The following is a 72,089-nucleotide window of genomic DNA, read 5'->3' on the forward strand; positions in this document are numbered from 1 at the left end:
CGTTCCCTGGAAGACCAGTAGTAGTTTCCGATGCACATCTGGAGGCATTCTGTAATCTGTGGACCTTCAAAGTGTTGATGAAACACAGAAATTGCGACGGGATTGAATACAACGGTCACCATGCACACTTTCCTCCATGGGAATAATGTCTCAAACAGTCTAAGGTTTGATCGTTCCCAGGAAGACCAGTAGTAGTTTTCGATGCACTTCTGGAGGCAATCTGTTATCTGTGGACTATCAGAGTATTGATGAAACACAGAAATTGCATCGGGATTGAATACAACAGTCACCATGCACACTTTCTTCCATGGGAGTAATGTCTCTAACAGTCTACGCTTTGATCGTTCCCTTTAAGACCAGTAGTAGTTTCCGATGCACATCTGGAGGCATTCTGTAATCTGTGGACTATCAGAGCGTTGATGAAACACAGAAATTGCATCGGGATTGAATACAACAGGCACCATGCCCACTTTCCTCCACAGGATTAATTTCTCAAACAGTCTACGCTTTGATCGTTCCCTGGAAGACCAGTAGTAGTTTCCGATGCACATCTGGTGGCATTCTGTTATCTGTGGACTATCAGAGTGTTAATGAAACACAGAAATTGCATCGGGATTGAATACAACAGTCACCATCCACACTTTCCGCCATGGGGGTAATGTCTGAAACAGTCCTCGCTTTAATCGTTTCATGGAAGACCAGTAGTAGTTTCCGATGCACATCTGGTTTCATTCTGTAATATGTGGACAGTCAGAGTGTTGATTAAACACAGAAATTGCATCGGGATTGAATACAATAGTCACCATGCGCACTTTCCTAAACGGGAGTAGTGTGTCAAACAGTCTACGCTTTGACCATTCCCTGGAAGACCAGTAGCAGTTCCCGATGTATATCTGGTGGCATTCTGTAATCTGTGGACTATCAGAGTGTTGATGAAACACAGAAATTGCATCGGGATTGAATACTACAGTCACTATCCGCACTTTCCTCCATGGGAGGAATGTCTCAAACGGTCTACGCGTTGATCGGTCCCAGGAAGACCAGTAGTAGTTTCCGATGCACATCTGGAAAAAATCTGTAATCTGTGGACTATCAGAGAGTTGATGAAACACAGAAATTGCATCGGGATTGAATACAACAGTCACTATCCGCACATTCCTCCATGGGAATAATGTCTCAAACAGTCTACGATTTGATCGTTCCCTGGAAGACCAGTAGTAGTTTCCGATTACATCTGGTGGCATTCTGTATTCTGTGGACTATCAGAGTGTTGATGAAACACAGAAATTGCATCGGGATTGAATACAACAGGCACCATGCTCACTTTCCTCCACAGGATTAATTTCTCAAACAGTCTACGCTTTGATCGTTCCCTGGAAGACCAGTAGTAGTTTCCGATGTACATCTGGAGGCATTCTGTAAGCTGTGGACTATCAGAGTGTTGACAAAACACAAAAAATTGCATCGGGATTGAATACAACAGTCACCATCCGCACATTCCTCCATGGGAGTAACGTCTGAAACAGTCTACCCTTTGATCGTTCCCTGGAAGACCAGTAGTTGTTTCCGATGCACATCTGGTGGCATCCTGTTATCTGTGGACTATCAGAGTAATGATAAAACACAGAAATTACATCGAGATTGAATACAACAGTCACCATCCGCACTTTCCTCCATGGGAGTAAAGTCTCAAGCAGTCTACACTTTGATCGCTCACTGGAAGACAAGTAGTAGTTTCCGATGCACATCTGGAGGCATTCTGTAATCTGTGGACCTTCAAAGTGTTGATGAAACACAGAAATTCCATCGGGTTTGATTACAACAGTCACCATGCGCACTTTCCTCCATTTGAGTAATGTCTCATACAGTCTACGCTCTAATCGTTCCCAGGAATACCAGTAGTAGTTTCCGATGCACATCTGGAGGCATTCTGTAATCTGCGGACTTTCAAAGTGTTGATGAAACACAGAAATTGCATCGGGAGTGAATACAACTGTCACAATCCGCACTTTTCTCAATGGGAGCAATGTCTGGTACAGTCTACGCTTTGATCGTACCCAGGAAGACCAGTAGTAGTTTCCGATGCACATCTGGAGGCATTCTGTAATCTGTGGAGTATCAGAGTGTTGATGAAACACAGAAATTGCATCGGGATTGAATACAACAGTCACCATGCGCGCTTTCCTACATGGGAGTAATGTCTCAAAGAGTCTATGCTTTGATCGTTCCCAGGAAGACCAGTAGTAGTTTCCGATGCATATCTGGAGGCAATCTGTAATCTGTGGAATATCAGAGTGTTGATGAAACACAGAAATTGCATTGGGATTGAATACAACAGTCACCATCCGCACTTTCCACCACGGGAGTAATGTCACAAACAGTCTACGCTTTGACCGTTCCCTGGAAGACCAGTAGTAGTTTCCGATGCACATCTGGAGGCATTCTGTAATCTGTTGACCTTCAAAGTGTTGATGAAACACAGAAATTGCATCGGGATTGAATACAACAGTCACCATGCACACTTCCCCCATAGGAGTAATGTCTCAAACAGTCTACGCTTTGATCGTTCCCTGGAAGACCAGTAGTGGTTTCCGATGCACATCTGGAGGCATTCTGTAATCTGTGGACCTTCAAAGTGTTGATGAAACACAGAAATTTCGACGGGATTGAATACAACGGTCGCCATGCACACTTTCCTCCATGGGAATAATGTCTCAAACAGTCTAAGGTTTGATCGTTCCCAGGAAGACCAGTAGTAGTTTTCGATGCACTTCTGGAGGCAATCTGTTATCTGTGGACTATCAGAGTGTTGATGAAACACAGAAATTGCATCGGGATTGAATACAGCAGTCACCATGCACACTTTCCTCCATGGGAGTAATGTCTCTAACAGTCTACGCTTTGATCGTTCCCTTTAAGACCAGTAGTAGCTTCCGATGCACATCTGGAGACATTCTGTAATCTGTGGACTATCAGAGCGTTGAGAAACACAGAAATTGCATCGGGATTGAATACAACAGGCACCATGCCCACTTTCCTCCACAGGATTAATTTCTCAAACAGCCTACGCTTTGATCGTTCCCTGGAAGACCAGTAGTAGTTTCCGATGCACATCTGGTGTCATTCTGTTATCTGTGGACTATCAGAGTGTTAATGAAACACAGTAATTGCATCGGGATTGAATACAACAGTCACCATCCACACTTTCCGCCATGGGAGTAATGTCTGAAACAGTCCTCGCTTTAATCGTTTCCTGGAAGACCAGTAGTAGTTTCCGATGCACATCTGGTTTCATTCTGTAATATGTGGACAGTCAGAGTGTTGATTAAACACAGAAATTGCATCGGGATTGAATACAATAGTCACCATGCGCACTTTCCTAAACGGGAGTAGTGTGTCAAACAGTCTACGCTTTGATCATTCCCTGGAAGACCAGTAGCAGTTCCCGATGTATATCTGGTGGCATTCTGTAATCTGTGGACTATCAGAGTGTTGATGAAACACAGAAATTGCATCGGGATTGAATACTACAGTCACTATCCGCACTTTCCTCCATGGGAGGAATGTCTCAAACTGTCTACGCGTTGATCGGTCCCAGGAAGACCAGTAGTAGTTTCCGATGCACATCTGGAAACAATGTGTAATCTGTGGACTATCAGAGTGTTGATGAAGCACAGAAATTGCATCGGGATTGAATACAGCAGTCACTATCCGCACATTCCTCCATAGGAGTAACGTCTGAAACAGTGTACCCTTTGATCGTTCCCTGGAAGACCAGTAGTAGTTTCCCATGCACATCTGGAGGCATTCTGTAATCTGTGGACCTTCAAAGTGTTGATGAAACACAGAAATTGCATCGGGATTGAATACAACAGTCACCATGCACACTTTCCTAAACGGTAGTAATGTCTCAAACAGTCTACGATTTGATCGTTCCCTGGAAGACCAGTAGTAGTTTCCGATGCACATCTGGTGGCATTCTGTATTCTGTGGACTATCAGAGTGTTGATAAAACACAGAAATTGCATCGGGATTGAATACAACAATCACCATGCTCTCTTTCCTCCACAGGATTAATTTCTCAAACAGTCTACGCTTTGATCGTTCCCTGGAAGACAAGTAGTAGTTTCCGATGTACATCTGGAGGCATTCTGTAAGCTGTGGACTATCAGAGTGTTGACAAAACACAAAAAATTGCATCGGGATTGAATACAACAGTCACCATCCGCACATTCCTCCATGGGAGTAACGTCTGAAACAGTCTACCCTTTGATCGTTCCCTGGAAGACCAGTAGTAGTTTCCGATGCACATCTGGAGGCATTCTGTAATCTGTGGACCTTCAAAGTGTTGATGAAACTCAGATATTTCATAGGGATTGAATACAACAGTCACCATGCACACTTACCTCCATGGGAATAATGTTTCAAACAGTCTAAGTTTTGATCGTTCCCTAGAAGACCAGTAGTAGTTTTCGATGCACTTCTGGAGGCAATCTGTAATCTGTGGACTATCAGAGTGTTGATGAAAAACAGAAATTGCATCGGGATTGAATTCAACAGTCACCATGCACACTTTCCTCCAAAGGAGTAATGTCTCTAACAGTCTACGCTTTGATCGTTCCCTGGAAGACCAGTAGTAGATACCGATGCACATCTGGAGGCATTCTGTAATCTTTGGACTATCTGAGAGTTGATGAACACAGAAATTGCATCGGGATTGAATACAACAGTCACCATCCGCAATTTCCGCCATATAGTAACGTCTGAAACAGTCTACGCTTTGATCGTTCCCAGGAAGACCAGTAGTAGTTTCCGATGCACATCTGGGGGCATTCTGTATTCTGTGGACTATCAGATTGGTGATGAAACACAGAAATGGCATCGGGTTTGAATACAACAGACAAGATGCGCACTTTCCTCCATGGGAGTAATGTCTCAAACAGTCTACGATTTGATCGTTCCCTGGAAGACCAGTAGTAGTTTGCGATGCACATCTGGGGGCATTCTGTAATCTGTGGACTATCTGAGTTTTGATGAAACACAGAAATTGCATTGGGATTGAATACAACAGTCACCATGCACACTATCCTCCACGGGAGTAATGTCTCAAACTGTCTACGCTTTGATCGTTCCCTGGATGTCCAGTAGTAGTTTCCGATGCAGATCTGGAGGCATTCTGTAATCTGTGGAGCATCAGGGTGTTGATGAAACACAGAAATTGCATCGGGATTGAATACAACAGTCACCATGCTCGCTTTCCTACATGGGAGTAATGTCTCTAACAGTCTACGCTTTGATCGTTCCCTTTAAGACCAGTAGTAGTTTCCGATGCACATCTGGAGGCATACTGTAATCTGTGGACTATCAGAGTGTTGAAGAAACACAGAAATTGCATCGGGATTGAATACAACAGTCACCATCCACACTTTCCGCCATGGGAGTAATGTCTGAAACAGTCCTCGCTTTAATCGTTTCCTGGAAGACCAGTAGTAGTTTCCGATGCACATCTGGTTACATTCTGTAATATGTGGACAGTCAGAGTGTTGATTAAACACAGATATTGCATCGGGATTGAATACAATAGTCACCATGCGCACTTTCCTAAACGGGAGTAGTGTGTCAAACAGTCTACGCTTTGATCATTCCCTGGAAGACCAGTAGTAGTTCCCGATGTACGTCTGGTGGCATTCTGTAATCTGTGGACTATCAGAGTGTTGATGAAACACAGAAATTGCATCGGGATTGAATACTACAGTCACTATCCGCACTTTCCTCCATGGGAGGAATGTCTCAAACGGTCTACGCGTTGATCGGTCCCAGGAAGACCAGTAGTAGTTTCCGATGCACATCTGGAGACAATCTGTAATCTGTGGACTATCAGAGTGTTGATGAAACACAGAAATTGCATCGGGATTGAATACAACAGTCACCATCCGCACATTCCTCCATGGGAGTAACGTCTGAAACAGTCTACCCTTTGATCGTTCCCTGGAAGACCAGTAGTAGCTTCCCATGCACATCTGGAGGCATTCTGTAAGCTGTGGACTAAAAGAGTGTTGACGAAACACAAAAAATTGCATCGGGATTGAATACAACAGTCACCATCCGCACATTCCTCCATGGGAGTAACGTCTGAAACAGTCTACCATTTGATCGTTCCCTGGAAGATCAGTAGTAGTTTCCGATGCACATCTGGAGGCATTCTGTAATCTGTGGACCTTCAAAGTGTTGATGAAACACAGATATTTCATAGGGATTGAATACAACAGTCACCATGAACACTTTCCTCCATGGGAATAATGTTTCAAACAGTCTAAGTTTTGATCGTTCCCTGGAAGACCAGTAGTAGTTTTCGATGCACTTCTGGAGGCAATCTGTAATCTGTGGACTATCAGAGTGTTGATGAAAAACAGAAATTGCATCGGGATTGAATTCAACAGTCACCATGCACACTTTCCTCCAAGGGAGTAATGTCTCTAACAGTCTACGCTTTGATCGTTCCCTGGAAGACCAGTAGTAGTTTCCGATGCACATCTGGTTACATTCTGTAATATGTGGACAGTCAGAGTGTTGATTAAACACAGATATTGCATCGGGATTGAATACAATAGTCACCATGCGCACTTTCCTAAACGGGAGTAGTGTGTCAAACAGTCTACGCTTTGATCATTCCCTGGAAGACCAGTAGTAGTTCCCGATGTACGTCTGGTGGCATTCTGTAATCTGTGGACTATCAGAGTGTTGATGAAAAACAGAAATTGCATCGGGATTGAATTCAACAGTCACCATGCACACTTTCCTCCAAGGGAGTAATGTCTCTAACAGTCTACGCTTTGATCGTTCCCTGGAAGACCAGTAGTAGTTACCGATGCACATCTGGAGGCATTCTGTAATCTGTGGAATATCAGAGAGTTGATGAACACAGAAATTGCATCGGGATTGAATACGACAGTCACCATGCGCACTTTTCTACATGGGAGTAATGTCTCAAACAGTCTATGCTTTGACCGTTCCCAGGAAGACCAGTAATAGTTTCCGATGCATATCTGGAGGCAATCTGTAATCTGTGGACTATCAGAGTGTTGATGAAACACAGAAATTGCTTTGGGATTGAATACAACAGTCACCATCCGCACATTCCACCACGGGAGTAATGTCTTAATCAGTCTACGCTTTGATCGTTCCCTGGAAGACCAGTAGTAGTTTCAGATGCACATCGGGAGGCATTCTGTAATGTGTTGACCTTTAAAGTGTTCAGGAAACACAGAAATTGCATCGGGATTGAATACAACAGTCACCATGCGCACTTTCCTCCACGGGAGTAATGTCACAAACAGTCTACGCTTTGATCGTTCCCTGGAAGACCAGTAGTAGTTTCCGATGCACATCTGGTGGCATTCTATAATCTTTGGACTATCAGAGTGTTGATGAAACATAGAAATTGCATCGGGATTGAATACAACAGTCACCATGCGCACTTTTCTCCACGGGAGTAATGTCTCAAACAGTCTTCGCTTTGATCGTTCCCTGGAAGACCAGTAGTAGTCTCCGATGCACATCTGGTGGCATTCTGTGTTCTGTATACTATCAGAGTGTTGATGAAACACAGAAATTGCCTTGGGATTGAATACAACAGGCACCATGTGCTCTTTGCTCCACAGGAGTAATGTCTCAAAGAGTCTATGCTTTGATCGTTCCCTGAAAGACCAGTAGTAGTTTCGGATGCACATCTGGTGGCATTCTGTAATCTGTGGACTATCAGAGTGTTGAGGAAACACAGAAATTGCATCGGGATTGAATACAACAGTCACCATGCGCACTTCCCTCCATGGGAGTATTGTCTCAAACAGTCTACGCTTTGATCGTTCCCTGGAAGACCAGTAGTAGTTTCCGATGCACATCTGGTGGCATTCTGTAACCTGTGAGCTATCAGAGTGTTGATGAAACACAGAAATTACATCGAGATTGAATACAACAGTCACCATCCGCACTTTCCTCCATGGGAGTAATGTCTCAAGCAGTCTACACTTTGATCGCTCACTGGAAGACAAGTAGTAGTTTCCGATGCACATCTGGAGGCATTCTGTAATCTGCGGACCTTCAAAGTGTTGATGAAACACAGAAATTCCATCGGGTTTGATTACAACTGTCACCATGCGCACTTTCCTCAATTTGAGTAATGTCTCATACAGTCTACGCTCTAATCGTTCCCAGGAATACCAGTAGTAGTTTCCGATGCACATCTGGAGGCAATCTGTAAATTGTGGACTATCAGAGTGTTGATGAAACATAGAAATTGCATCGGGATTGAATACAACAGTCACCATCCGCACATTCCTTCATGGGAGTAATGACTGAAACCGTCTACGCTTTGATTGTACCCTGGAAGACCAGTAGTAGTTTCCGATGCACATCTGGAGGCATTCTGTAATCTGCGGACCTTCAAAGTGTTGATGAAACACAGAAATTGCATCGGGAGTGAATACAACTGTCACAATCCGCACTTTCCTCAATGGGAGCAATGTCTGCTACAGTCTACGCTTTGATCGTACCCAGGAAGACCAGTAGTAGTTTCCGATGCACATCTGGAGGCATTCTGTAATCTGTGGAGTATCAGAGTGTTGATGAAACACAGAAATTGCATCGGGATTGAATACAACAGTCACCATGCGCGCTTTCCTACATGGGAGTAATGTCTCAAACAGTCTATGCTTTGATCGTTCCCAGGAAGACCAGTAGTAGTTTCCGATGCATATCTGGAGGCAATCTGTAATCTGTGGACTATCAGAGTGTTGATGAAACACAGAAATTGCATTGGGATTGAATACAACAGTCACCATTCGCACTTTCCACCACGGGAGTAATGTCACAAACAGTCTACGCTTTGATCGTTCCCTGGAAGACCAGTAGTAGTTTCCGATGCACATCTGGAGGCATTCTATAATCTGTTGACCTTCAAAGTGTTGATGAAACACAGAAATTGCATCGGGATTGAATACAACAGTCACCATGCACACTTTCCTCCATGGGAGTAATGTCTCAAACAGTCTACGCTTTGATCGTTCCCTGGAAGACCAGTAGTAGTTTCCGATGCACATCTGGAGGCATTCTGTAATCTGTGGACCTTCAAAGTGTTGATGAAACACAGAAATTGCATTGGGATTGAATACAACAGTCACCATCCGCACTTTCCACCACGGGAGTAATGTCACAAACAGTCTACGCTTTGATCGTTCCCTGGAAGACAAGTAGTAGTTTCCGGTGCACATCTGGAGGCATTCTGTAATCTGTGGACTATCAGAGTGTTGATGAAACACAGAAATTGCATCGGGATTGAATACAACAGGCACCATGCTCGCTTTCCTCCACAGGATTAATTTCTCAAACAGTCTACGCTTTGATCGTTCCCTGGAAGACCAGTAGTAGTTTCCGACGCACATCTGGTGGCATTCTGTAATCTGTGGGCTATCAGAATGTTGATGAAACACAGAAATTGCATCGGGATTGAATACAACAGTCACCATGCGCACTTTCCTATAAAGGGAGTAATGTCTCAAACAGTTTACGCTTTGATCACTCCCTGGAAGACCAGTAGTAGTTTCCGATGCACATCTGGAGGCATTCTGTAATCTTAGGACTATCAGAGAGTTGATTAAACACAGAAATTGCATCGGAATTGAATACAATAGTCACCATGCGCAATTTCCTAAACGGGAGTAGTGTGTCAAACAGTCTACGCTTTGATCATTCCCTGGAAGACCAGTAGTAGTTCCCGATGTACATCTGGTGGCATTCTGTAATCTGTGGACTATCAGAGTGTTGATGAAACACAGAAATTGCATCGGGATTGAATACAACAGTCACTATCCGCACTTTCCTCCATGGGAGGAATGTCTCAAACGGTCTACGCGTTGATCGGTCCCAGGAAGACCAGTAGTAGTTTCCGATGCACATCTGGAGACAATCTGTAATCTGTGGACTATCAGAGTGTTGATGAAACACAGAAATTGCATCGGGATTGAATACAACAGTCACCATCCGCACATTCCTCCATGGGAGTAACGTCTGAAACAGTCTACCCTTTGATCGTTCCCTGGAAATCCAGTAGTAGTTTCCCATGCACATCTGGAGGCATTCTGTAATCTGTGGACCTTCAAAGTGTTGATGAAACACAGAAATTGCATCGGGATTGAATACAACGGTCACCATGCACACTTTCCTCCATCTGAATTATGTCTGAAACAGTCTAAGCTTTGATCGTTCCCAGGAAGACCAGTAGTAGTTTTCGATGCACTTCTGGAGGCAATCTGTTAATTGTGGACTATCAGAGTGTTGATGAAACACAGAAATTGCCTCGGGATTCAATACAACAGTCACCATGTGCACCTTCCTCCATGGGAGTAATGTCTCAAACAGTCTACACATTGATAGTTCCCTGGAAGACCAGTAGTAGTTTCCGATGCACTTCCGGTGGCATTCTGTAATCTGTGTACTATCAGAATGTTGTTGAAACTCTGAAATTGCATCGGGATTGAATACAACAGTCACCATCCGCACATTCCTCCATGGGAGTAACGTCTGAAACAGTCTACGCTTTGATCGTTCCCTGGAAGACCAGTAGTAGTTTCCGATGCACATCTGGTGGCATTCTGTAGTCTGTGGACTATCAGATCGTTGATGAAACACATAAATGGCATCGGGTTTGAATACAACAGACTCGATGCGCACTTTCCTCCATTGGAGTAATCTCTCAAACAGTCTACGCTTTGATCGTTCCCTGGAAGACCAGTAGTAGTTTCCGATGCACATCTGGAGTCATTCTGTAATCAGAGGAGTATCAGTGTATTGATGAAACACAGAAATTGCATCGGGATTGAATACAACAGTCACCATGCACGCTTTCCTATATTCGAGTAATGTCACAAACAGTCTATGCTTTGATCGTTCCCAGGAAGACCAGTAGTAGTTTCCGATGCATATCTGGAGGCATTCTGAAATCTGTTGACCTTCAAAGTGTTGATGAAACACAGAAATAGCATCGGGATTGAATACAACAGTCACCATGCACACTTTCCTCCACGGGAGTAATGTCTCAAACAGTCTACGCTTTGATCGTTCCCTGGAAGACCAGTAGTAGTTTCCGATGCACATCTGGTGGCATTCTGTATTCTGTGGACTATCAGAGTGTTGATGAAACACAGAAATTGCATCGGGATTGAATACAACAGACACCATGCTCACTTTCCTCCACAGGATTAATTTCTCAAACAGTCTACTCTTTGATCGATCCCTGGAAGACCAGTAGTAGTTTCCGATGCACATCTGGAGGCATTCTGTAAGCTGTGGACTATCAGAGTGTTGACGAAACACAAAAAATTGCATCGGGATTGAATACAACAGTCACCAACCGCACATTCCTCCATGGGAGTAACGTCTGAAACAGTCTACCCTTTGATCGTTCCCTGGAAGACCAGTAGTAGTTTCCGATGCACATCTGGAGGCATTCTGTAATCTGTGGAATTTCAAAGTGTTGATGAAACACAGATATTTCCTAGGGATTGAATACAACAGTCACCATGCACACTTTCCTCCATGGGAATAATGTTTCAAACAGTCTAAGTTTTGATCGTTCCCTGGAAGACCAGTAGTAGTTTTCGATGCACTTCTGGAGGCAATCTGTAATCTGTGGACTATCAGAGTGTTGATGAAAAACAGAAATTGCATCGGGATTGTATACAACAGTCACCATGTGCACTTCCCTCCATGGGAGTAATGTCTCAAACAGTCTACGCTTTGATCGTTCCCTGGAAGACCAGTAGTAGTTTTCGATGCACATCTTTAGGTACTCTGTAATCTGTGGTCTATCCGGGTGTTGATAAAGGACAGAAATTGCATCGGGATTGAATACAACAGGCACCATGCGTACATTTCTCCATGGGAGTAACGTCTCAAGCAGTCTTCACTTTGATCGCTCCCTGGAAGACAATTAGTAGTTTCCGATGCACATCTGGAGGCATTCTTTCATCTGTGGACCTTCAAAGTGTTGATGAAACACAGAAACTGCATCGGGTTTGATTACAACAGTCACCATGCGCACTTTCCTCCATTTGAGTAATGTCTCATACAGTCTACGCTCTAATCGTTCCCAGGAATACCAGTAGTAGTTTCCGATGCACATCTGGAGGCAATCTGTAAATTATGGACTATCAGAGTGTTGATGAAACATAGAAATTGCATCGGGATTTAATACAACAGTCACCATGCGTACATTCCTCCATTAGAGTAATGTCTGAAACAGTCTACGCCTTGATCGGTCCCAGGAATACCAGTAATAGTTTCCGATGCACATCTGGGGACAATCTGTAATCTGTGGACTATCAGAGTGTGGATGAAACACAGAAATTGCATCGGCATTGAATACAACAGTCACCATCTGCAATTTCCGCCATGGGAGTAATGTCTGAAACAGTCCTCGCTTTAATCGTTCCCTGGAAGACCAGTAGTAGTTTCCGATGCACATCTGGTAGCATTCTGTAACCTGTGAGCTATCAGAGTGTTGATGAAACACAGAATCTGCATCGGGATTGAATACAACAGTCACCATGCGCACTTTCCCCCATGGGTGTAATGTCGCAAACAGTTTACGCTTTGATCGCTCCCTGGAAGACCAGTAGTAGTTTCCGATGCACATCTGGAGGCATTCTGTAATCTTAGGACTATCAGAGAGTTGATGAACACAGAAATTACATCGGGATTGAATACAACAGTCACCAAGCGCACTTTCCTCCATGGGAGTAATGTCTCAAACAGTCTACGCTTTGATCGTTCCCTGGAAGACCAGTAGTAGTTTCCGATGCACATCTGGAGGTATTCTGTAATCTGTGGTCTCTCCGGGTGTTGATAAAAGACAGAAATTGCATCGTGATTGAATACAACAGGCACCATGCGTACATTTCTCCCTGGGAGTAATGTCTCACACTGTCATCGCTAAGATCGTTCCCTGTTAGACCAGTAGTAGTTTCCGATGCACATCTGTAGGCATTCTGAAATCTGTGGACTATCAGAGAGTTGATGAACACAGAAATTGCATCGGGATTGAATACAACAGTCACCATGCGCACTTCCCTCCATGGGAGTAATGTCTCAAACAGTCTACGCTTTGATCGTTCCCTGGAAGACCAGTAGTAGTTTTCGATGCACTTCTTTAGGAACTCTGTAATCTGTGGTCTATCCGGGTGTTGATAAAAGACAGAAATTGCATCGGGTTTGAATACAACAGGCACCATGCGTACATTTCTCCATGGGAGTAATGTCTCAAACTGTCATCGCTAAGATCGTTCCCTGTTAGACCAGTAGTAGTTTCCGATGCACATCTGGTGGCATTCTGTAATCTGTGGACTATCAGAGTGTTGATGAAACTCAGAAATTACATCCGGATTGAATACAACAGTCACCATGACCACTTTCCTCCATGGGAGTAATGTCTCAAACTGTCATCGATTTCATCGTTCCCTGAAGACCATTAGTAGTTTCCGATGCACATGTGGAGGCATTCTGTAATCTGTGGACTATCAGAGAGTTGATAAACACAGAAATTGCAACGGGATTGAATACAACAGTCACCACGCGCACTTTCCTACATGGGAGTAGTGTCTCAAACTGTCATCGCTTTGATCGTTCCCTGAAGACCAGTAGTAGTTTCTGATGCACATCTTGAGGCATTCTGTAATCTGTGGTCTATCAGAGAGTTGATGAACACAGAAATAGCATCGGGATTGAATACAACAATCACCATGGTCACTTTCCTCCATGGGAGTAATGTCTCAAACAGTCTACGCTTTTATCGTTCCCTGGAAGACCAGTAGTAGTTTCCGATGCACATTTGGAGGCATTCTGTAATCTGTGGACTATCAGAGTGTTGTTGAAACACAGAAATTGCATCAGGATTGAATACAACAGTAACCATGCGCACTTTCCTCCATGGGAGTTGTATCTCAGTCTACGCTTTGATCGTTCCCTGGAACACTAATAGTAGTTTCCAGTGAACATCTTGAGGAATTCTGTAATCTGTGGACCTTCAAAGTGTTGATGAAACACAGAAATTGCCTCGGGATTGAATACAACAGTCACCATGCGCACTTTCCTCCATGGGAGTAATGTTTCAAACAGTCTACTCTTTTATCGTTCCCTGGAAGACCAGTAGTAGTTTCCATTGCACATCTGGTGGCATTCTGTAATCTGTGGACTATCAGTGAGTTGATGAAACAAGGAAATTGCATCGGGATTAAATACAACAGTCACAATCCGCACTTTTCTCCATGGGAATAATGTCTAAAACAATCTACGCTTTGATCGTTCCCTGGAAGACCAGTAGTAGCTTCCGATGCACATCTGGAGGCATTCTGTAATCTGTGGACCTTCAAAGTGTTGATGAAACACAGAAATTGCATCGGGAGTGAATACAACTGTCACAATCCGCACTTTCCTCAATGGGAGTAATGTCTGGTACAGTCTACGCTTTGATCGTACCCAAGAAGACCAGTAGTAGTTTCCGATGACATCTGGAGACAATCTGTATTCTGTGGACTATCAGAGTGTTGATGAAACACAGAAATTGCATCGGGATTGAATACAACAGTCACCATGCGCACTTCCCTCCATGGGAGTAATGTCTCAAACAGTCTACGCTTTGATCGTTCCCTGGAAGACCAGTAGTAGTTTCCGATGCACATGTGGAGGCATTCTGTAATCTGTGGCCCATCAGAGAGTTGATGAACACAGAAATTGCATCGGGATTGAATACAACAATCACCATTGTCACTTTCCTCCATGGGAGTAATGTCTCAAACAGTCTACTCTTTTATCGTTCCCTGGATGACCAGTAGTAGTTTCCGATGCACGTCTGGAGCATTCTGTAATCTGTGGACTATCAAAGTGTTGTTGAAACACAGAAATTGCAACAGGATTGAATACAACAGTCACCATGACCACTTTCCTCCATGGCAGTAATGTCTGAAACAGTGTACGCCTTGATCGGTCCCAGGAATACCAGTAGTAGTTCCCGATGTACATCTGGTGGCATTCTGTAATCTGTGGACTATCAGATTTATGATAAAACACAGAAATTGCATCGAGATTGAATACAACAGTCACCATCCGCACTTTCCTCCATGGGAGTAATGTCTCAAGCAGTCTTCACTTTGATCGCTCCCTGGAAGACAATTAGTAGTTTCCGATGCACATCTGGAGGCATTCTTTCATCTATGGACCTTCAAAGTGTTGATGAAACACAGAAACTGCATCGGGTTTGATTACAACAGTCACCATGCGCACTTTCCTCCATTTGAGTAATGTCTCATACAGTCTACGCTCTAATCGTTCCCAGGAATACCAGTAGTAGTTTCCGATGCACATCTGGAGGCAATCTGTAAATTATGGACTATCAGAGTGTTGATGAAACATAGAAATTGCATCGGGATTTAATACAACAGTCACCATGCGTACATTCCTCCATGAGAGTAATGTCTGAAACAGTCTACGCCTTGATCGGTCCCAGGAATACCAGTAATAGTTTCCGATGCACATCTGGGGACAATCTGTAATCTGTGGTCTATCAGAGTGTGGATGAAACACAGAAATTGCATCGGCATTGAATACAACAGTCACCATCCGCAATTTCCGCCATGGGAGTAGTGTCTGAAACAGTCCTCGCTTTAATCGTTCCCTGGAAGACCAGTAGTAGTTTCCGATGCACATCTGGTAGCATTCTGTAACCTGTGAGCTATCAGAGTGTTGATGAAACACAGAATCTGCATCGGGATTGAATACAACAGTCACCATGCGCACTTTCCCCCATGGGTGTAATGTCGCAAACAGTTTACGCTTTGATCGCTCCCTGGAAGACCAGTAGTAGTTTCCGATGCACATCTGGAGGCATTCTGTAATCTTAGGACTATCAGAGAGTTGATGAACACAGAAATTACATCGGGATTGAACACAACAGTCACCAAGCGCACTTTCCTCCATGGGAGTAATGTCTCAAACAGTCTACGCTTTGATCGTTCCCTGGAAGACCAGTAGTAGTTTCCGATGCACATCTGGAGGTATTCTGTAATCTGTGGTCTCTCCGGGTGTTGATAAAAGACAGAAATTGCATCGGGATTGAATACAACAGGCACCATGCGTACATTTCTCCCTGGGAGTAATGTCTCACACTGTCATCGCTAAGATCGTTCCCTGTTAGACCAGTAGTAGTTTCCGATGCACATCTGTAGGCATTCTGAAATCTGTGGACTATCAGAGAGTTGATGATCACAGAAATTGCATCGGGATTGAAAACAACAGTCACCATGCGCACTTCCCTCCATGGGAGTAATGTCTCAAACAGTCTACGCTTTGATCGTTCCCTGGTAGACCAGTAGTAGTTTTCGATGCACTTCTTTAGGTACTCTGTAATCTGTGGTCTATCCGGGTGTTGATAAAAGACAGAAATTGCATTGGGTTTGAATACAACAGGCACCATGCGTACATTTCTCCATGGGAGTAATGTCTCAAACTGTCATCGCTAAGATCGTTCCCTGTTAGACCAGTAGTAGTTTCCGATGCACATCTGGTGGCATTCTGTAATCTGTGGACTATCAGAGTGTTGATGAAATTCAGAAATTACATCCGGATTGAATACAACAGTCACCATGACCACTTTCCTCCATGGCAGACCAGTCTGGAGCATTCTGTAATCTGTGGACTATCAAAGTGTTGTTGAAACACAGAAATTGCAACAGGATTGAATACAACAGTAACCATGCGCACTTTCCTCCATGGGAGTTGTATCGCAGTCTACGATTTGATCGTTCCCTGGAACACCAATAGTAGTTTCCAGTGAACATCTTGAGGAATTCTGTAATCTGTGGACCTTCAAAGTGTCGATGAAACACAGAAACTGCCTCGGGATTGAATACAACAGTCACCATGCGCACTTTCCTCCATGGAAATAATGTCTCAAAGAGTCTACGTTTTGATCGTTCCTGGAAGAAAAGTAGTAGTTTCCGATGCACATCTGGAGGCATTCTGTAAGCTGTGGACTATCAGAGTGTTGATGAAACACAGAAATTCCATCGGGATTCAATACAACAGTTACCATCCGCACATTCCTCCATGGGAGTAACGTCTGAAACAGTCTACCCTTTGATCGTTCCCTGGAAGACCAGTAGTAGTTTCCAATGCACATCTGGTGGCATTCTGTATTCTGTGGACTATCAGAGTGTTGATGAAACACAAAAATAGCATCGGGATTGAATACAACAGGCACCATGCTCACTTTCCTCCACAGGATTAATGTCTCAAACAGTCTACGCTTTGATCGTTCCCAGGAAGACAAGTAGTAGTTTTCGATGCACTTCTGGAGGCAATCTGTTATCTGTGGACTATCAGAGTGTTGATGAAACACAGAAATTGCATCGGGATTCAATACAACAGTCACCATGCACACTTTCCTCCATGGGAGTAATGTGTCTAACAGTCTACGCTTTGATCGTTCCCTTTAAGAACAGTAGTAGTTTCCGATGCACATCTATAGGCATTCTGTAATCTGTGGACTATCAGAGTGTTGATGAAGCACAGCAATTGCATCGGGGTTCATTACAACATTCACCATGTGCGCCTTCCTCCATGGGAGTAATGTCTCAAACAGTCTACGCTTTGATCGTTCGCTGGAAGACCAGCAGTAGTTTCCAATGCACATCTTTAGGCATTCTGTTATCTGTGGACTATCAGAATGTTGTTGAAACACTGAAATTGCATCGGGATTGAATGCAACAGTCACCATGCACACTTACCCTCATGGGAGTAATGTCTCAAACAGTCTACGCTTTGATCGTTCCCTGGAAGACCGGTAGTTGTTTCGATTCACATCTGGAGGCATTCTGTAATCTGTGGTTCTTCAAAGTGTTGATGAAACACAGAAATTGCATCGGGATTGAATACAACAGTCACCGTGGGCACTTTCCTCCATGGGAGTAATGTTTCAAACAGTCTACTCTTTTATCGTTCCCTGGAAGACCAGTAGTAGTTTCCATTGCACATCTGGTGGCATTCTGTAATCTGTGGACTATCAGAGAGTTGATGAAACACAGAAATTGCATCGGGATTAAATACAACAGTCACAATCCGCCCTTTTCTATATAGGAATAATGTCTAAAACAATCTACGCTTTGATCGTTCCCTGGAAGACCAGTAGTAGCTTCCGATGCACATCTGGAGGCATTCTGTAATCTGTGGACCTTCAAAGTGTTGATGAAACACAGAAATTGCATCGGGAGTGAATACAACTGTCACAATCCGCACTTTCCTCAATGGGAGTAATGTCTGGTACAGTCTACGCTTTGATCGTTCCCAAGAAGACAAGTAGTAGTTTTCGATGCACTTCTGGAGGCAATCTGTTATCTGTGGACTATCAGAGTGTTGATGAAACACAGAAATTGCATCGGGATTGAATACAACAGTCACCATGCACACTTTCCTCCATGGGAGTAATGTGTCTAACAGTCTACGCTTTGATCGTTCCCTTTAAGACCAGTAGTAGTTTCCGATGCACATCTATAGGCGTTCTGTAATCTGTGGACTATCAGAGTGTTGATGAAACACAGCAATTGCATCGGGATTCAATACAACATTCACCATGTGCGCCTTCCTCCATGGGAGTAATGTTTCAAACAGTCTACGCTTTGATCGTTCCCTGGAAGACCAGTAGTAGTTTCGATTCACATCTGGAGGCATTCTGTAATCTGTGGTTCTTCAAAGTGTTGATGAAACACATTAATTGCATCGGGATTGAATACAACAGTCACCATGGGCACTTTCCTCCATGGGAGTAATGTTTCAAACAGTCTACTCTTTTATCGTTCCCTGGAAGACCAGTAGTAGTTTTCATTGCACATCTGGTGGCATTCTGTAATCTGTGGACTATCAGAGAGTTGATGAAACACAGAAATTGCATCGGGATTGAATACAACAGTCACTATCCGCACTTTCCTCCATAGGAGGAATGTCTCAAACGGTCTACGCGTTGATCGGTCCCAGGAAGACCAGTAGTAGTTTCCGATGCACATCTGGAGACAATCTGTAATCTGTGGACTATCAGAGTGTAGATGAAACACAGAAATTGCATCGGGATTGAATACAACAGTCACCATCCGCACATTCCTCCATGGGAGTAACGTCTGAAACAGTCTACCCTTTGATCGTTCCCTGGAAGACCAGTAGTTGTTTTCGATGCACATCTTTAGGTACTCTGTAATCTGTGGTCTATCCGGGTGTTGATAAAAGACAGAAATTGCATCGGGATTGAATACAACAGGCACCATGCGTACATTTCTCCATGGGAGTAATGTCTCAAACTGTCATCGCTAAGATCGTTCCCTGTTAGACCAGTAGTAGTTTCCGATGCACATCTGGTGGCATTCTGTAATCTGTGTACTATCAGAGTGTTGATGAAACTCAGAAATTACATCCGGATTGAATACAACAGTCACCATGACCACTTTCCTCCATGGGAGTAATTGTCTCAAACTGTCATCGCTTTGATCGTTCCCTGAAGACCAGTAGTAGTTTCCGATGCATATCTGGAGGCATTCTGTAATCTGTGGACTATCAGAGTGTTGTTGACACACAGAAATTGCATCAGGATTGAATACAACAGTAACCATGCGCACTTTCCTCCATGGGAGTTGTATCTCAGTCTACGCTTTGATCGTTCCCTGGAACACCAATAGTAGTTTCCAGTGAACATCTCTAGGAATTCTGTAATCTGTGGACCTTCAAAGTGTTGATGAAACACAGAAATTGCTTTGGGATTGAATACAACAGTCACCATGCGCACTTTCCTCCATGGAAATAATGTCTCAAACAGTCTACGCTTTGATCGTTCCTGGAAGAAAAGTAGTAGTTTCCGATGCACATCTGGAGGCATTCTGTAAGCTGTGGACTATCAGAGTGTTGATGAAACACAGAAATTCCATCGGGATTCAATACAATAGTTACCATCCGCACATTCCTCCATGGGAGTAACGTCTGAAACAGTCTACACTTTGATCGTTCCCTGGAAGACCAGTAGTAGTTTCCGATGCACATCTGGTGGCATTCTTTATTCTGTGGACTATCAGAGTGTTGATGAAACACAGAAATTGCATCGGGATTGAATACAACAGGCACCATGCTCACTTTCCTCCACAGGATTAATGTTTCAAACAGTCTACGCTTTGATCGTTCCCAGGAAGACAAGTAGTAGTTTTCGATGCACTTCTGTAGGCAATCTGTTATCTGTGGACTATCAGAGTGTTGATGAAACACAGAAATTGCATCGGGATTGTATACAACAGTCACCATGCTCACTTTCCTCCATGGGAGTAATGTGTCTAACAGTCTACGCTTTGATCGTTCCCTTTAAGACCAGTAGTAGTTTCCGATGCACATCTATAGGCGTTCTGTAATCTGTGGACTATCAGAGTGTTGATGAAACACAGCAATTGCATCGGGATTCAATACAACATTCACCATGTGCGCCTTCCTCCATGGGAGTAATGTCTCAAACAGTCTACGCTTTGATCGTTCGCTGGAAGACCAGCAGTAGTTTTCAATGCACATCTTTAGGCATTCTGTTATCTGTGGACTAACAGAATGTTGTTGAAACACTGAAATTGCATCGGGATTGAATGCAACAGTCACCATGCACACTTACCCTCATGGGAGTAATGTCTCAAACAGTCTACGCTTTGATCGTTCCCTGGAAGACCAGTAGTAGTTTCGATTCACATCTGGAGGCATTCTGTAATCTGTGGTTCTTCAAAGTGTTGATGAAACACATTAATTGCATCGGGATTGAATACAACAGTCACCATGGGCACTTTCCTCCATGGGAGTAATGTTTCAAACAGTCTACTCTTTTATCGTTCCCTGGAAGACCAGTAGTAGTTTCCATTGCACATCTGGTGGCATTCTGTAATCTGTGGACTATCAGAGAGTTGATGAAACACAGAAATTGCATCGGGATTGAATACAACAGTCACTATCCGCACTTTCCTCCATGGGAGGAATGTCTCAAACTGTCTACGCGTTGATCGGTCCCAGGAAGACCAGTAGTAGTTTCCGATGCACATCTGGAGACAATCTGTAATCTGTGGACTATCAGAGTGTTGATGAAACACAGAAATTGCATCGGGATTGAATACAACAGTCACCATGCTCACTTTCCTCCATGGGAGTAATGTGTCTAACAGTCTACGCTTTGATCGTTCCCTTTAAGACCAGTAGTAGTTTCCGATGCACATCTATAGGCGTTCTGTAATCTGTGGACTATCAGAGTGTTGATGAAACACAGCAATTGCATCGGGATTCAATACAACATTCACCATGTGCGCCTTCCTCCATGGGAGTAATGTCTCAAACAGTCTACGCTTTGATCGTTCGCTGGAAGACCAGCAGTAGTTTTCAATGCACATCTTTAGGCATTCTGTTATCTGTGGACTAACAGAATGTTGTTGAAACACTGAAATTGCATCGGGATTGAATGCAACAGTCACCATGCACACTTACCCTCATGGGAGTAATGTCTCAAACAGTCTACGCTTTGATCGTTCCCTGGAAGACCAGTAGTAGTTTCGATTCACATCTGGAGGCATTCTGTAATCTGTGGTTCTTCAAAGTGTTGATGAAACACATTAATTGCATCGGGATTGAATACAACAGTCACCATGGGCACTTTCCTCCATGGGAGTAATGTTTCAAACAGTCTACTCTTTTATCGTTCCCTGGAAGACCAGTAGTAGTTTCCATTGCACATCTGGTGGCATTCTGTAATCTGTGGACTATCAGAGAGTTGATGAAACACAGAAATTGCATCGGGATTGAATACAACAGTCACTATCCGCACTTTCCTCCATGGGAGGAATGTCTCAAACTGTCTACGCGTTGATCGGTCCCAGGAAGACCAGTAGTAGTTTCCGATGCACTTCCGGTGGCATTCTGTAATCTGTGGACTATCAGAATGTTGTTGAAACTCTGAAATTGCATCGGGATTGAATACAACAGTCACCATCCGCACATTCCTCCATGGGAGTAACGTCTGAAACAGTCTACGCTTTGATCGTTCCCTGGAAGACCAGTAGTAGCTTCCGATGCACATCTGGAGGCATTCTGTAATCTGTGGACCTTCAAAGTGTTGATGAAACACAGAAATTGCATCGGGAGTGAATACAACTGTCACAATCCGCACTTTCCTCAATGGGAGTAATGTCTGGTACAGTCTACGCTTTGATCGTACCCAAGAAGACCAGTAGTAGTTTCCGATGACATCTGGAGACAATCTGTGTTCTGTGGACTATCAGAGTGTTGATGAAACACAGAAATTGCATCGGGATTCAATACAACAGTCACCATGCGCACTTCCCTCCATGGGAGTAATGTCTCAAACAGTCTACGCTTTGATCGTTCCCTGGAAGACCAGTAGTAGTTTTCGATGCACATCTTTAGGTACTCTGTAATCTGTGGTCTATCCGGGTGTTGATAAAAGACAGAAATTGCATCGGGATTGAATACAACAGGCACCATGACCACTTTCCTCCATGTGAGTAATGTCTCAAACTGTCATCGCTTTGATCGTTCCCTGAAGACCATTAGTAGTTTCCGATGCACATGTGGAGGCATTCTGTAATCTGTGGACCATCAGAGAGTTGATGAACACAGAAATTGCATCGGGATTGAATACAACAATCACCATTGTCACTTTCCTCCATGGAAGTAATGTCTCAAACAGTCTACTCTTTTATCGTTCCCTGGAAGACCAGTAGTAGTTTCCGATGCACGTCTGGAGCATTCTGTAATCTGTGGACTATAAAAGTGTTGTTGAAACACAGAAATTGCAACAGGATTGAATACAACAGTAACCATGCGCACTTTCCTCCATGGGAGTTGTATCGCAGTCTACGATTTGATCGTTCCCTGGAACACCAATAGTAGTTTCCAGTGAACATCTTGAGGAATCCTGTAATCTGTGGACCTTCAAAGTGTTGATGAAACACAGAAACTGCCTCGGGATTGAATACAACAGTCACCATGCGCACTTTCCTCCATGGAAATAATGTCTCAAACAGTCTACGCTTTGATCGTTCCTGGAAGAAAAGTAGTAGTTTCCGATGCACATCTGGAGGCATTCTGTAAGCTGTGGACTATCAGAGAGTTGATGAAACACAGAAATTGCATCGGGATTGAATACAACAGGCACCATGCTCACTTTCCTCCACAGGATTAATGTCTCAAACAGTCTACGCTTTGATCGTTCCCAGGAAGACAAGTAGTAGTTTTCGATGCACTTCTGGAGGCAATCTGTTATCTGTGGACTATCAGAGTGTTGATGAAACACAGAAATTGCATCGGGATTGAATACAACAGTCACCATGCACACTTTCCTCCATGGGAGTAATGTGTCTAACAGTCTACGCTTTGATCGTTCCCTTTAAGACCAGTAGTAGTTTCCGATGCACATCTATAGGCATTCTGTAATCTGTGGACTATCAGAGTGTTGATGAAACACAGCAATTGCATCGGGATTCAATACAACATTCACCATGTGCGCCTTCCTCCATGGGAGTAATGTCTCAAACAGTCTACGCTTTGATCGTTCGCTGGAAGACCAGCAGTAGTTTCCAATGCACATCTTTAGGCATTCTGTTATCTGTGGACTATCAGAATGTTGTTGAAACACTGAAATTGCATCGGGATTGAATGCAACAGTCACCATGCACACTTACCCTCATAAGAGTAATGTCTCAAACAGTCTACGCGTTGATCGTTCCCTGGAAGACCGGTAGTTGTTTCGATTCACATCTGGAGGCATTCTGTAATCTGTGGTTCTTCAAAGTGTTGATGAAACACAGATATTGCATCGGGATTGAATACAACAGTCACCATGGGCACTTTCCTCCATGGGAGTAATGTTTCAAACAGTCTACTCTTTTATCGTTCCCTGGAAGACCAGTAGTAGTTTCCATTGCACATCTGGTGGCATTCTGTAATCTGTGGACTATCAGAGAGTTGATGAAACACAGAAATTGCATCGGGATTAAATACAACAGTCACAATCCGCACTTTTCTCCATGGGAATAATGTCTAAAACAATCTACGCTTTGATCGTTCCCTGGAAGACCAGTAGTAGCTTCCGATGCACATCTGGAGGCATTCTGTAATCTGTGGACCTTCAAAGTGTTGATGAAACACAGAAATTGCTTCGGGAGTGAATACAACTGTCACAATCCGCACTTTCCTCAATGGGAGTAATGTCTGGTACAGTCTACGCTTTGATCGTACCCAAGAAGACCAGTAGTAGTTTCCGATGACATCTGGAGACAATCTGTATTCTGTGGACTATCAGAGTGTTGATGAAACACAGAAATTGCATCGGGATTGAATACAACAGTCACCATGCGCACTTCCCTACATGGGAGTAATGTCTCAAACAGTCTACGCTTTGATCGTTCCCTGGAAGACCAGTAGTAGTTTTCGATGCACATCTTTAGGTACTCTGTAATCTGTGGTCTATCCGGGTGTTGATAAAAGACAGAAATTGCATTGGGATTGAATACAACAGGCACCATGCGTACATTTCTCCATGGGAGGAATGTCTCAAACTGTCATCGCTAAGATCGTTCCCTGTTAGACCAGTAGTAGTTTCCGATGCACATCTGGTGGCATTCTGTAATCTGTGTACTATTAGAGTGTTGATGAAACTCAGAAATTACATCCGGATTGAATACAACAGTCACCATGACCTCTTTCCTCCATGGGAGTAATTGTCTCAAACTGTCATCGCTTTGATCGTTCCCTGACGACCAGTAGTAGTTTCCGATGCATATCTGGAGGCATTCTGTAATCTGTGGACTATCAGAGTGTTGTTGACACACAGATATTGCATCAGGATTGAATACAACAGTAACCATGCGCACTTTCCTCCATGGGAGTTGTATCTCAGTCTACGCTTTGATCGTTCCCTGGAACACCAATAGTAGTTTCCAGTGAACATCTTGAGGAATTCTGTAATCTGTGGACCTTCAAAGTGTTGATGAAACACAGAAATTGCTTTGGGATTGAATACAACAGTCACCATGCGCACTTTCCTCCATGGAAATAATGTCTCAAACAGTCTACGCTTTGATCGTTCCTGGAAGAAAAGTAGTAATTTCCGATGCACATCTGGAGGCATTCTGTAAGCTGTGGACTATCAGAGTGTTGATGAAACACAGAAATTCCATCGGGATTCAATACAACAGTTACCATCCGCACATTCCTCCATGGGAGTAACGTCTGAAACAGTCTACCCTTTGATCATTCCCTGGAAGACCAGTAGTAGTTTCCGATGCACATCTGGTGGCATTCTTTGTTCTGTGGACTATCAGAGTGTTGATGAAACACAGAAATTGCATCGGGATTGAATACAACAGGCACCATGCTCACTTTCCTCCACAGGATTAATGTTTCAAACAGTCTACGCTTTGATCGTTCCCAGGAAGACAAGTAGTAGTTTTCGATGCACTTATGGAGGCAATCTGTTATCTGTGGACTATCAGAGTGTTGATGAAACACAGAAATTGCATCGGGATTGAATACAACAGTCACCATGCACACTTTCCTCCATGGGAGTAATGTGTCTAACAGTCTACGCTTTGATCGTTCCCTGGAAGACCAGTAGTAGTTTCGATTCCCATTTGGAGGCATTCTGTAATCTGTGGTTCTTCAAAGTGTTGACGAAACACATTAATTGCATCGGGATTGAATACAACAGTCACCATGGGCACTTTCCTCCATGGGAGTAATGTTTCAAACAGTCTACTCTTTTATCGTTCCCTGGAAGACCAGTAGTAGTTTCCATTGCACATCTGGTGGCATTCTGTAATCTGTGGACTATCAGAGAGTTGATGAAACACAGAAATTGCATCGGGATTAAATACAACAGTCACAATCCGCACTTTTCTCCATGGGAATAATGTCTAAAACAGTCTACGCTTTGATCGTTCCCTGGAAGACCAGTAGTAGCTTCCGATGCACATCTGGAGGCATTCTGTAATCTGTGGACCTTCAAAGTGTTGATGAAACACAGAAATTGCATCGGGAGTGAATACAACTGTCACAATAAGCACTTTCCTCAATGGGAGTAATGTCTGGTACAGTCTACGCTTTGATCGTACCCAAGAAGACCAGTAGTAGTTTCCGATGCACATCTAAAGATAATTTGTATTCTGTGGACTATCAGAGTGTTGATGAAACACAGAAATTGCATCGGGATTGAATACAACAGTCACCATCCGCAATTTCCTCCATGGGAGTAATGTCTGGTACAGTCTACGCTTTGATCGTTCCCAGGAAGTCCAGTAGTAGTTTTCGATGCACTTCTGGAGGCAATCTATATCTGTGGACTATCAGAGTGTTGATGAAACACAGATATTGCATCGGGATTGAATACAACTGTCACCATCCGCAATTTCCTCCATGGAGTAACGTCTGAAACAGTCTACGCTTTGATCAATCCCAGGAAGACCAGTAGTAGTTTCCGATGCACATCTGGGGGCATTCTGTAATCTGTGGACTATCAGATTGTTGATGAAACAGAGAAATTGCATCGGGATTGAATACAACAGTCACCATGCGCACTTTCCTCCAAGGAAGTAATGTCTCAAACAGTTTACGCTTTGATCGTTCCCTGGATGACCAGTAGTAGTTTCCGATGCACATCTGGTTTCATTCTGTAATATGTGGACTGTCAGAGTGTTGATGCAACACAGAAATTGCATCGGGATTGAATACAATAGTCACCATGCGCACTTTCCTAAACGGGAGTAGTGTGTCAAACAGTCTACGATTTGATCGTTCCCTTTAAGACCAGTAGTAGTTTCCGATGCACATCTGGAGGCATTCTGTAATCTGTGGACTATCAGAGTATTGATGAAACACAGCAATTGCATCGGGATTCAATACAACAGTCACAATGTGCACCATCCTCCATGGGAATAATGTCTCAAACAGTCTACGCTTTGATCGTTCCCAGGAAGACCTTTAGTAGTTTTCGATGCACTTCTGGAGGCAATCTGTTATCTGTGGACTATCAGAGTGTTGATGAAACACAGAAATTGCATCGGGATTGAATACAACAGTCACCATGCACACTTTCCTCCATGGGAGTAATGTGTCTAAGAGTCTACGCTTTGATCGTTCCCATTAAGACCTGTAGTAGTTTCCGATGCACATCTGGAGGCATTCTGTAATCTGTGGACTATCAGAGTGTTGATGAAACACAGCAATTGCATCGGGATTCAATACAACAGTCACCATGTTCACCTTCCTCCATTGGAGTAATGTCTCAAACAGTCTACGCTTTGATAGTTCCCTGGAAGACCAGTAGAAGTTTCCGAGCACATCCGGTGGCATTCTGTAATCTGTGGACTATCAGAATGTTGTTGAAACACTGTAATTGCATCGGGATTGAATACAACAGTCACCAGGCGCCATTTCCTCCATGGGAGTATTGTCTCAAACAGTCTACATTTTGATCGTTCCCTGGAAGACCAGTAGTAGTATCGATTCACATCTGGAGGCATTCTGTAATCTGTGGTTCTTCAAAGTGTTGATGAAACACAGAAATCGCATCGGGATTAAATACAACAGTCACCATGGGCACTTTCCTCCATGGGAGTAATGTATCAAACAGTGTACTCTTTTATCGTTCCCTGGAAGACCAGTAGTAGTTTCCGATGCACATCTGGAGGCATTCTGTAATCTGTGGACTATGAGAGTGTTGTTGAAACACAGAAATTGCATCGGGATTGAATACAACAGTCACCATGCACACTTTCCTACATAGTAGTAATGTCTCAAACAGTCTACGCTTTCATCGTTCCCTGGAAGACCAGTAGTAATTTCCGATGCACATATGGAGGTATTCGGTAATCTGTGGTCTATCCGGGTGTTGATAAAAAACAAAAATTGCATCGGGATTGAATACAACTGGCACCATGCTTACATTTCTCCATGGGAGTAATGTCTCAAACTGTCATCGCTTTGATCGTTCCCTGGAAGACCAGTAGTAGTTTCCGATGCACATATGGTGGCATTCTGTAATCTGTGGACTATCAAGCGTTGATGAAACACAGATATTGCATCGGCATTGAATACAACAGTCACAATCCGCACTTTTCTCCATGGGAATAATGTCTAAAACAGTCTTCGCTTTGATCGTTCCCTGGAAGACCAGTAGTAGTTTCCGATGCACATCTGGAGGCATTCTGTAATCTGGGAACCTTCAAAGTGTTGATGAAACACAGAAATTGCATCGGGAGTGAATACAAAGGTCACAATGCGCACTTTCCTCAATGGGAGCAATGTCTGGTACAGTCTACGCTTTGGTCGTTCCCAGGAAGACCAGTAGTAGTTTTCGATGCACATCTGGAGACAATCTGTATTCTGTGGACTATCAGAGTGTTGATGAAACACAGAAGTTGCATCGGGATTGAATACAACAGTCACCATCCGCAATTTCCTCCATGGAGTAACGTCTGAAACAGTCTACGCTTTGATCGTTCCCAGGAAGACCAGTAGTAGTTTCCGATGCACATCTGGGGGCATTCTGTAATCTGTGGACTATCAGATTGTTGATGAAACACAGAAATGGCATCGGGTTTGAATACAACAGACAAGATGCGCACTTTCCTCCATGGGAGTGATGTCTCAAACAGTCTACGATTTGATCGTTCCCTGGAAGACCAGTAGTACTTTGCGATGCACATCTGGGGGCATTCTGTAATCTGTGGACTATCTGAGTTTTGATGAAACACAGAAATTGCATTGGGATTGAATACAACAGTCACCATGCACACTATCCTTCACGGGAGTAATGTCTCAAACAGTCTACGCTTTGATCGTTCCCTGGATGACCAGTAGTAGTTTCCGATGCACATCTGGAGGCATTCTGTAATCTGTGGAGCATCAGGGTGTTGATGAAACACAGAAATTGCATCGGGATTGAATACAACAGTCACCATGCGCACTTTCCTACATGGGAGTAATGTCTCAAACAGTCTATGCTTTGACCGTTCCCAGGAAGACCAGTAATAGTTTCCGATGCATATCTGGAGGCAATCTGTAATCTGTGGACCATCAGAGTGTTGATGAAACACAGAAATTGCATTGGGATTGAATACAACAATCACCATCTGCACATTCCACCACGGGAGTAATGTCTCAATCAGTCTACGCTTTGATCGTTCCCTGGAAGACCAGTAGTAGTTTCAGATGCACATCGGGAGGCATTCTGTAATGTGTTGACCTTTAAAGTGTTGAGGAAACACAGAAATTGCATCGGGATTGAATACAACAGTCACCATGCGCACTTTCCTCCACGGGAGTAATGTCACAAACAGTCTACGCTTTGATCGTTCCCTGGAAGACCAGTTCTAGTTTCCGATGCACATCTGGTGGCATTCTATAATCTTTGGACTATCAGAGTGTTGATGAAACATAGAAATTGCATCGGGATTGAATACAACAGTCACCATGCGCACTTTTCTCCACGGGAGTAATGTCTCAATCAGTCTTCGCTTTGATCGTTCCCTGGAAGACCAGTAGTAGTTTCCGATGCACATCTGGTGGCATTCTGTATTCTGTGGACTATCAGAGTGTTGATGAAACACAGAAATTGCATTGGGATTGAGTACAACAGGCACCATGTGCTCTTTGCTCCACAGGAGTAATGTCTCAAAGAGTCTACGCTTTGATCGTTCCCTGAAAGACCAGTAGTAGTTTCGGATGCACATCTGGTGGCATTATGTAATCTGTGGACTATCAGAGTGTTGATGAAACACAGAAATTGCATCGGGATTGAATACAACAGTCACCATGCGCAATTCCCTCCATGGGAGTAATGTCTCAAACAGTCTACGCTTTGATCGTTCCCTGGAAGACCAGTAGTAGTTTCCGATGCACATCTGGAGGCATTCTGTAATCTGGGAACCTTCAAAGTGTTGATGAAACACAGAAATTGCATCGGGAGTGAATACAACTGTCACAATGCGCACTTTCCTCAATGGGAGCAATGTCTGGTACAGTCTACGCTTTGGTCGTTCCCAGGAAGACCAGTAGTAGTTTTCGATGCACATCTGGAGACAATCTGTATTCTGTGGACTATCAGAGTGTTGATGAAACACAGAAGTTGCATCGGGATTGAATACAACAGTCACCATCCGCAATTTCCTCCATGGAGTAACGTCTGAAACAGTCTACGCTTTGATCGTTCCCAGGAAGACCAGTAGTAGTTTCCGATGCACATCTGGGGGCATTCTGTAATCTGTGGACTATCAGATTGTTGATGAAACACAGAAATGGCATCGGGTTTGAATACAACAGACAAGATGCGCACTTTCCTCCATGGGAGTGATGTCTCAAACAGTCTACGATTTGATCGTTCCCTGGAAGACCAGTAGTACTTTGCGATGCACATCTGGGGGCATTCTGTAATCTGTGGACTATCTGAGTTTTGATGAAACACAGAAATTGCATTGGGATTGAATACAACAGTCACCATGCACACTATCCTTCACGGGAGTAATGTCTCAAACAGTCTACGCTTTGATCGTTCCCTGGATGACCAGTAGTAGTTTCCGATGCACATCTGGAGGCATTCTGTAATCTGTGGAGCATCAGGGTGTTGATGAAACACAGAAATTGCATCGGGATTGAATACAACAGTCACCATGCGCACTTTCCTACATGGGAGTAATGTCTCAAACAGTCTATGCTTTGACCGTTCCCAGGAAGACCAGTAATAGTTTCCGATGCATATCTGGAGGCAATCTGTAATCTGTGGACCATCAGAGTGTTGATGAAACACAGAAATTGCATTGGGATTGAATACAACAATCACCATCTGCACATTCCACCACGGGAGTAATGTCTCAATCAGTCTACGCTTTGATCGTTCCCTGGAAGACCAGTAGTAGTTTCAGATGCACATCGGGAGGCATTCTGTAATGTGTTGACCTTTAAAGTGTTGAGGAAACACAGAAATTGCATCGGGATTGAATACAACAGTCACCATGCGCACTTTCCTCCACGGGAGTAATGTCACAAACAGTCTACGCTTTGATCGTTCCCTGGAAGACCAGTTCTAGTTTCCGATGCACATCTGGTGGCATTCTATAATCTTTGGACTATCAGAGTGTTGATGAAACATAGAAATTGCATCGGGATTGAATACAACAGTCACCATGCGCACTTTTCTCCACGGGAGTAATGTCTCAATCAGTCTTCGATTTGATCGTTCCCTGGAAGACCAGTAGTAGTTTCCGATGCACATCTGGTGGCATTCTGTATTCTGTGGACTATCAGAGTGTTGATGAAACACAGAAATTGCATCGGGATTGAGTACAACAGGCACCATGTGCTCTTTGCTCCACAGGAGTAATGTCTCAAAGAGTCTACGCTTTGATCGTTCCCTGAAAGACCAGTAGTAGTTTCGGATGCACATCTGGTGGCATTATGTAATCTGTGGACTATCAGAGTGTTGATGAAACACAGAAATTGCATCGGGATTGAATACAACAGTCACCATGCGCAATTCCCTCCATGGGAGTAATGTCTCAAACAGTCTACGCTTTGATCGTTCCCTGGAAGACCAGTAGTAGTTTCCGATGCACATCTGGTATCATTCTATAATCTGCGGACTATCAGAGTGTTGACGAAACACAGAAATTGCATCGGGATTGAATACAACAGTCACCATCCACAATTTCCGCCATGGGAGTAATGTCTGAAACAGTCCTCGCTCTAATCGTTCCCTGGAAGACCAGTAGTTGTTTCCGATGCACATCTGGTGGCATTCTGTAACCTGTGAGCTATCAGAGTGTTGATGAAACACAGAAATTGCATCGGGATTGAATTCAACAGTCACCATGCGCACTTTCCTCCACGGGAGTAATGTCTCAAATACTCTACGCTTTGATCGTTCCCTGGAAGACCAGTAGTAGTTCCCGATGTACATCTGTTGGCATTCTGTAATCTGTGGACTATCAGAGTGATGATAAAACACAGAAATTACGTCGAGATTGAATACAACAGTCACCATCCGCACTTTCCTCCATGGGAGTAAAGTCTCAAGCAGTCTACACTTTGATCGCTCACTATAAGACAAGTAGTAGTTTCCGATGCACATCTGGAAGCATTCTGTAATCTGTGGACCTTCAAAGTGTTGATGAAACACAGAAATTCCATCGGGTTTGATTACAACAGTCACCATGCGCACTTTCCTCCATTTGAGTAATGTCTCATACAGTCTACGCTCTAATCGTTCCCAGGAATACCAGTAGTAGTTTCCGATGCACATCTGGAGGCAATCTGTAAATTGTGGACTATCAGAGTGTTGACGAAACATAGAAAATGCATCGGGATTGAATACAAGAGTCACCATCCGCAAATTCCTTCATGGGAGTAATGACTGAAACAGTCTACGCTTTGATTGTACCCTGGAAGACCAGTAGTAGTTTCCCATGCACATCTGGAGGCATTCTGTAATCTGTTGACCTTCAAAGTGTTGATGAAACACAGAAATTGCATCGGGATTGAATACAACAGTCACCATGCACACTTTCCTCCATTTGAGTAATGTCTCAAACAGTCTACGCTTTGATCGTTCCCTGGAAGACCAGTAGTAGTTTCCGATGCACATCTGGAGGCATTCTGTAATCTGTGGACCTTCAAAGTGTTGATGAAACACAGAAATTGCATCGGGATTGAATACAACGGTCACCATGCACACTTTCCTCCATGGGAATAATGTCTCAAACAGTCTAAGGTTTGATCGTTCCCAGGAAGACCAGTAGTAGTTTTCGATGCACTTCTGGAGTAAATCTGTTATCTGTGGACTATCAGAGTGTTGATGAAACACAGAAATTGCATCGCGATTGAATACAACAGTCACCATGCACACTTTCCTCCATGGGAGTAATGTCTCTAACAGTGTACGCTTTGATCGTTCCCTTTAAGACCAGTAGTAGTTTCCGATGCACATCTGGAGGCATTCTGTAATCTGTGGACTATCAGAGTGTTGATGAAAGACAGAAATTGCATCGGGATTGAATACAACAGGCACCATGCTCACTTTCCTCCACAGGATTAATTTCTCAAACAGTCTACGCTTTGATCGTTCCCTGGAAGACCAGTAGTAGTTTCCGATGCACATCTGGTGGCATTCTGTTATCTGTGGACTATCAGAGTGTTAATGAAACACAGAAATTGCATCGGGATTGAATACAACAGTCACCATCCACACTTTCCGCCATGGGAGTAATGTCTGAAACAGTCCTCGTTTAATCGTTTCCTGGAAGACCAGTAGTAGTTTCCGACGCACATCTGGTGGCATTCTGTAATCTGTGGGCTATCAGAATGGTGATGAAACACAGAAATTGCATCGGGATTGAATACAACAATCACCATGCGCACTTTCCTCCAAGGGAGTAATGTCTCAAACAGTTTACGCTTTGATCGTTCCCTGGAAGACCAGTAGTAGTTTCCGATGCACATCTGGTTTCATTCTGTAATATGTGGACAGTCAGAGTGTTGATTAAGCACAGAAATTGCATCGGGATTGAATACAATAGACACCATGCGCACTTTCCTAAACGGGAGTAGTGTGTCAAACAGTCTACGCTTTGATCATTCCCTGGAAGACCAGTAGTAGTTCCCGATGTACATCTGGTGGCATTCTGTAATCTGTGGACTATCAGAGTGTTGATGAAACACAGAAATTGCATCGGGATTGAATACAACATTCACTATCCGCACTTTCCTCCATGGGAGGAATGTCTCAAACGGTCTACTCGTTGATCGGTCCCAGGAAGACCAGTAGTAGTTTCCAATGCACATCTGGAGACAATCTGTAATCTGTGGACTATCAGAGTGTTGATGAAATACAGAAATTGCATCGGGATTGAATACAACAGTCACCATCCGCACATTCCTCCATGGGAGTAACGTCTGAAACAGTCTACCCTTTTATCGTTCCATGGAAGACCAGTAGTAGTTCCCCATGCACATCTGGAGGCATTCTGTAATCTGTGGACCTTCAAAGTGTTGATGAAACACAGAAATTGCATCGGGACTGAATACAACGGTCACCATGCACACTTTCCTCCATGGGAATAATGTCTCAAACAGTCTAAGCTTTGATCGTTCCCAGGAAGACCAGTAGTAGTTTCCGATGCACTTCCGGTGGCATTCTGTAATCTGTAGACTATCAGAATGTTGTTGAAACACTGAAATTGCATCGGGATTGAATACAACAGTCACCATCCGCACATTCCTCCATGGGAGTAACGTCTGAAACAGTTTACGCTTTGATCGTTCCCTGGAGGACCAGTAGTAGTTTCCGATGCACATCTGGTGGCATTCTGTAATCTGTGGACTATCAGATTGTTGATGAAACACATAAATGGCATCGGGTTTGAATACAACAGACTCGATGCGCACTTTCCTCCATTGGAGTAATGTCTCAAACAGTCTACGCTTTGATCGTTCCCTGGAAGACCAGTAGTAGTTTCCGATGCACATCTGGAGTCATTCTGTAATCTGAGGAGTATCAGAGTATTGATGAAACACAGAAATTGCATCGGGATTGAATACAACAGTCACCATGCGCGCTTTCCTACATTCGAGTAATGTCTCAAACAGTCTATGCTTTGGTCGTTCCCAGGAAGACCAGTAGTAGTTTCCGATGCATATCTGGAGGCATTCTGAAATCTGTTGACCTTCAAAGTGTTGATGAAACACAGAAATTGCATCGGGATTGAATACAACAGTCACCATGCACACTTTCCTCCACGGGAGTAATGTCTCAAACAGTCTATGCTTTGATCGTTCCCTGGAAGACCATTAGTAGTTTCCGATGCACATCTGGTGGCATTCTGTATTCTGTGGACTATCAGAGTGTTGATGAAACACAGAAATTGCATCGGGATTGAATACAACAGGCACCATGCTCACTTTCCTCCACAGGATTAATTTCTCAAACAGTCTACGCTTTGATCGTTCCCTGGAAGACCAGTAGTAGTTTCCGATGCACATCCCGTGGCATTCTGTTATCTGTGGACTATCAGAGTGTTGATGAAACACAGAAATAGCATCGGGATTGAATACAAAAGTCACCATCCGCAATTTCCGCCATGGGAGTAATGTCTGAAACAGTCCTCGGTTTAATCGTTCCCTGGAAGACCAGTAGTTATTTCCGATGCACATCTGGTGGCATTCTGTGACCTGTGAGCTATCAGAGTGTTGATGAAACACAGAAATTGCATCGGGATTGAATACAACAGTCACCATGCGCACTTTCCTCCACGGGAGTAATGTCTCAAATACTCCACGCTTTGATCGTTCCCTGGAAGACCAGTAGTAGTTCGCGATGTACATCTGGTGGCATTCTGTAATCTGTGGACTATCAGAGTGATGATAAAACACAGAAATTACATCGAGATTGAATACAACAGTCACCATCCGCACTTTCCTCCATGGGAGTAAAGTCTTAAGCAGTCTACACTTTGATCGCTCACTGGAAGACAAGTAGTAGTTTCCGATGCACATCTGGAGGCATTCTGTAATCTGTGGACCTTCAAAGTGTTGGTGAAACATTGAAATTCCATTGGGTTTGATTACAACAGTCACCATGCGCACTTTCCTCCATTTGAGTAATGTCTCATACAGTCTACGCTCTAATCGTTCCCAGGAATACCAGTAGTAGTTTCCGATGCACATCTGGAGGCAATCTGTAAATTGTGGACTATCAGATTGTTGATGAAACATAGAAATTGCATCGGGATTGAATACAACAGTCACCACACACACTTTCCTCCATTTGAGTAATGTCTCAAACAGTCTACGCTTTGATCGTTCCCTGGAAGACCAGTAGTAGTTTCCGATGCACATCTGGAGGCATTCTGTAATCTGTGGACCTTCAAAGTGTTGATGAAACACAGAAATTGCATCGGGATTGAATACAACGGTCACCATGCACACTTTCCTCCATGGGAATAATGTCTCAAACAGTTTAAGGTTTGATCGTTCCCAGGAAGACCAGTAGTAGTTTTCGATGCACTTCTGGAGTAAATCTGTTATCTGTGGACTATCAGAGTGTTGATGAAAGACAGAAATTGCATCGGGATTGAATACAACAGGCACCATGCTCACTTTCCTCCACAGGATTAATTTCTCAAACAGTCTACGCTTTGATCGTTCCCTGGAAGACCAGTAGTAGTTTCCGATGGACATCTGGTGGCATTCTGTTATCTGTGGACTATCAGAGTGTTAATGAAACACAGAAATTGCTTCGGGATTAAATACAACAGTCACCATCCACACTTTCCGCCATGGGAGTAATGTCTGAAACAGTCCTCGCTTTAATCGTTTCCTGGAAGACCAGTAGTAGTTTCCGACGCACATCTGGTGGCATTCTGTAATCTGTGGGCTATCAGAATGTTGATGAAACACAGAAATTGCATCGGGATTGAATACAACAACCACCATGCGCACTTTCCTCCAAGGGAGTAATGTCTCAACCAGTTTACGCTTTGATCGTTCCCTGGAAGACCAGTAGTAGTTTCCGATGCACATCTGGTTTCATTCTGTAATATGTGGACAGTCAGAGTGTTGATTAAACACAGAAATTGCATCGGGATTGAATACAATAGACACCATGCGCACTTTCCTAAACGGGAGTAGTGTGTCAAACAGTCTACGCTTTGATCATTCCCTGGAAGACCAGTAGTAGTTCCCGATGTACATCTAGTGGCATTCTGTAATCTGTGGACTATCAGAGTGTTGATGAAACACAGAAATTGCATCGGGATTGAATACAACAGTCACTTTCCGCACTTTCCTCCATGGGAGGAATGTCTCAAACGGTCTACGCGTTGATCGGTCCCAGGAATGCCAGTAGTAGTTTCCAATGCACATCTGGAGACAATCTGTAATCTGTGGACTATCAGAGTGTTGATGAAACACAGAAATTGTATCGGGATTGAATACAACAGTCACCATACGCACATTCCTCCATGGGAGTAACGTCTGAAACAGTCTACCCTTTGATCGTTCCCTGGAAGACCAGTAGTAGTTTCCCATGCACATCTGGAGGCATTCTGTAATCTGTGGACCTTCAAAGTGTTGATGAAACACAGAAATTGCATCGGGATTGAATACAACGGTCACCATGCACACTTTCCTCCATGGGAATAATGTCTCAAACAGTCTAAGCTTTGATCGTTCCCAGGAAGACCAGTAGTAGTTTTCGATGCACTTCTGGAGGCAATCTGTTATCTGTGGACTATCAGAGTGTTGATGAAACATAGAAATTGCCTCGGGATTGAATACAACAGTCACCATGTGCACCTTCCTCCATGGGAGTAATGTCTCAAACAGTCTACACATTGATAGTTCCCTGGAAGACCAGTAGTAGTTTCCGATGCACTTCCGGTGGCATTCTGTAATCTGTGGACTATCAGAATGTTGTTGAAACACTGAAATTGCATCGGGATTGAATACAACAGTCACCATCCGCACATTCCTCCATGGGAAAACGTCTGAAACAGTCTACGCTTTGATCGTTCCCTGGAAGACCAGTAGTAGTTTCCGATGCACATCTGGTGGCATTCTGTAATCTGTGGACTATCAGATTGTTGATGAAACACATAAATGGCATCGGGTTTGAATACAACTGACTCGATGCGCACTTTCCTCCATTGGAGTAATGTCTCAAACAGTCTACGCTTTGATCGTTCCCTGGAAGACCAGTAGTAGTTTCCGATGCACATCTGGAGTCATTCTGTAATCTGAGGAGTATCACAGTATTGATGAAACACAGAAATTGCATCGGGATTGAATACAACAGTCACCATGCGCGCTTTCCTACATTCGAGTAATGTCTCAAACAGTCTATGCTTTGATCGTTCCCAGGAAGACCAGTAGTAGTTTCCGATGCATATCTGGAGGCATTCTGAAATCTGTTGACCTTCAAAGTGTTGATGAAACACAGAAATTGCATCGGGATTGAATACAACAGGCACCATGCTCACTTTCCTCCACAGGATTAATTTCTCAAACAGTCTACGCTTTGATCGTTCCCTGGAAGACCAGTAGTAGTTTCCGATGCACATCCCGTGGCATTCTGTTATCTGTGGACTATCAGAGTGTTGATGAAACACAGAAATAGCATCGGGATTGAATACAACAGTCACCATCCGCAATTTCCGCCATGGGAGTAATGTCTGAAACAGTCCTCGCTTTAATCGTTCCCTGGAAGACCAGTAGTAGTTTCCAATGCACATCTGCAGGCAATCTGTAATCTGTGGACCTTCAAAGTGTTGATGAAACACAGAAATTGCATCGGGATTGAATACAACGGTCACCATGCACACTTTCCTCCATGGGAAAAATGTCTCAAACAGTCTAAGGTTTGATCGTTCCCAGGAAGACCAGTAGTAGTTTTCGATGCACTTCTGGAGGCAATCTGTTATCTGTGGACTATCAAAGTGTTGATGAAACATAGAAATTGCATCGGGATTGAATACAACAGTCACCATCCGCATATTCCTTCATGGGAGTAATGACTGAAACAGTCTACGCTTTGATTGTACCCTGGAAGACCAGTAGTAGTTTACGATGCACTTCTGGAGGCAATCTGTTATCTGTGGACTATCAGAGTGTTGATGAAACACAGAAATTGCATCTGGATTGAATACAACAGTCACCATGCACACTTTCCTCCATGGGAGTAATGTCTCTAACAGTCTACGCTTTGATCGTTCCCTTTAAGACCAGTAGTAGTTTCCGATGCACATCTGGAGGCATTCTGTAATCTGTGGACTATCAGAGTGTTGATGAAACACAGAAATTGCATCGGGATTGAATACAACAGGCACCATGCTCACTTTCCTCAACAGGATTAATTTCTCAAACAGTCTACGTTTTGATCGTTCCCTGGAAGACCAGTAGTAGTTTCCGATGCACATCTGGTGGCATTCTGTTATCTGTGGACTATCAGAGTGTGAATGAAATACAGAAATTGCATCGGGATTGAATACAACAGTCACCATCCACACGTTCCGCCATGGGAGTAATGTCTGAAACAGTCCTCGCTTTAATCGTTTCCTGGAAGACCAGTAGTAGTTTCCGACGCACATCTGGTGGCATTCTGTAATCTGTGGGCTATCAGAATGTTGATGAAACACAGAAATTGCATCGGGATTGAATACAACAATCACCATGCGCACTTTCCTCCAAGGGAGTAATGTCTCAAACAGTTTACGCTTTGATCGTTCCCTGGAAGACCAGTAGTAGTTTCCGATGCACATCTGGTTTCATTCTGTAATATGTGGACAGTCAGAGTGTAAATTAAACACAGAAATTGCATCGGGATTGAATACAATAGTCACCATGCGCACTTTCCTAAACGGGAGTAGTGTGTCAAACAGTCTACGCTTTGATCATTCCCTGGAAGACCAGTAGTAGTTCCCGATGTACATCTGGTGGCATTCTGTAACCTGTGGACTATCAGAGTGTTGATGAAACACAGAAATTGCATCGGGATTGAATACAACAGTCACTATCCGCACTTTCCTCCATGGGAGGAATGTCTCAAACGGTCTACGCGTTGATCGGTCCCAGGAAGACCAGTAGTAGTTTCCAATGCACATCTGGAGACAATCTGTAATCTGTGGACTATCAGAGTGTTGATGAAACACAGAAATTGCATCGGGATTGAATACAACAGTCACCATTCGCACATTCCTCCATGGGAGTAACGTCTGAAACAGTCTACCCTTTGATCGTTCCCTAGAAGACCAGTAGTAGTTTCCCATGCACATCTGGAGGCATTCTGTATTCTGTGGACCTTCAAAGTGTTGATGAAACACAGAAATTGCATCGGGATTGAATACAACGGTCACCATGCACACTTTCCTCCATGGGAATAATGTCTCAAACAGTCTAAGCTTTGATCGTTCCCAGGAAGACCAGTAGTAGTTTTCGATGCACTTCTGGAGGCAATCTGTTATCTGTGGACCATCAGAGTGTTGATGAAACACAGAAATTGCCTCGGGATTCAATACAACAGTCACCATGTGCACCTTCCTCCATGGGAGTAATGTCTCAAACTGTCTACACATTGATAGTTCCCTGGAAGACCTGTAGCAGTTTCCGATGCACTTCCGGTTGCATTCTGTAATCTGTGGACTATCAGAATGTTGTTGAAACACTGAAATTGCATCGGGATTGAATACAACAGTCACCATCCGCACATTCCTCCACGGGAGTAACGTCTGAAACAGTCTACGCTTTGATCGTTCCCTGGAAGACCAGTAGTAGTTTCCGATGCACATCTGGAGGCATTCTGTAATCTGTGGACCTTCAAAGTGTTGATGAAACACAGAAATTGCATCGGGATTGAATACAACGGTCACCATGCACACTTTCCTCCATGGGAGTAATGTCTCAAACAGTCTACGCTTTGATAGTTCCCTGGAAGACCAGTAGTAGTTTCCGATGCACATCCGGTGGCATTCTGTAATCTGTGGACTATCAGAGTGTTGATGAAACACAAAAATTGCATCGGGATTGAATACAACAGTCACCATCCGCACATTCCTCCATGGGAGTAACGACTGAAACAGACTACCCTTTGATCGTTCCCTGGAAGACCAGTAGTAGTTTCGATTTACATCTGGAGACAATCTGTATTCTGTGGTCTATCAGAGTGTTGATGAAACACAGAAATTGCATCGGGATTGAATACAACAGTCACCATCTGCAATTCCCTCCATGGGAGTAACGTCTGAAACAGTCTACGCTTTGATCGTTCCCTGGATGACCAGTAGTAGTTTCCGATGCACATCTGGAGGCATTCTGTAATCTGTGGATCATCAGAGTGTTGATGAAACACAGAAATTGCATCGTGATTGAATACAACAGTCACCATGCGCACTTTCCTACATGGGAGTAATGTCTCAAACAGTCTATGCTTTGACCGTTCATAGGAAGACCAGTCGTAGTTTCCGATGCATATCTGGAGGCAATCTGTAATCTGTGGAATATCAGAGTGTTGATGAAACACAGAAATTGCATTGGGATTGAATACATCAGTCACCATCCGCACTTTCCACCACGGGAGTAATGTCTCAAACAGTCTACGGTTTGATCGTTCCCTGGAAAACCAGTAGTAGTTTCCGATGCACATCTGGAGACAATCTGTATTCTGTGGACTATCAGAGTGTTGATGAAACACAGAAATAGCATCGGGATTGAATACAACAGTCACCATCCACAATTTCCTCCATGGGAGTAACGTCTCAAACAGTCTACGCTTTGATCGTTCCCAGGAAGTCCAGTAGTAGTTTCCGATGCACATCTGGGGGCATTCTGTAATCTGTGGACTATCAGATTGTTGATGAAACACAGAAATGGCATCGGGTTTGAATACAACAGACACGATGCGCACTTTCCTCCATGGGAGTAATGTCTCAAACAGTCTACGATTTGATCGTTCCCTGGAAGACCAGTAGTAGTTTCCGATGCACATCTGGGGGCATTCTGTAACCTGTGGACTATGTGAGTGTTGATGAAACACAGAAATTGCATCGGGATTGAATACAACAGTCACCATGCGTACTTTCCTACATAGTAGTAATGTCTCAAACAGTCTACGCTTTGATCGTTCCCTGGAAGACCAGTAGTAGTTTCCGATGCACATCTGGAGGTATTCGGTAATCTGCGGTCTATCCGGGTGTTGATAAAAGACAGAAATTACATCGGGATTGAATACAACAGGCACCATGCATACATTTCTCCATGGGAGTAATGTCTCAAACTGTCATCGCTTTGATCGTTCCCTGGAAGACCAGTAGTAGTTTCCGATGCACATATAGTGGCATTCTGTAATCTGTGGACTATCTGAGTGTTGATGAAACACAGAAATTGCATCGGGATTGAATACAACAGTCACCATGCGCACTTTCCTACATGGGAGTAATGTCTCAAACAGTCTATGTTTTGACCGTTCCCAGGAAGACCAGTAATAGTTTCCGATGCATATCTGGAAGCAATCTGTAATCTGTGGACTATCAGAGTGTTGATGAAACACAGAAATTGCATTGGGATTGAATACAACAGTCACCATCCGCACATTCCACCACGGGAGAAATGTCTCAATCAGTCTACGCTTTGATCGTTCCCTGGAAGACCAGTAGTAGTTTCAGATGCACATCGGGAGGCATTCTGTAATGTGTTGACCTTTAAAGTGTTGAGGAAACACAGAAATTGCATCGGGATTGAATACAACAGTCACCATGCGCACTTTCCTCCACGGGAGTAATGTCACAAACAGTCTACGCTTTGATCGTTCCCTGGAAGACCAGTAGTAGTTTCCGATGCACATCTGGTGACATTCTATAACCTTTGGACTATCAGAGTGTTGATGAAACATAGAAATTGCATCGGGATTGAATACAACAGTCACCATGCGCACTTTTCTCCACGGAAGTAATGTCTCAAACAGTCTTCGCTTTGATCGTTCCCTGGAAGACCAGTAGTAGTTTCCGATGCACATCTGGTGGCATTTTGTATTCTGTGGACTATCAGAGTGTTGATGAAACACAGAAATTGCATCGGGATTGAATACAACATGCACCATGTGCTCTTTGCTCCACAGGAGTAATGTCTCAAAGAGTCTACGCTTTGATCGTCCCCTGAAAGACCAGTAGTAGTTTCGGATGCACATCTGGAGGCATTCTGTAATCTGTGGAGTATCAGAGTGTTGATGAAACACAGAAATTGCATCGGGAGTGAATACAACTGTCACAATCCGCACTTTCCTCAATGGGAGCAATGTCTGGTACAGTCTACGCTTTGATCGCACCCAGGAAGACCAGTAGTAGTTTCCGATGCACATCTGGAGGCATTCTGTATTCTGTGGAGTATCAGAGTGTTGATGAAACACAGAAATTGCATCGGGATTGAATACAACAGACACCATGCGCGCTTTCCTACATGGGAGTAATGTCTCAAACAGTCTACGCTTTGATCGTTCCCTGGAAGACCAGTAGTAGTTTCCGATGCACATCTGGAGGCATTCTGTTTTCTGTTGACCTTCAAAGTGTTGATGAAACACAGAAATTGCTTCGGGATTGAATACAACAGTCACCATGCACACTTTCCTCCATTTGAGTAATGTCTCAAACAGTCTACGCTTTGATCGTTCCCTGGAAGACCAGTAGTATTTTCCGATGCACATCTGGAGGCATTCTGTAATCTGTGGACCTTCAAAGTGTTGATGAAACACAGAAATTGCATCGGGATTGAATACAACGGACACCATGCACACTTTCCTCCATGGGAATAATGTCTCAAACAGTCTAAGGTTTGATCGTTCCCAGGAAGACCAGTAGTAGTTTTCGATGCACTTCTGGAGGCAATCTGTTATCTGTGGACTATCAGAGTGTTGATGAAACACATATATTGCATCGGGATTGAATACAACAGTCACCATGCACACTTTCCTCCATGGGAGTAATGTCTCTAACAGTCTACGCTTTGATCGTTCCCTTTAAGACCAGTAGTAGTTTCCGATGCACATCTGGAGGCATTCTCTAATGTGTGGACTATCAGAGTGTTGATGAAACACAGAAATTACATCGGGATTGAATACAAGAGGCACCATGCTCACTTGCCTCCACAGGATTAATTTCTCATACAGTCTACGCTTTGATCGTTCCCTGGAAGACCAGTAGTAGTTTCCGATGCACACCTGGTGGCATTCTGTTATCTGTGGACTATCAGAGTGTTAATGAAACACAGAAATTGCATCGGGATTGAATACAACAGTCACTATCCACACTTTCCGCAATGGGAGTAATGTCTGAAACAGTTCTCGCTTTAATCGTTTCCTGGAAAACCAGTAGTAGTTTCCGACGCACATCTGGTGGCATTCTGTAATCTGTGGGCTATCAGAATGTTGATGAAACACAGAAATTGCATCGGGATTGAATACAACAGTCACCATGCGCACTTTCCTCCAAGGGAGTAATGTCTCAAACAGTTTACGCTTTGATCGTTCCCTGGAAGACCAGTAGTAGTTTCCGATGCACATCTGGTTTCATTCTGTAATATGTGGACAGTCAGAGTGTTGATTAAACACAGAAATTGCATCGGGATTGAATACAATAGTCACCATGCGCACTTTCCTAAACGGGAGTAGTGTGTCAAACAGTCTACGCTTTGATCATTCCCTGGAAGACCAGTAGTAGTTCCCGATGTACATCTGGTGGCATTCTGTAATCTGTGGACTATCAGAGTGTTGATGAAACACAGAAATTGCATCGGGATTGAATACAACAGTATCTATCCGCACTTTCCTTCATGGGAGGAATGTCTCAAACGGTCTACGCGTTGATCGGTCCCAGGAAGACCAGTAGTAGTTTCCAATGCACATCTGGAGACAATCTGTAATATGTGGACTATCAGAGTGTTGATGAAACACAGAAATTGCATCGGGATTGAATACAACAGTCACCATCCGCACATTCCTCCATGGGAGTAACGTCTGAAACAGTCTACCCTTTGATCGTTCCCTGGAAGACCAGTAGTAGTTTCCCATGCACATCTGGAGCCATTCTGTAATCTGTGGACCTTCAAAGTGTTGATGAAACACAGAAATTGCATCGGGATTGAATACAACAGTCACCATCCACAATTTCCTCCATGGGAGTAACGTCTCAAACAGTCTACGCTTTGATCGTTCCCAGGAAGTCCAGTAGTAGTTTCCGATGCACATCTGGGGGCATTCTGTAATCTGTGGACTATCAGATTGTTGATGAAACACAGAAATGGCATCGGGTTTGAATACAACAGACACGATGCGCACTTTCCTCCATGGGAGTAATGTCTCAAACAGTCTACGATTTGATCGTTCCCTGGAAGACCAGTAGTAGTTTCCGATGCACATCTGGGGGCATTCTGTAACCTGTGGACTATGTGAGTGTTGATGAAACACAGAAATTGCATCGGGATTGAATACAACACTCACCATGCGTACTTTCCTACATAGTAGTAATGTCTCAAACAGTCTACGCTATGATCGTTCCCTGGAAGACCAGTAGTAGTTTCCGATGCACATCTGGAGGTATTCGGTAATCTGCGGTCTATCCGGGTGTTGATAAAAGACAGAAATTACATCGGGATTGAATACAACAGGCACCATGCATACATTTCTCCATGGGAGTAATGTCTCAAACTGTCATCGCTTTGATCGTTCCCTGGAAGACCAGTAGTAGTTTCCGATGCACATATGGTGGCATTCTGTAATCTGTGGACTATCTGAGTGTTGATGAAACACAGAAATTGCATCGGGATTGAATACAACAGTCACCATGCGCACTTTCCTACATGGGAGTAATGTCTCAAACAGTCTATGTTTTGACCGTTCCCAGGAAGACCAGTAATAGTTTCCGATGCATATCTGGAGGCAATCTGTAATCTGTGGACTATCAGAGTGTTGATGAAACACAGAAATTGCATTGGGATTGAATACAACAGTCACCATCCGCACATTCGACCATGGGAGTAATGTCTCAATCAGTCTACGCTTTGATCGTTCCCTGGAAGACCAGTAGTAGTTTCAGATGCACATCGGGAGGCATTCTGTAATGTGTTGACCTTTAAAGTGTTGAGGAAACACAGAAATTGCATCGGGATTGAATACAACAGTCACCATGCGCACTTTCCTCCACGGGAGTAATGTCACAAACAGTCTACGCTTTGATCGTTCCCTGGAAGACCAGTAGTAGTTTCCGATGCACATCTGGTGACATTCTATAATCTTTGGACTATCAGAGTGTTGATGAAACATAGAAATTGCATCGGGATTGAATACAACAGTCACCATGCGCACTTTTCTCCACGGAAGTAATGTCTCAAACAGTCTTCGCTTTGATCGTTCCCTGGAAGACCAGTAGTAGTTTCCGATGCACATCTGGTGGCATTTTGTATTCTGTGGACTATCAGAGTGTTGATGAAACACAGAAATTGCATTGGGATTGAATACAACATGCACCATGTGCTCTTTGCTCCACAGGAGTAATGTCTCAAAGAGTCTACGCTTTGATCGTTACCTGAAAGACCAGTAGTAGTTTCGGATGCACATCTGGAGGCATTCTGTAATCTGTGGACTATCAGAGTGTTGATGAAACATAGAAATTGCATCGGGATTGAATACAACAGTCACCATGCGCAATTTTCTCCACGGAAGTAATGTCTCAAACAGTCTTCGCTTTGATCGTTCCCTGGAAGACCAGTAGTACTTTCCGATGCACATCTGGTGGCATTTTGTATTCTGTGGACTATCAGAGTGTTGATGAAACACAGAAATTGCATCGGGAGTGAATACAACTGTCACAATCCGCACTTTCCTCAATGGGAGCAATGTCTGGTACAGTCTACGCTTTGATCGCACCCAGGAAGACCAGTAGTAGTTTCCGATGCACATCTGGAGGCATTCTGTATTCTGTGGAGTATCAGAGTGTTGATGAAACACAGAAATTGCATCGGGATTGAATACAACAGTCACCATGCGCGCTTTCCTACATGGGAGTAATGTCTCAAACAGTCTATGCTTTCATCGTTCCCAGGACGACCAGTAGTAGTTTCCGATGCATATCTGGAGGCAATCTGTAATCTGTGGACTATCAGAGTGTTGATGAAACACAGAAATTGCATTGGGATTGAATACAACAGTCACCATCCGCACTTTCCACCACGGGAGTAATGTCACAAACAGTCTACGCTTTGATCGTTCATTGGAAGACCAGTAGTACTTTCCGATGCACATCTGGAGGCATTCTGTTTTCTGTTGACCTTCAAAGTGTTGATGAAACACAGAAATTGCTTCGGGATTGAATACAACAGTCACCATGCACACTTTCCTCCATGGGAGTAATGTCTCAAACAGTCTACGCTTTTATCGTTCCCTGGAAGACCAGTAGTATTTTCCGATGCACATCTGGCGGCATTCTGTAATCTGTGGACCTTCAAAGTGTTGATGAAACACAGAAATTGCATCGGGATTGAATACAACGGTCACCATGCACACTTTCCTCCATGGGAATAATGTCTCAAACAGTCTAAGGTTTGATCGTTTCCAGGAAGACCAGTAGTAGTTATCGATGCACTTCTGGAGGCAATCTGTTATCTGTGGACTATCAGAGTGTTGATGAAACACATATATTGCATCGGGATTGAATACAACAGTCACCATGCACACTTTCCTCCATGGGAGTAATGTCTCTAACAGTCTACGCTTTGATCGTTCCCTTTAAGACCAGTAGTAGTTTCCGATGCACATCTGGAGGCATTCTCTAATGTGTGGACTATCAGAGTGTTGATGAAACACAGAAATTGCATCGGGATTGAATACAAGAGGCACCATGCTCACTTTCCTCCACAGGATTAATTTCTCAAACAGTCTACGCTTTGATCGTTCCCTGGAAGACCAGTAGTAGTTTCCGATGCACATCTGGTGGCATTCTGTTATCTGTGGACTATCAGAGTGTTAATGAAACACAGAAATTGCATCGGGATTGAATACAACAGTCACTATCCACACTTTCCGCCATGGGAGTAATGTCTGAAACAGTTCTCGCTTTAATCGTTTCCTGGAAGACCAGTAGTAGTTTCCGACGCACATCTGGTGGCATTCTGTAATCTGTGGGCTATCAGAATGTTGATGAAACACAGAAATTGCATCGGGATTGAATACAACAGTCACCATGCGCACTTTCCTCCAAGGGAGTAATGTCTCAAACAGTTTACGCTTTGATCGTTCCCTGGAAGACCAGTAGTAGTTTCCGATGCACATCTGGTTTCATTCTGTAATATGTGGACAGTCAGAGTGTTGATTAAACACAGAAATTGCATCGGGATTGAATACAATAGTCACCATGCGCACTTTCCTAAACGGGAGTAGTGTGTCAAACAGTCTACGCTTTGATCATTCCCTGGAAGACCAGTAGTTGTTCCCGATGTACATCTGGTGGCATTCTGTAATCTGTGGACTATCAGAGTGTTGATGAAACACACAAATTGCATCGGGATTGAATACAACAGTAACTATCCGCACTTTCCTCCATGGGAGGAATGTCTCAAACGGTCTACGAGTTGATCGGTCCCAGGAAGACCAGTAGTAGTTTCCAATGCACATCTGGAGACAATCTGTAATCTGTGGACTATCAGAGTGTTGATGAAACACAGAAATTGCATCGGGATTGAATACAACAGTCACCATCCGCACATTCCTCCATGGGAGTAACGTCTGAAACAGTCTACCCTTTGATCGTTCCCTGGAAGACCAGTAGTAGTTTTCCATGCACATCTGGAGCCATTCTGTAATCTGTGGACCTTCAAAGTGTTGATGAAACACAGAAATTGCATCGGGATTGAATACAACGGTCACCATGCACACTTTCCTCCATGGGAATAATGTCTCAAACAGTCTAAGCTTTGATCGTTCCCAGGAAAACCAGTAGTAGTTTTCGATGCACTTCTGGAGGCAATCTGTTATCTGTGAACTATCAGAGTGTTGATGAAACACAGAAATTGCCTCGGGATTCAATACAACAGTCACCATGTGCACCTTCCTCCATGGGAGTAATGTCTCAAACAGCCTACACATTGATAGGTCCCTGGAAGACCAGTAGTAGTTTCCGATGCACTTCCGGTGGCATTCTGTAATCTGTGGACTATCAGATTGTTGATGAAACACATAAATGGCATCGGGTTTGAATGCAACAGACTCGATGCGCACTTTCCTCCATTGGAGTAATGTCTCAAACAGTCTACGCTTTGATCGTTCCCTGGAAGACCAGTAGTAGTTTCCGATGCACATCTGGAGTCATTCTGTAACCTGAGGAGTATCAGAGTATTGATGAAACACAGAAATTGCATCGGGATTGAATACAACAGTCACCATCCGCAATTTCCGCCATGGGAGTAATGTCTGAAACAGTCCTCGCTTTAATCGTTCCCTGGAAGACCAGTAGTAGTTTCCGATGCACATCTGGAGGCATTCTGTAACCTGTGAGCTATCAGAGTGTTGATGAAACACAGAAATTGCATCGGGATTGAATACAACAGTCACCATACGCACTTTCCTCCAAGGGAGTAATGTCTCAAACAGTCTACGCTTTGACCGTTCCCTGGATGACCAGTAGTAGTTTCCGATGCACATCTGGAGACAATCTGTATTCTGTGGACTATCAGAGTGTTGATGAAACACAGAAATAGCATCGGGATTGAATACAACAGTCACCATCCACAATTTCCTCCATGGGAGTAACGTCTCAAACAGTCTACGCTTTGATCGTTCCCAGGAAGTCCAGTAGTAGTTTCCGATGCACATCTGGGGGCATTCTGTAATCTGTGGACTATCAGATTGTTGATGAAACACAGAAATGGCATCGGGTTTGAATACAACAGACACGATGCGCACTTTCCTCCATGGGAGTAATGTCTCAAACAGTCTACGATTTGATCGTTCCCTGGAAGACCAGTAGTAGTTTCCGATGCACATCTGGGGGCATTCTGTAACCTGTGGACTATGTGACTGTTGATGAAACACAGAAATTGCATCGGGATTGAATACAACAGTCACCATGCGTACTTTCCTACATAGTAGTAATGTCTCAAACAGTCTACGCTTTGATCGTTCCCTTTAAGACCAGTAGTAGTTTCCGATGCACATCTGGAGGTATTCGGTAATCTGCGGTCTATCCGGGTGTTGATAAAAGACAGAAATTACATCGGGATTGAATACAACAGGCACCATGCATGCATTTCTCCATGGGAGTAATGTCTCAAACTGTCATCGCTTTGATCGTTACCTGGAAGACCAGTAGTAGTTTCCGATGCACATATGGTGGCATTCTGTAATCTGTGGACGATCTGAGTGTTGAAGAAACACGGAAATTGCATCGGGATTGAATACAACAGTCACCATGCGCACTTTCCTACATGGGAGTAATGTCTCAAACAGTCTATGTTTTGACCGTTCCCAGGAAGACCAGTAATAGTTTCCGATGCATATCTGGAGGCAATCTGTAATCTGTGGACTATCAGAGTGTTGATGAAACACAGAAATTGCATTGGGATTGAATACAACAGTCACCATCCGCACATTCCACCACGGGAGTAATGTCTCAATCAGTCTACGCTTTGATCGTTCCCTGGAAGACCAGTAGTAGTTTCAGATGCACATCGGGAGGCATTCTGTAATGTGTTGACCTTTAAAGTGTTGAGGAAACACAGAAATTGCATCGGGATTGAATACAACAGTCACCATGCGCACTTTCCTCCACAGGGGTAATGTCACAAACAGTCTACGCTTTGATCGTTCCCTGGAAGACCAGTAGTAGTTTCCGATGCACATCTGGTGACATTCTATAATCTTTGGACCATCAGAGTGTTGATGAAACATAGAAATTGCATCGGGATTGAATACAACAGTCACCATGCGCACTTTTCTCCACGGAAGTAATGTCTCAAACAGTCTTCGCTTTGATCGTTCCCTGGAAGACCAGTAGTAGTTTCCGATGCACATCTGGTGGCATTTTGTATTCTGTGGACTATCAGAGTGTTGATGAAACACAGAAATTGCATCGGGATTGAATACAACATGCACCATGTGCTCTTTGCTCCACAGGAGTAATGTCTCAAAGAGTCTACGCTTTGATCGTTCCCTGAAAGACCAGTAGTAGTTTCGGATGCACATCTGGAGGCATTCTGTAATCTGTGGAGTATCAGAGTGTTGATGAAACACAGAAATTGCATCGGGAGTGAATACAACTGTCACAATCCGCACTTTCCTCAATGGGAGCAATGTCTGGTACAGTCTACGCTTTGATCGCACCCAGGAAGACCAGTAGTAGTTTCCGATGCACATCTGGAGGCATTCTGTATTCTGTGGAGTATCAGAGTGTTGATGAAACACAGAAATTGCATCGGGATTGAATACAACAGTCACCATGCGCGCTTTCCTACATGGGAGTAATGTCTCAAACAGTCTATGCTTTCATCGATCCCAGGACGACCAGTAGTAGTTTCCGATGCATATCTGGAGGCAATCTGTAATCTGTGGACTATCAGAGTGTTGATGAAACACAGAAATTGCATTGGGATTGAATACAACAGTCACCATCCGCACTTTCCACCACGGGAGTAATGTCACAAACAGTCTACGCTTTGATCGTTCCCTGGAAGACCAGTAGTAGTTTCCGATGCACATCTGGAGGCATTCTGTTTTCTGTTGACCTTCAAAGTGTTGATGAAACACAGAAATTGCTTCGGGATTGAATACAACAGTCACCATGCACACTTTCCTCCATGGGAGTAATGTCTCAAACAGTCTACGCTTTGATCGTTCCCTGGAAGACCAGTAGTATTTTCCGATGCACATCTGGAGGCATTCTGTAATCTGTAGACCTTCACAGTGTTGATGAAACACAGAAATTGCATCGGGATTGAATACAACGGTCACCATGCACACTTTCCTCCATGGGAATAATGTCTCAAACAGTCTAAGGTTTGATCGTTCCCAGGAAGACCAGTAGTAGTTATCGATGCACTTCTGGAGGCAATCTGTTATCTGTGGACTATCAGAGTGTTGATGAAACACATATATTGCATCGGGATTGAATACAACAGTCACCATGCACACTTTCCTCCATGGGAGTAATGTCTCTAACAGTCTACGCTTTGATCGTTCCCTTTAAGACAAGTAGTAGTTTCCGATGCACATCTGGAGGCATTCTCGAATGTGTGGACTATCAGAGTGTTGATGAAACACAGAAATTGCATCGGGATTGAATACAAGAGGCTCCATGCTCACTTTCCTCCACAGGATTAATTTCTCAAACAGTCTACGCTTTGATCGTTCCCTGGAAGACCAGTAGTAGTTTCCGATGCACATCTGGTGGCATTCTGTTATCTGTGGACTATCAGAGTGTTAATGAAACACAGAGATTGCATCGGGATTGAATACAACAGTCACTATCCACACTTTCCGCCATGGGAGTAATGTCTGAAACAGTTCCCGCTTTAATCGTTTCCTGGAAGACCAGTAGTAGTTTCCGACGCACATCTGGTGGCATTCTGTAATCTGTGGGCTATCAGAATGTTGATGAAACACAGAAATTGCATCGGGATTGAATACAACAGTCACCATGCGCACTTTCCTCCAAGGGAGTAATGTCTCAAACAGTTTACGCTTTGATCGTTCCCTGGAAGACCAGTAGTAGTTTCCGATGCACATCTGGTTTCATTCTGTAATATGTGGACAGTCAGAGTGTTGATTAAACACAGAAATTGCATCGGGATTGAATACAATAGTCACCATGCGTACTTTCCTAAACGGGAGTAGTGTGTCAAACAGTCTACGCTTTGATCATTCCCTGGAAGACCAGTAGTAGTTCCCGATGTACATCTGGTGGCATTCTGTAATCTGTGGACTATCAGAGTGTTGATGAAACACAGAAATTGCATCGGGATTGAATACAACAGTAACTATCCGCACTTTCCTCCATGGGAGGAATGTCTCAAACGGTCTACGCGTTGATCGGTCCCAGGAAGACCAGTAGTAGTTTCCAATGCACATCTGGAGACAATCTGTAATCTGTGGACTATCAGAGTGTTGATGAAACACAGAAATTGCATCGGGATTGAATACAACAGTCACCATCCGCACATTCCTCCATGGGAGTAACGTCTGAAACAGTCTACCCTTTGATCGTTCCCTGGAAGACCAGTAGTAGTTTCCCATGCACATCTGGAGCCATTCTGTAATCTGTGGACCTTCAAAGTGTTGATGAAACACAGAAATTGCATCGGGATAGAATACAACGGTCACCATGCACACTTTCCTCCATGGGAATAATGTCTCAAACAGTCTAAGCTTTGATCGTTCCCAGGAAAACCAGTAGTAGTTTTCGATGCACTTCTGGAGGCAATCTGTTATCTGTGAACTATCAGAGTGTTGATGAAACACAGAAATTGCCTCGGGATTCAATACAACAGTCACCATGTGCACCTTCCTCCATGGGAGTAATGTCTCAAACAGTCTACACATTGATAGATCCCTGGAAGACCAGTAGTAGTTTCCGATGCACTTCCGGTGGCATTCTGTAATCTGTGGACTATCAGAATGTTGTTGAAACACTGAAATTGCATCGGGATTGAATACAACAGTCACCATCCGCATATTCCTCCATGGGAGTAACGTCTGAAACAGTCTACGCTTTGATCGTTTCCTGAAAGACCAGTAGTAGTTTCCGATGCACATCTGGTGGCATTCTGTAATCTGTGGACTATCAGATTGTTGATGAAACACATAAATGGCATCGGGTTTGAATGCAACAGACTCGATGCGCACTTTCCTCCATTGGAGTAATGTCTCAAACAGTCTACGCTTTGATCGTTCCCTGGAAGAACAGTAGTAGTTTCCGATGCACATCTGGAGTCATTCTGAAATCTGAGGAGTATCAGAGTATTGATGAAACACAGAAATTGCATCGGGATTGAATACAACAGTCACCATGCGCGCTTTCCTACATTCGAGTAATGTCTCAAACAGTCTATGCTTTGATCGTTCCCAGGAAGACCAGTAGTAGTTTCCGATGCATACCTGGAGGCATTCTGAAACCTGTTGACCTTCAAAGTGTTGATGAAACACAGAAATTGCATCGGGATTGAATACAACAGTCACCATGCACACTTTCCTCCACGGGAGTAATGTCTCAAACAGTCTATGCTTTGATCGTTCCCTGGAAGACCAGTAGTAGTTTCCGATGCACAACTGGTGGCATTCTTTATTCTGTGGACTATCAGAGTGTTGATGAAACACAGAAATTGCATCGGGATTGAGTACAACAGGCACCATGTTCACTTTCCTCCACAGGATTAATTAATCAAACAGTCTACGCTTTGATCGATCCCTGGAAGACCAGTAGTAGTTTCCGATGCACATCCCGTGGCATTCTGTTATCTGTGGACTATCAGAGTGTTGATGAAACACAGAAATTGAATCGGGATTGAATACAACAGTCACCATCCACACTTTCCGCCATGGGAGTAATGTCTGAAACAGTCCTCGCTTTAATCGTTTCCTGGAAGACCAGTAGTAGTTTCCGACGCACATCTGGTGGCATTCTGTAATCTGTGGGCTATCAGAGTGTTGATGAAACACAGAAATTGCATCGGGATTGAATACAACAGTCACCATGAGCACTTTCCTCCAGGGGAGTAATGTGTCAAACAGTTTACGCTTTGATCTTTCCCTTGAAGACTAGTAGTAGTTTCCGATGCACATCTGGTTTCATTCTGTAATATGTGGACTGTCAGAGTGTTGATGAAACACAGAAATTGCATCGGGATAGAATACAACAGTCACCATCCGCACATTCCTCCATGGGAGTAACGTCTGAAATAGACTACCCTTTGATCGTTCCCTGGAAGACCAGTAGTAGTTTCCGATGCACATCTGGAGACATTCTGTAATCTGTGGACCTTCAAAGTGTTGATGAAACACAGAAATTGCATCGGTATTGAATACAACGGTCACCATGCACACTTTCCTCCATGGGAGTAATGTCTCTATCAGTCTACGCTTTGATCGTTCCCTTTAAGACCAGTAGTAGTTACCGATGCACATCCGGAGGCATTCTGTAATCTGTGGACTATCAGAGTGTTGATGAAACACAGAAATTGCATCGGGATTCAATACAACAGTCACCATGTGCACCTACCTCCATGGGAGTAATGTCTCAAACAGTCTACGATTTGATAGTTCCCTGGAAGACCAGTAGTAGTTTCCGATGCACATCCGGTGGCATTCAGTAATCTGTGGACTATCAGAATGTTGTTGAAACACTGAAATTGCATCGGGATTGAATACAACAGTCACCATGCGCACTTTCCTCCATGGGAGTAATGTCTAAAACAGTCTACATTTTGATCGTTCCCTGGAAGACCAGTAGTAGTTTCGATTTACATCTGGAGGCATTTTGTAATCTGTGGTTCTTCAAAGTGTTGATGAAACACAGAAATTGCATCTGGATTAAATACAACAGTCACCATGGGCACTTTCCTCCATGGGAGTTATGTCTCAAACAGTCTACTCTTTTATCGTTCCCTGGAAGACCAGTAGTAGTTTCCGATGCACATATGGTGGCATTCTGTAATCTGTGGACTATCAGAGTGTTGATGAAACACAGAAATTGCATCGGGATTCAATACAACAGTCACCATGTGCACCTTCCTCCATGGGAGTAATGTCTCAAACAGTCTACGCTCTGATAGTTCCCTGGAAGACCAGTAGTAGTTTCCGTTGCACATCCGGTGGCATTCTGTAATCTGTGGACTATCAGAATGTTGTTGAAACACTGAAATTGCATCGGGATTGAATACAACAGTCACCATGCGCACTTTCCTCCATGAGAGTAATGTCTAAAACAGTCTACATTTTGATCGTTCCCTGGAAGACCAGTAGCAGTTTCGATTTACATCTGGAGGCATTCTGTAATCTGTGGACTATCAGAGTGTTGATGAAACACAGAAATTGCATCGGGATTCAATACAACAGTCACCATGTGCACCTTCCTCCATGGGAGTAATGTCTCAAACAGTCTACGCTTTGATAGTTCCCTGGAAGACCAGTAGTAGTTTCCGTTGCACATCCGGTGGCATTCTGTAATCTGTGGACTATCAGAATGTTGTTGAAACACTGAAATTGCATCGGGATTGAATACAACAGTCACCATGCGCACTTTCCTCCATGAGAGTAATGTCTAAAACAGTCTACATTTTGATCGTTCCCTGGAAGACCAGTAGTAGTTTCGATTTACATCTGGAGGCATTCTGTAATCTGTGGACTATCAGAGTGTTGACGAAACACAGAAATTGCATCGGGATTGAATACAACGGTCACCATGCACACTTTCCTCCATGGGAATAATGTCTCAAACAGTCTAAGGTTTGATCGTTCCCAGGAAGACCAGTAGTAGTTTCCGATGCACATCTGGAGTCATTCTGTAATCTGAGGAGTATCAGAGTATTGATGAAACACAGAAATTGCATCGGGATTGAATACAACAGTCACCATGCGCGCTTTCCTACATTCGAGTAATGTCTCAAACAGTCTATGCTTTGATCGTTCCCAGGAAGACCAGTAGTAGTTTCCGATGCATACCTGGAGGCATTCTGAAATCTGTTGACCTTCAAAGTGTTGATGAAACACAGAAATTGCATCGGGATTGAATACAACAGTCACCATGCACACTTTCCTCCATGGGAGTAATGTCTCAAACAGTCAATGCTTTGATCGTTCCCTGGAAGACAAGTAGTAGTTTCCGATGCACATCTGGTGGCATTCTGTATTCTGGGGACTATCAGAGTGTTGATGAAACACAGAAATTGCATCGGGTTTGAGTACAACAGGCACCATGCTCACTTTCCTCCACAGGATTAATTTCTCAAACAGTCTACGCTTTGATCGATCCCTGGAAGACCAGTAGTAGTTTCCGATGCACATCCCGTGGCATTCTGTTATCTGTGGACTATCAGAGTGTTGATGAAACACAGAAATTGAATCGGGATTGAATACAGCAGTCACCATCCACACTTTCCGCCATGGGAGTAATGTCTGAAACAGTCCTCGCTTTAATCGTTTCCTGGAAGACCAGTAGTAGTTTCCGACGCACATCTGGTGGCATTCTGTAATCTGTGGGCTATCAGAGTGTTGATGAAACACAGAAATTGCATCGGGATTGAATACAACAGTCACCATGCGCACTTTCCTCCAGGGGAGTTATGTGTCAAACAGTTTACGCTTTGATCGTTCCCTTGAAGACTAGTAGTAGTTTCCGATGCACATCTGGTTTCATTCTGTAATATGTGGACTGTCAGAGTGTTGATGAAACACAGAAATTGCATCGGGATTGAATACAACAGTCACCATCCGCACATTCCTCCATGGGAGTAACGTCTGAAACAGACTACCCTTTGATCGTTCCCTGGAAGACCAGTAGTAGTTTCCGATGCACATCTGGAGGCATTCTGTAATCTGTGGTTCTTCAAAGTGTTGATGAAACACAGAAATTGCATCTGGATTAAATACAACAGTCACCATGGGCACTTTCCTCCATGGGAGTTATGTCTCAAACAGTCTACTCTTTTATCGTTCCCTGGAAGACCAGTAGTAGTTTCCGATGCACATATGGTGGCATTCTGTAATCTGTGGACTATCAGAGTGTTGATGAAACACAGAAATTACATCGGGATTCAATACAACAGTCACCATGTGCACCTTCCTCCATGGGAGTAATGTCTCAAACAGTCTACGCTTTGATAGTTCCCTGGAAGACCAGTAGTAGTTTCCGATGCACATCCGGTGGCATTCTGTAATCTGTGGACTATCAGAGTGTTGACGAAACACAGAAATTGCATCGGGATTGAATACAACGGTCACCTTGCACACTTTCCTCCATGGGAATAATGTCTCAAACAGTCTAAGGTTTGATCGTTTCCAGGACGACCAGTAGTAGTTTTCGATGCACTTCTGGAGGCAATCTGTTATCTGTGGACTATCAGAGTGTTGATGAAACACAGAAATTGCATCGGGATTGAATACAACAGTCACCATGCACACTTTCCTCCATGGGAGTAATGTCTCTAACAGTCTACGCTTTGATCGTTCCCTTTAAGACCAGTAGTAGTTTCCGATGCACATCTGGAGGCATTCTGTAATCTGTGGACTATCAGAGTGTTGATGAAACACAGAAATTGCATCGGGATTGAATACAACTGTCACTATCCGCACTTTCCTCCATGGGAGGAATGTCTCAAACGGTCTACGCGTTGAACGGTCCCAGGAAGACCAGTAGTAGTTTCCAATGCACATCTGGAGACAATCTGTAATCTGTGGACTATCAGAGTCTTGATGAAACACAGAAATTGCATCGGGATTGAATACAACAGTCACCATCCGCACATTCCTCCATGGGAGTAACGTCTGAAACAGTCTACCCTTTGATCGTTCCCTGGAAGACCAGTAGTAGTTTCCCATGCACATCTGGAGCCATTCTGTAATCTGTGGACCTTCAAAGTGTTGATGAAACACAGAAATAGCATCGGGATTGAATACAACGGTCACCATGCACACATTCCTCCATGGGAATAATGTCTCAAACAGTCTAAGCTTTGATCGTTCCCAGGAAGACCAGTAGTAGTTTTCGATGCACTTCTGGAGGCAATCTGTTATCTGTGGACTATCAGAGTGTTGATGAAACACAGAAATTGCCTCGGGATTCAATACAACAGTCACCATGTGCACCTTCCTACATGGGAGTAATGTCTCAAACAGTCTACACATTGATAGTTCCCTGGAAGACCAGTAGTAGTTTCCGATGCACATCCCGTGGCATTCTGTTATCTGTGGACTATCAGAGTGTTGATGAAACACAGAAATTGCATCGGGATTGAATACAACAGTCACCATCCGCACATTCCTTCATTTGAGTAACGTCTGAAACAGTCTACGCTTTGATCGTTCCCTGGAAGACCAGTAGTAGTTTCCGATGCACATCTGGTGGCATTCTGTAATCTGTGGACTATCAGATTGTTGATGAAACACATAAATGGCATCGGGTTTGAATACAACAGACTCGATGCGCACTTTCCTCTATTGGAGTAATGTCTCAAACAGTCTACGCTTTGATCGTCCCCTGGAAGACCAGTAGTAGTTTCCGATGCACATCTAAAGTCATTCTGTAATCTGAGGAGTATCAGAGTATTGATGAAACACAGAAATTGCATCGGGATTGAATACAACAGTCACCATGCGCGCTTTCCTACATTCGAGTAATGTCTCAAACAGTCTATGCTTTGATCGTTCCCAGGAAGACCAGTAGTAGTTTCCGATGCATACCTGGAGGCATTCTGAAATCTGTTGACCTTCAAAGTGTTGATGAAACACAGAAGTTGCATCGGGATTGAATACAACAGTCACCATGCACACTTTCCTCCTCGGGAGTAATGTCTCAAACAGTCTATGCTTTGATCGTTCCCTGGAAGACCAGTAGTAGTTTCCGATGCACATCTGGTGGCATTCTGTATTCTGTGGACTATCAGAGTGATGATGAAACACAGAAATTGCATCGGGATTGAATACAACAGGCACCATGCTCACTTTCGTCCACAGAATTAATTTCTCAAACAGTCTACGCTTTGATCGTTCCCTGGAAGACCAGTAGTAGTTTCCGATGCACATCCCGTGGCATTCTGTTATCTGTGGACTATCAGAGTGTTGATGAAACACAGAAATTGCATCGGGATTGAATACAACAGTCACCATCCACACTTTCCGCCATGGGAGTAATGTCTGAAACTGTCCTCGCGTTAATCGTTTCCTGGAAGACCAGTAGTAGTTTCCGTCGCACATCTGGTGGCATTCTGTAAACTGTGGGCTATCAGAGTGTTGATGAAACACAGAAATTGCATCGGGATTGAATTCAACAGTCACCATGCGCACTTTCCTCCAAGGGAGTAATGTCTCAAACAGTTTACGCTTTGATCGTTCCCTTGAAGCCTAGTAGTAGTTTCCGATGCACATCTGGTTTCATTCTGTAATATGTGGACAGTCAGAGTGTTGATGAAACACAGAAATTGCATCGGGATTGAATGCAATAGTCACCATGCGCACTTTCCTAAACGGGAGTAGTGTGTCAAACAGTCTACGCTTTGATCATTCCCTGGAAGACCAGTAGTAGTTCCAGATGTACATCTGGTGGCATTCTGTAATCTGTGGACTATCAGAGTGTTGATGAAACACAGAAATTGCATCGGGATTGAATACACCAGTCACCATCCGCACATTCCTCCATGGGAGTAACGTCTGAAACAGAATACCCTTTGATCGTTCCCTGGAAGACCAGTAGTAGTTTCCGATGCACATCTGGAGGCATTCTGTAATCTGTGGACTATCAGAGTGTTGATGAAACACAGAAATTGCATCGGGATTCAATACATCAGTCACCATGTGCACCTTCCTCCATGGGAGTAATGTCTCAAACAGTCTACGCTTTGATAGTTCCCTGGAAGACCAGTAGTAGTTTCCGATGCACATCCGGTGGCATTCTGTAATCTGTGGACTATCAGAATGTTGTTGAAACACTGAAATTGCATCGGGATTGAATACAACAGTCACCATGCGCACTTTCCTCCATGGGAGTAATGTCTAAAACAGTCTACATTTTGATCGTTCCCTGGAAGACCAGTAGTAGTTTCGATTTACATCTGGAGGCATTCTGTAATCTGTGGTTCTTCAAAGTGTTGATGAAACACAGAAATTGCATCTGGATTAAATACAACAGTCACCATGGGCACTTTCCTCTATGGGAGTTATGTCTCAAACAGTCTACTATTTTATCTTTCCCTGGAAGACCAGTAGTAGTTTCCGATGCACATATGGTTTCATTCTGTAATCTGTGGAGTATCAGAGTGTTGATGAAACACAGAAATTGCATCAGGATTGAATACAACAGTCACCATGCGCGCTTCCCTACATGGGAGTAATGTCTCAAACAGTCTATGCTTTGATCGTTCCCAGGAAGACCAGTAGTAGTTTCCGATGCATATCTGGAGGCAATCTGTAATCTGTGAACTATCAGAGTGTTGATGAAACACAGAAATTGCATTGGGATTGAATACAACAGTCACCATCCGCACTTTCCATCACGGGAGTAATGTCACAAACAGTCTACGCTTTGATCGTTCCCTGGAAGACCAGTAGTAGTTTCCGATGCACATCTGGAGGCATTCTGTAATCTGTTGACCTTCAAAGTGTTGATGAAACACAGAAATTGCTTCGGGATTGAATACAACAGTCACCATGCACACTTTCCTCCATGGGAGTAATGTCTCGAACAGTCTACGCTTTGATCGTTCCCTGGAAGACCAGTACTAGTTTCCGATGCACATCTGGAGCCATTCTGTAATCTGTGGACCTTCAAAGTGTTGATGAAACACAGAAATTGCATCGGGATTGAATACAACGGTCACCATGCACACTTTCCTCCATGGGAATAATGTCTCAAACAGTCTAAGGTTTTATCATTCCCAGGAAGACCAGTAGTAGTTTTCGATGCACTTCTGGAGGCAATCTCTTATCTGTGGACTATCAGAGTGTTGATGAAACACAGAAATTGCATCGGGATTGAGTACAACAGTCACTATCCGCACTTTCCTCCATGGGAGGAATGTCTCAAACGGTCTACGCATTGATCGGTCCCAGGAAGACCAGTAGTAGTTTCCAATGCACATCTGGAGACAATCTGTAATCTGTGGACTATCAGAGTGTTGATGAAACACAGAAATTGCATCGGGATTGAATACAACAGTCACCATCCGCACATTCCTCCATGGGAGTAACGTCTGAAACAGTCTACCCTTTGATCGTTCCCTGGAAGACCAGTAGTAGTTTCCCATGCACATCTGGAGCCATTCTGTAATCTGTGGACCTTCAAAGTGTTGATGAAACACAGAAATAGCATTGGGATTGAATACAACGGTCACCATGCACACTTTCCTCCATGGGAATAATGTCTCAAACAGTCTAAGCTTTGATCGTTCCCAGGAAGACCAGTAGTAGTTTTCGATGCACTTCTGGAGGCAATCTGTTATTCTGTGGACTATCAGAGTGTTGATGAAACACAGAAATTGCCTCGGGATTTAATACAACAGTCACCATGTGCACCTTCCTCCATGGGAGTAATGTCTCAAACAGTCTACACATTGATAGTTCCCTGGAAGACCAGTAGTAGTTTCCGATGCACTTCCGGTGGCATTCTGTAATCTGTGGACTATCAGAATGTAGTTGAAACACTGAAATTGCATCGGGATTGAATACAACAGTCACCATCCGCACATTCCTCCATTTGAGTAACGTCTGAAACAGTCTACGCTTTGATCGTTCCCTGGAAGACCAGTAGTAGTTTCCGATGCACATCTGGTGGCATTCTGTAATCTGTGGACTATCAGATTGTTGATGAAACACATAAATGGCATCGGGTTTGAATACATCAGACTCGATGCGCACTTTCCTCCATTGGAGTAATGTCTCAAACAGTCTACGCTTTGATCGTTCCCTGGAAGACCAGTAGTAGTTTCCGATGCACATCTAAAGTCATTCTGTAATCTGAGGAGTATCAGAGTATTGATGAAACACAGAAATTGCATCGGGATTGAATACAACAGTCACCATGCGCGCTTTCCTACATTCGAGTAATGTCTCAAACAGTCTATGCTTTGATCGTTCCCAGGAAGACCAGTAGTAGTTTCCGATGCATACCTGGAGGCATTATGAAATCTGTTGACCTTCAAAGTGTTGATGAAACACAGAAGTTGCATCGGGATTGAATACAACAGTCACCATGCACACTTTCCTCCACGGGAGTAATGTCTCAAACAGTCTGTGCTTTGATCGTTCCCTGGAAGACCAGTAGTAGTTTCCGATGCACATCTGGTGGCATTCTGTATTCTGTGGACTATCAGAGTGTTGATGAAACACAGAAATTGCATCGGGATTGAATACAACAGGCACCATGCTCACTTTCCTCCACAGAATTAATTTCTCAAACAGTCTACGCTTTGATCGTTCCCTGGAAGACCAGTAGTAGTTTCCGATGCACATCCCGTGGCATTCTGTTATCTGTGGACTATCAGAGTGTTGATGAAACACAGAAATTGCATCGGGAGTGAATACAACAGTCACCATCCACACTTTCCGCCATGGGAGTAATGTCTGAAACTGTCCTCGCTTTAATCGTTTCCTGGAAGACCAGTAGTAGTTTGCGACGCACATCTGGTGGCATTCTGTAATCTGTGGGCTATCAGAGTGTTGATGAAACACAGAAATTGCATCGGGATTGAATACAACAGTCACCATGCGCACTTTCCTCCAAGGGAGTAATGTCTCAAACAGTTTACGCTTTGATCGTTCCCTTGAAGACTAGTAGTAGTTTCCGATGCACATCTGGTTTCATTCTGTAATATGTGGACTGTCAGAGTGTTGATGGAACACAGAAATTGCATCGGGATTGATTGCAATAGTCACCATGCGCACTTTCCTAAACGGGAGTAGTGTGTCAAACAGTCTACGCGTTGATCATTCCCTGGAAGACCAGTAGTAGTTCCAGATGTACATCTGGTGGCATTCTGTAATCTGTGGACTATCAGAGTGTTGATGAAACACAGAAATTGCATTGGGTTTGAATACAACAGTCACCATCCGCACTTTCCTCCATGGGAGGAATGTCTCAAACGGTCTACGCGTAGATCGGTCCCAGGAAGACCAGTAGTAGTTTTTGATGCACATCTGGAGATTATCTGTAATCTGTGGACTATCAGAGTGTTGATGAAACACAGAAATTGCATCGGGATTGAATACACCAGTCACCATCCGCACATTCCTCCATGGGAGTAACGTCTGAAACAGACTACCCTTTGTTCGTTCCCTGGAAGACCAGTAGTAGTTTCCGATGCACATCTGGAGGCATTCTGTAATCTGTGGACTATCAGAGTGTTGATGAAACACAGAAATTGCATCGGGATTCAATACATCAGTCACCATGTGCACCTTCCTCCATGGGAGTAATGTATCAAACAGTCTACATTTTGATCGTTCCCTGGAAGACCAGTAGTAGTTTCGATTTACATCTGGAGGCATTCTGTAATCTGTGGTTCTTCAAAGTGTTGATGAAACACAGAAATTGCATCTGGATTAAATACAACAGTCACCATGGGCACTTTCCTCCATGGGAGTTATGTCTCAAATAGTCTACTATTTTATCTTTCCCTGGAAGACCAGTAGTAGTTTCCGATGCACATATGGTTTCATTCTGTAATCTGTGGAGTATCAGAGTGTTGATGAAACACAGAATTTGCATCGGGATTGAATACAACAGTCACCATGCGCGCTTTCCTGCATGGGAGTAATGTCTCAAACAGTCTATGCTTTGATCGTTCCCAGGAAGACCAGTAGTAGTTTCCGATGCATATCTGGAGGCAATCTGTAATCTGTGGACTTTCAGAGTGTTGATGAAACACAGAAATTGCATTATGATTGAATACAACAGACACCATCCGCACTTTCCACCACGGGAGTAATGTCACAAACAGTCTACGCTTTGATCGTTCCCTGGAAGACCAGTAGTAGTTTCCGATGCACATCTGGAGGCATTCTGTAATCTGTTGACCTTCAAAGTGTTGATGAAACACAGAAATTGCTTCGGGATTGAAAACAACAGTCACCATGCACACTTCCCTCCATGGGAGTAATGTCTCAAACAGTCTACGCTTTGATCGTTCCCTGGAAGACCAGTAGTAGTTTCCGATGCACATCTGGAGGCATTCTGTAATCTGTGGACCTTCAAAGTGTTGATGAAACACAGAAATTGCATCGGGATTGAATACAACGGTCACCATGCACACTTTCCTCCATGGGAATAATGTCTCAAACAGTCTAAGGTTTTATCGTTCCCATTAAGACCAGTAGTAGTTTTCGATGCACTTCTGGAGGCAATCTCTAATTTGTGGACTATCAGAGTGTTGATGAAACACAGAAATTGCATCGGGATTGAATACAACAGTCACCATCCACACTTTCCGCCATGGGAGTAATGTCTGAAACAGTCCTCGCTTTAATCGTTTCCTGGAAGACCAGTAGTAGTTTCCGACGCACATCTGGTGGCATTCTGTAATCTGTGGCTATCAGAATGTTGATGAAACACAGAAATTGCATCGGGATTGAATACAACAGTCACCATGCGCACTTTCCTCCAAGGGAGTAAAGTCTCAAACAGTTTACGCTTTGATCGTTCCCTGGAAGACCAGTAGTAGTTTCCGATGCACATCTGGTTTCATTCTGTAATATGTGGACAGTCAGAGTGTTGATTAAACACAGAAATTGCATCGGGATTGAATACAATAGTCACCATGCGCACTTTCCTAAACGGGATTAGTGTGTCAAGCAGTCTACGCTTTGATCATTCCCTGGAAGACCAGTAGTAGTTCCCGATGTACATCTGGTGGCATTCTGTAATCTGTGGACTATCAGAGTGTTGATGAAACACAGAAATTGCATCAGGATTGAATACAACAGTCACTATCCGCACTTTCCTCCATGGGAGGAATGTCTCAAACGGTCTACGCGTTGATCGGTCCCAGGAAGACCAGTAGTAGTTTCCAATGCACATCTGGAGACAATCTGTAATCTGTGGACTATCAGAGTGTTGATGAAACACAGAAATTGCATCGGGATTGAATACAACAGTCACCATCCGCACATTCCTCCATGGGAGTAACGTCTGAAACAGTCTACCCTTTGATCTTTCCCTGGAAGACCAGTAGTAGTTTCCCATGCACATCTGGAGCCATTCTGTAATCTGTGGACCTTCAAAGTGTTGATGAAACACAGAAATAGCATCGGGATTGAATACAACGGTCACCATGCACACTTTCCTCCATGGGAATAATGTCTCAAACAGTCTAAGCCTTGATCGTTCCCAGGAAGACCAGTAGTAGTTTTCGATGCACTTCTGGAGGCTATCTGTTATCTGTGGACTATCAGAGTGTTGATGAAACACAGAAATTGCCTCGGGATTCAATACAACAGTCACCATGTGCACCTTCCTCCATGGGAGTAATGTCTCAAACAGTCTACAAATTGATAGTTCCCTGGAAGACCAGTAGTAGTTTCCGATGCACTTCCGGTGGCATTCTGTAATCTGTGGACTATCAGAATGTTGTTGAAACACAGAAATTGCATCGGGATTGAATACAACAGTCACCATCCGCACATTCCTCCATTTGAGTAACGTCTGAAACAGTTTACGCTTTGATCGTTCCCTGGAAGACCAGTAGTAGTTTCCGATGCACATCTGGTGGCATTCTGTAATCTGTGGACTATCAGATTGTTGATGAAACACATAAATGGCATCGGGTTTGATTACAACAGACTCGATGCGCACTTTCCTCCATTGGAGTAATGTCTCAAACAGTCTACGCTTTGATCGTTCCCTGGAAGACCAGTAGTAGTTTCCGATGCACATCTAAAGTCATTCTGTAATCTGAGGAGTATCAGAGTATTGATGAAACACAGAAATTGCATCGGGATTGAATACAACAGTCACCATGCGCGCTTTCCTACATTCGAGTAAGGTCTCAAACAGTCTATGCTTTGATCGTTCCCAGGAAGACCAGTAGTAGTTTCCGATGCATACCTGGAGGCATTCTGAAATATGTTGACCTTCAAAGTGTTGATGAAACACAGAAGTTGCATCGGGAATGAATACAACAGTCACCATGCACACTTTCCTCCACGGGAGTAATGTCTCAAACAGTCTATGCTTTGATCGTTCCCTGGAAGACCAGTAGTAGTTTCCGATGCACATCTGGTGGCATTCTGTATTCTGTGGACTATCAGAGTGTTGATGAAACACAGAAATTGCATCGGGATTGAATACAACAGGCACCATGCTCACTTTCCTCCAGAGAATTAATTTCTCAAACAGTCTACGCTTTGATCGTTCCCTGGAAGACCAGTAGTAGTTTCCGATGCACATCCCGTGGCATTCTGTTATCTGTGGACTATCAGAGTGTTGATGAAACACAGAAATTGCATCGGGATTGAATACAACAGTCACCATCCACACTTTCCGCCATGGGAGTAATGTCTGAAACTGTCCTCGCTTTAATCGTTTCCTGGAAGACCAGTAGTAGTTTGCGACGCACATCTGGTGGCATTCTGTAATCTGTGGGCTATCAGAGTGTTGATGAAACACAGAAATTGCATCGGGATTGAATACAACAGTCACCATGCGCACTTTCCTCCAAGGGAGTAATGTCTCAAACAGTTTACGCTTTGATCGTTCCCTTGAAGACTAGTAGTAGTTTCCGATGCACATCTGGTTTCATTCTGTAATATGTGGTCTGTCAGAGTGTTGATGAAACACAGAAATTGCATCGGGATTGAATGCAATAGTCACCATGCGCACTTCCCTAAACGGGAGTAGTGTGTCAAGCAGTCTACGCTTTGATCATTCCCTGGAAGACCAGTAGTAGTTCCAGATGTACATCTGGTGGCATTCTGTAATCTGTGGACTATCAGAGTGTTGATGAAACACAGAAATTGCATCGGGATTGAATACAACAGTCACCATCCGCACTTTCCTCCATGGGAGGAATGTCTCAAACGGTCTACGCGTAGATCGATCCCAGGAAGACCAGTAGTAGTTTCCGATGCACATCTGGAGATAATCTGTAATCTGTGGACTATCAGAGTGTTGATGAAACACAGAAATTGCATCGGGATTGAATACACCAGTCACCATCCGCACATTCCTCCATGGGAGTAACGTCTGAAACACACTACCCTTTGATCGTTCCCTGGAAGACCAGTAGTAGTTTCCGATGCACATCTGGAGGCATTCTGTAATCTGTGGACCTTCAAAGTGTTGATGAAACACAGAAATTGCATCGGGATTGAATACAACAGTCACCATGCACACTTTCCTCCATGGGAGTAATGTCTCTATCAGTCTACGCTTTGATCGTTCCCTTTAAGACCAGTAGTAGTTTCCGATGCACATCTGGAGGCATTCTGTAATCTGTGGACTATCAGAGTGTTGATGAAACACAGAAATTGCATCGGGATTCAATACATCAGTCACCATGTGCACCTTCCTCCATGGGAGTAATGTCTCAAACAGTCTACGCTTTGATAGTTCCCTGGAAGACCAGTAGTAGTTTCCGATGCACATCCGGTGGCATTCTGTAATCTGTGGACTATCAGAGTGTTGATGAAACACAGAAATTGCATCGGGATTGAATACAACAGTCACCATCCACACTTTCCGCCATGGGAGTAATGTCTGAAACTGTCCTCGCTTTAATCGTTTCCTGGAAGACCAGTAGTAGTTTGCGACGCACATCTGGTGGCATTCTGTAATCTGTGGGCTATCAGAGTGTTGATGAAACACAGAAATTGCATCGGGATTGAATACAACAGTCACCATGCGCACTTTCCTCCAAGGGAGTAATGTCTCAAACAGTTTACGCTTTGATCGTTCCCTTGAAGACTAGTAGTAGTTTCCGATGCACATCTGGTTTCATTCTGTAATATGTGGACAGTCAGAGTGTTGATTAAACACAGAAATTGCATCGGGATTGAATACAATAGTCACCATGCGCACTTTCCTAAACGGGATTAGTGTGTCAAACAGTCTACGCTTTGATCATTCCCTGGAAGACCAGTAGTAGTTCCCGATGTACATCTGGTGGCATTCTGTAATCTGTGGACTATCAGAGTGTTGATGAAACACAGAAATTGCATCAGGATTGAATACAACAGTCACTATCCGCACTTTCCTCCATGGGAGGAATGTCTCAAACGGACTACGCGTTGATCGGTCCCAGGAAGACCAGTAGTAGTTTCCAATGCACATCTGGAGACAATCTGTAATCTGTGGACTATCAGAGTGTTGATGAAACACAGAAATTGCATCCGGATTGAATACAACAGTCACCATCCGCACATTCCTCCATGGGAGTAACGTCTGAAACAGTCTACCCTTTGATCTTTCCCTGGAAGACCAGTAGTAGTTTCCCATGCACATCTGGAGCCATTCTGTAATCTGTGGACCTTCAAAGTGTTGATGAAACACAGAAATAGCATCGGGATTGAATACAACGGTCACCATGCACACTTTCCTCCATGGGAATAATGTCTCAAACAGTCTAAGCCTTGATCGTTCCCAGGAAGACCAGTAGTAGTTTTCTTTGCACTTCTGGAGGCAATCTGTTATCTGTGGACTATCAGAGTGATGATGAAACACAGAAATTGCCTCGGGATTCAATACAACAGTCACCATGTGCACCTTCCTCCATGGGAATAATGTCTCAAACAGTCTACAAATTGATACTTCCCTGGAAGACCAGTAGTAGTTTCCGATGCACTTCCGGTGGCATTCTGTAATCTGTGGACTATCAGAATGTTGTTGAAACACTGAAATTGCATCGGGATTGAATACAACAGTCACCATCCGCACATTCCTCCATTTGAGTAACGTCTGAAACAGTCTACGCTTTGATCGTTCCCTGGAAGACCAGTAGTAGTTTCCGATGCACATCTGGTGGCATTCTGTAATCTGTGGACTATCAGATTGTTGATGAAACACATAAATGGCATCGGGTTTGAATACAACAGACTCGATGCGCACTTTCTCCATTGGAGTAATGTCTCAAACAGTCTACGCTTTGATCGTTCCCTGGAAGACCAGTAGTAGTTTCCGATGCACATCTAAAGTCATTCTGTCATCTGAGGAGTATCAGAGTATTGATGAAACACAGAAATTGCATCGGGATTGAATACAACAGTCACCATGCGCGCTTTCCTACATTCGAGTAAGGTCTCAAACAGTCTATGCTTTGATCGTTCCCAGGAAGACCAGTAGTAGTTTCCGATGCATACCTGGAGGCATTCTGAAATCTGTTGACCTTCAAAGTGTTGATGAAACACAGAAGTTGCATCGGGATTGAATACAACAGTCACCATGCACACTTTCCACCACGGGAGTATTGTCTCAAACAGTCTATGCTTTGATCGTTCCCTGGAAGACCAGTAGTAGTTTCCGATGCACATCTGGTGGCATTCTGTATTCTGTGGACTATCAGAGTGTTGATGAAACACAGAAATTGCATCGGGATTGAATACAACGGTCACCATGCACACTTTCCTCCATGGGAGTAATATCTCTATCAGTCTACGTTTTGATCGTTCCCTTTAAGACCAGTAGAAGTTTCCGATGCACATCTGGAGGCATTCTGTAATCTGTGGACTATCAGAGTGTTGATGAAACACAGAAATTGCATCGGGATTCAATACATCAGTCACCATGTGCAACTTCCTATATGGGAGTAATGTCTAAAACAGTCTACATTTTGATCGTTCCCTGGAAGACCAGTAGTAGTTTCGATTTACATCTGGAGGCATTCTGTAATCTGTGGTTCTTCAAAGTGTTGATGAAACACAGAAATTGCATCTGGATTAAATACAACAGTCACCGTGGGCACTTTCCTCCATGGGAGTTATGTCTCAAATAGTCTACTATTTTATCTTTCCCTGGAAGACCAGTAGTAGTTTCCGATGCACATATGGTTTCATTCTGTAATCTGTGGAGTATCAGAGTGTTGATGAAACTCAGAAATTGCATCGGGATTGAATACAACAGTCACCATGCGCGCTTTCCTGCATGGGAGTAATGTCTCAAACAGTCTATGCTTTGATCGTTCCCAGGAAGACCAGTAGTAGTTTCCCATGCATATCTGGAGGCAATCTGTAATCTGTGGACTATCAGAGTGTTGATGAAACACAGAAATTGCATTGGGATTGAATACAACAGACACCATCCGCACTTTCCACCACGGGAGTAATGTCACAAACAGTCTACGCTTTGATCGTTCCCTGGAAGACCAGTAGTAGTTTCCGATGCACATCTGGAGGCATTCTGTAATCTGTTGACCTTCAAAGTTCTGATGAAACACAGAAATTGCTTCGGGATTGAATACAATAGTCACCATGCACACTTTCCTCCATGGGAGTAATGTCTCAAACAGTCTACGCTTTGATCGTTCCCCGGAAGACCAGTAGTAGTTTCCGATGCACATCTGGAGGCATTCTGTAATCTGTGGACCTTCAAAGTGTTGATGAAACACAGAAATTGCATCGGGATTGAATACAACGGTCACCATGCACACTTTCCTCCATGGGAATAATGTCTCAAACAGTCTAAGGTTTTATCGTTCCCAGGAAGACCAGTAGTAGTTTTCGATGCACTTCTGGAGGCAATCTCTAATTTGTGGACTATCAGAGTGTTGATGAATCACAGAAATTGCATCGGGATTAAATACAACAGTCACCATGCACACTTTCCTCCATGGGAGTAATGTCTCTACAGTCTACGCTTTGATCGTTCCCTTTAAGACCAGTAGTAGTTTCCGATGCACATCTGGAGGCATTCTGTAATCTGTGGACTATCAGAGTGTTGATGAAACACAGAAATTTCATCGGGATTGAATACAACAGGCACCATGCTCACTTTCCACCACAGGATTAATTTCTCAAAGAGTCTACGCTTTGATCGTTCCCTGGAAGACCGGTAGTAGTTTCCGATGCACATCTGGTGGCATTCTGTTATCTGTGGACTATCAGAGTGTTAATGAAACACAGAAATTGCATCGGGATTGAATACAACAGTCACCATCCACACTTTCCGCCATGGGAGTAATGTCTGAAACAGTCCTCGCTTTAATCGTTTCCTGGAAGACCAGTAGTAGTTTCCGACGCACATCTGGTGGCATTCTGTAATCTGTGGGCTATCAGAATGTTGATGAAACACAGAAATTGCATCGGGATTGAATACAACAGTCACCATGCGCACTTTCCTCCAAGGGAGTAAAGTCTCAAACAGTTTACGCTTTGATCGTTCCCTGGAAGACCAGTAGTAGTTTCCGATGCACATCTGGTTTCATTCTGTAATATGTGGACAGTCAGAGTGTTGATTAAACACAGAAATTGCATCGGGATTGAATACAATAGTCACCATGCGCACTTTCCTAAACGGGATTAGTGTGTCAAGCAGTCTACGCTTTGATCATTCCCTGGAAGACCAGTAGTAGTTCCCGATGTACATCTGGTGGCATTCTGTAATCTGTGGACTATCAGAGTGTTGATGAAACACAGAAATTGCATCAGGATTGAATACAACAGTCACTATCCGCACTTTCCTCCATGGGAGGAATGTCTCAAACGGTCTACGCGTTGATCGGTCCCAGGAAGACCAGTAGTAGTTTCCAATGCACATCTGGAGACAATCTGT

This window comes from Schistocerca gregaria, chromosome 6 (genome assembly GCF_023897955.1).
Source record: "Schistocerca gregaria isolate iqSchGreg1 chromosome 6, iqSchGreg1.2, whole genome shotgun sequence".
NCBI classification, from domain to species: Eukaryota; Metazoa; Arthropoda; class Insecta; order Orthoptera; family Acrididae; genus Schistocerca; species Schistocerca gregaria.